At 39.0% G+C, this 58,408-nt stretch overlaps 2 protein-coding genes and 1 pseudogene across 2 annotated transcripts; 1 reads left to right on the top strand and 2 right to left on the bottom strand.

Moving 5' to 3' along the window:
* Positions 1-1,520: 1,520 nt before the first annotated feature.
* OR4K2 (olfactory receptor family 4 subfamily K member 2) lies at positions 1,521-2,471 on the bottom strand. Its single transcript, NM_001388941.1, has one exon. It carries the CDS (start codon positions 2,469-2,471, stop codon positions 1,521-1,523), a length of 951 nt encoding a protein of 316 aa, NP_001375870.1.
* A 14,569-nt stretch (positions 2,472-17,040) lies between these two features.
* On the top strand, positions 17,041-17,346 carry LOC106558035 (annotated as a pseudogene).
* Positions 17,347-20,556: 3,210 nt separating this feature from the next.
* Positions 20,557-21,516, bottom strand: OR4K6 (olfactory receptor family 4 subfamily K member 6). Its single transcript, XM_038581098.1, has one exon. The coding sequence runs from the start codon at positions 21,514-21,516 to the stop codon at positions 20,557-20,559; it is 960 nt and encodes a 319-aa protein (XP_038437026.1).
* Between the last annotated feature and the right edge of the window lie 36,892 nt (positions 21,517-58,408).

Genomic DNA, 58,408 nt, shown 5'->3' with positions numbered 1-58,408 from the left:
TGTCATAAAAGTTGGATAATATACTGAACACTATAAGTATCATTTAGTCAATTTCAAATAGCAATCAGTTCTTTCATTTTTGCCATCATTTAAAGATGACTTGCAAAGCAGAGCACACGGGAAAAGTGTTTCCCATGACTTCCAGTGCTAGCAATTCCAGTAACTACTAGCAGGTGTTAGTGATACCTTGTGTACCTTAAAGCTAATATTGAACCTACTTAAAACTAAAAAAAACACTATTTGTATAAAGAAATATACTTATTACATTGACAATGATTACTAAGCTAGATTTATTATTTTTGCAACCAAATATTAAAAGGAAAAAGTAGTTTAATAAGAGTCTCATGCTCTACCAACTGAGCTAGCAGGCACCTGGAAAAAGTAGTTTAAATCAATGTAAAGCCATAGGCTCTCCATAAATTGTTATCATAAACTGTGTCTCTTAATTTAATTCCAGTTTTAACTTCTCAGCCATTAAGCTGACACAGTGCCTGTATAAAACAAACTGTACTGCTCTGAAGCTCATTTCATAATATTTTCTAATTTGCAGAATTCTTCTGCCGCTTTATTCATAATGCATTATCAGAAGTTGTCATGACCTTATTTCTTTGCTAAAAGTTAGTGGTGGAGACTTTTAGACCATTTGCTTTGGGCCTTATCAACAATTGTAATAAAATATGTCTAAGGTTTTCTTCAATAGAAGAGATTACAAATTGTTTTAAATGTTAAGTAAGAACGATTCAAGGATATACATAGGAAATCACTGTCAGAGGAAAATCCTACAGCAGTATAGAGTTTCTAAGGCTTATAGAAATATTATTAATTTGGCATATTTTAGGGATGATTCTCTGAGTAACTCAATGATGAGTTGTTTTTTATTTTATTATTTTATTTTATTTTATTTTATTTTATTTTATTTTATTTATTTATTTTTCTAGAGAGGTAGAGTGAGAGCCAGGGCAGGGAGCGGGGTGAGAGCAGGGCAGGGAGAGAGAAACCCAAGCAGACTTTGCGCTGAGCACATTGCCCTAAACTGGGCTCCATCTCACTACCCTGAGTCATGACCTAAGCTGAAATGAAGAATGGGATGCTTAACCAAGTGAGCCACCAAGGCGCACCCTGCCTTCAGTGACAAATTGTATATAAATGCTATTATCTTCTAGTTCCCCTTTAATTTGTACCTCCTTTTCTCATTTTTTGTTCATCTTTTCCAGTGAATAGATTATTAATCTCTAATTTCCTATCTGAAACAGGGACTGTAGGCATAGTTTACATAGTCTTTGCTTCTGGAAGAAATTGTTAATGTCAACTTGCTCTTCTGATATCTAACATGTATTTTAAACATATGACAGAGAGTAGTTTCAATATTTATAATTTGAAAAAAAATACAATTTGATTCAATTTGGTTCAATTACAATTTGATGAGAACTCCAGAAATAAAAGCCTTGTCACAATCCTGTGTACACCAAAACTGTGACATATAATGCCTAGGAAGTTAAAACTTGAACTAGAATTTAAAACTAAAAATAATGCAAAGGAGTTGTCTTGTTGGGATTTAGAAGCCTATTTTTCAGTTTCCTCATAGCTGTCTTCACTTCTTGATTCCTTAAGGTATATATTACTGGGTTCAGAATGGGAGTGAAGATGGTATAAAACACAGACAGAATCTTATCTATAAGAAAACTGTTTAGTGGCCACATATAGATAAGAATGCATGGCCCAAAAAACATAAGGACAACAATGAAATGAGCTGTGCACGTAGTAAGAGCCTTAGATGATCCTTTTGAAGAATGATGTTTGATAGTAACCAGGACAATAACATATGAATTGAATAAAATAATAAAGCAGGATAAGGCAATTATGCCACTAGTTGAGATCATAAAGAGGCCCAGAACATAAGTATCCACACAAGCCAGCTGGAACACCACAGGAAGGTCACAGAAAAAGCTGTCTACTTCATTGGGACCACAGAATGGTAATGTGAGAGCAAATATGACCTGGCTCATTGAATGCATGACTCCCACAATCCAGGAAGCCACCACGAGGGCAACACACACCCAGGGACTTATGACTGAAGCATAGCGGAGAGGTTTGCATATTGCAATATACCTATCAAAGGACATGGCCATAAGTAAAATTATCTCAGTACCAGTAAAAAGGTGTAGAAAAAATATCTGGGTGATACAGCCATCAAAGGAGATAGTTTTATGTCCAGTGAGGTAGTCTGTAACCATCTTAGGGGTGGCAAAGGAAGCAAGTGACATATCAAGAACAGAAAGGTTAGTAAGCAGGAAATACATAGGAGAGTGTAGGTGAGAGTCGGCTATAACTGTGATGACTATGAGGCTATTACCAATGATTGTTGCCACATAAAACAGTGAAAACACCATGAAGAAAAACAGCTGTAGTTCCCAGGATTTAGAGAGTCCCAGCAAAACAAATTCAGAAACAGACTTATTGGCCGCATCCATTGGCCTGATTGATAGGTGAAAACCTGTATCAAAGAGAGAGAGAGAGAGAGAGAGAGAGAAAGTGTGATTCTACTTAAGCAAAAGCTCCAAGAATCCACTTTCATAGACTGTTTCCTCTATCTCTACTATTTTTTTCCATTTTCATTGGTATGTTAGTTTGAAAGATAATTATAGAATATTAGAGATCACAGTGAAATACCAGTAAAGTCATAGATGTTGAAAATAACACTTTCTTTTTTGTTACTAAATAGCAATCAAATTGAGATTATATCATCCAGAAGGTATCTACTTATCTACATATTTGTCCTCTATTCATCTGTATAATCCTACAGATAATAGCAAGTAAGCACTTGCTCTGGGATGACAATGTGTTAAATACATGCACACACACACACACACACACACACACACACACATTTAGTTATTTAGAGTTCATCCCTAAGAATATCTTTATTGAAAAATATATAAAACTATATCACATATAAGTGACATTACAAAAACAGTTTGATAAACAGGTGCAGAACTCTTGTAAATTTCCAGAGAAGATTTTTAACATATTCACAGTTATCTTGTTGAACTCATCAGAAACAGAAAATTAGTAAGAATCCAATATAAGAAGATTGCTTTATGACCAAGTTTATTACATTATAGTCATACAGCCCAGAGAAAGGCATTTAACTTTTGTGATTTCTTTTTTGTTAAAATAGGAGTCTGTTTCTCTTATAAATATTTATAATTCTATGACTTAAAATTTTACCTTTGTCTCCTAAAGACTGTATATCATCATTTTTATGGGAAAGAACACAAAGATTAAGCTCTTTAGTGTCTCCCCATTTGAATTCTCCCTTCATATGTGCCAACAGACGTAAACTGTTTTATTGATTTTAGCTCCACAGAATAGGAGATAGGAGATGGAAGTAAAAGGAACAGACATTTAAAATATTTCCATAGAAATCATTTCTAAAACACCTAAGCTTACCAGATCTACAGTAGAATCAGGGCTTTGGGTAATTCAGTATTAAGTATATAAGTATATTAGCATATAGGAGGTAATTTTAAATATAAATAAAGGATCCAGTTGAATCATTAGTTGTTTAGCAGCTGTAGATAAAATGGATGTTGTAGGAACTTGGGGATTCAGCAAGAAAACGTCTTGCAATGGGATTCATTAAGTAGCAAAGATGGTATTATTTGGTTCACAACAGGAATATATGTCAAGAGTCTTATGGGAATTTAGAATGATTATTTTCACCTGGACTGGAGAGATTCAGGGAATGGAAGTTTGAAAATCCATCATTTAAGAGGTAGCCAGAAATATCAAATCAGTGAGTTTTAATAAGTATTTCTGATTTTCTAACCCTGTTTTAGAGACAACAGAGAATAAAATCCAAAAACATTCACCTCTACTTCAAGTGGTTTATTATTTATTTGGAGATATTAAATACCAATAAATGTTTTAAATATGTGAAAAATAGCCAAATAAATCTAATGTTCACGCAATTTTCAAATGCCATGAGTGAATGGAATTTTAGATAACTGAATATTTTAATTATAATGTGCTTAATTTTTAAAAATATTTTATTTATTTATTCATGAGAGGTACACAGAGAGAGGCAGAGACACAGGAAGAAGGAAAAGCAGGCTTGCCATGGGGAGCTTGATGGAAGACTCCATCCAAGGACCCTGAGATCACGACCTGAGGCAAAGGCAGACACTCAACCACTGAGCCACCCAGAATCCCCTAATGTGCTTAATCAATCAAGAGAGTATTCTGGCAGAAGACAGGTCATGAACTCAGCCTATAATGAAAACAAATATTGATTGATAATATATTAAAAATGCATGTGGGAAAAAATGAATTATTGGGACTTCATCAAGATAAGAAGCTTCTGCGCAGCAAAAGAAACAGTCAACAAAACTAAAAGACAACCTACAGAATGGGAGAAGATATTTGCAAATGACACATCAGATAAAGGGCTAGTATCCAAGATCTATAAAGAACTTATTAAACTCAACAGCAAAGAAACAGACAATCCAATCATGAAATGGGCAAAAGACATGAACAGAAATTTCACAGAGGGAGGCATAGAAATGGCCAACAAGCACATGAGAAAATGCTCCACAACTCTGGCCATCAGGGAATTACAACTCAAAACCATAATGAGATACCACCTCACACCAGTGAGAATGGGGAAAATTAGAGACAGGAAACAGCTAATGTTGGAGAGAATGTGGAGAAAGGGGAACCCTCTTGCACTGTTGGTGGGAATGTGAACTGGAGCAGCCACTCTGGAAAACTGTGTGGAGGTTCCTCAAAGACTTAAAAATAGATCTGTCCTATGACCCAGCAATTGCACTCCTGGGGATTTACCCTAAAGATACAGATACAGTGAAATTCCAGGGCACCTGCACTCCAATGTTTATAGCAGCAATGTCAACAATAGCCAAACTGTGGAAGGAGCCTCAGTGTCCATCGAAAGATGAATGGATAAAGAAGATGTGGTATATGTATACAGTGGAATATTACTCAGCCATTAGAAATGACAAATACCCACTATTTGACTTGACGTGGAGGGACCTGGAGGGTATTACACTGAGTGAAATAAGTCAATTGGAAAAGGACAAACATTATATGGTCTCATTCATTTGGGAAATATAAAAATTAGTGAAAGGGAACAAAGGGAAAGGAGAGAAAGTGAGTGAAAATATCAGTAAGGGTGACAAAACATGAGAGACACCTAACTTTGGGAAACAAACAAGAGGTTGTGGAAGGGGAAGTGGGTGGGGGTTGGGGTGACTGGGTGATGGGCAATGAGGGGGGCACTTGGTGGGATGAACATTGGGTGTTATGCTATGTGTTGGCAAATTGAACTCCAATAAAAAAATTTTTTTTAATGCATGTGGGGAATAAAACAGTAAAATTATTTTCAGAAGAAAAATATTCAGGGGATCCCTGGGTCGCTCAGTGATTTGGTGCCTGCCTTCGGCCTGGGGCGTGATCCTGGAGTCCCGGGATCGAGTCCCGCATTGGGCTCCTGGCATGGAGCCTGCTTCTCCCTCTACCTGTGTCTCTGCCTCTCTCTCTCTCAGTGTCTCTCATGAATAAATAAATAACATATTTTTAAAAAGAAGCAAGATATTCAGTTAGCAGGTTGAAAGAAAAAAAATGCAGTTGTCCAAAAAGGGAAAGCTTCATTTGAATATACAAGTGCAAAAAATATGTCCACAAAGTAGCCTCAAGTGAAAAGTGAATTGATGATATGTATTATATGATCTTGATTTTATAAAATCAAACAATAAGAAAGCAAACTAGGCTATTAAAATTGATTACCTCACAGAGAGAATGGTGGGCAGGAACATGATATATTTTTAATTTATATTTATATGTATTTCAGTATTTTTCACTTCTATTTCACTCTTCTTGTATCAAAAACTTATACACAAGTATTCATAGCAGTACTATTCGGAATAGCTAACAGGTGTAAACATCTATCAACTGATAAGAGAATGAACAAAATGTGATAGAGCCATGCAATGGATTACCGTTTAGCCATAAAATGAAATGAAGTATGAAGAGTGATACATATTATAGCATGGATGAATCTTAAAAACATCCTCAGTGAAAAAAGTATTTTAATATATGTGTCAGTTTGTGGGTGTGAAAGAACAGAACAAAATCACAGTAAAATAGCTTAATCAAATGGAGATAAGCAGTATGTCTGATAAAGATTTCAAAATAATGGTCATAAATATTTTCACTGGACTTTGGTAAAGAGTGGAGAATCTCAGAGAAATCTTCAGCAAAGAGAAAGGAATATATAAGAACAATCAGCAATAAAGAACTCAATAATTGGAATTAAAAATACATGACAGGGGAACACCAAGGTGGCTCAGTCAGTTAAAATGGCTGGCTCTTGATTTTGACTCAGATCATGATCTCAGGGTCCTGGGATTGAGTCCCACATTGGGTTTTGCACTCAGCTGGGAGAATGTTGGAGAATTCGCTATCCCCCTCTCCTTCTGCCCCCACCCCTGCCAATTCATACATCTGCTCTCTCTCTTTCAAATGTATAAATTTTTTTTTTAAAAAGCACACTAGATGGAATAAGTAGTAGACAAAAGGAAGCAGAAGAATGAATCAGCTATCTGGTAGAGTAATGGAAAGCAACCAAGCAGAACAGCAAAAAGTAAAAGAATAATAAAAAAATGACAGTAGGTCAAGGGAACTCAGAAATATCACCAAGCAAAATAAGACTCACATTACAGGGATTTTAGGAGGAGAAGAGCGAGAAAAGGGGATAGAAAATTTATTTGAAGAAATAATAGCTGAAAATTTTCCTAATCTGGGGAAGAAAGCAGACATCCAGATTCAAGAGGTACAAAATCAACCCAAGGAGCTCCACACCAAGGAGCATAATGATTAAAATGGTAAGAAGTAGTGACAAAGAAAGAATCTTAAAAGCAGCAAGAGAACATAAAGAAGTTACATACAAGAGAAACTATCAGGGGGAGGCAGGGCAAGATGGCAGAAGAATAGGGTCCCCAAGTCACCTGTCCCCACCAACTTACGTAGATAACTTTCAAATCATCCTGAAAACCTACGAATTTGGCATGAGATTTAAAGAGAGAACAGCTGGAATGCTACAGTGAGAAGAGTTCATGCTTCTATCAAGGTAGGAAGATGGAAAAAAATAAAGAAAAAAAGCATCCGAGGGGGAGGGGCCCCACAAGTGCCCCCAGGACAGAAAGCCCAGTCCTGGAGAAGCAGAAAATTTACCAAACTTCCCGGACAGAAAGGTGCTCACAGGGGACTCGGGCAGGATCCCAGGAGGGGCAGGGATGCCATCAGGATCCCAGGGGCACTAACAGAGGAACTGCTGCCCAGGGGAGAGCACGCCACACCCCCTGGGCCGATCTCCCTAAAGGGTTGCAGCGAGCGCACGGCTGGGCCCTGGGAGCAGCTCCGGCAGCGGCTCTAGCGGCAATACCACGCAAACGCGGCTGCACTGCCCCGGGAGCAGCTCGGGTGGCGGCTCAAGCGGTGGCTCCATGTGGAGCGGGCTGCACGGCACGGGAGTAGATTCCAGTGGTGCGGACCTGGAGCCCAGTGTGCTGGGGGACACAGCCCAAGATCTGGAACTTCCCCCGGGACAGGCTGAGGCCAGGAGGACACAGCAAGGACACTACTGCCACCGGGCATCCCCAAGCTGTGCAGATCAGTGCCCCCAGCCCCTGGAGCATCCAGGCCCCTGCACACTGGGAGACGGTGGTAGTTACTGCAGGAGCTGACTCCAGAGCTGGAGGGCTGGCTGCCACCACTGTTGTTGTTCCTCCTGGTGTTACCTTGTCCAGGGACTGAGCAGGGCCGCAGGGAGCAGGGGCCTCACAAGATAAACAACTCTCACTGAGCCATGCATCTGGCAGGAGGCTGGGCGGCTCCCCCAGGTATACACATCTAAGAATCAGCACAGCAGGCCCCTCCCCCAGAAGACCAGCAGGAAGGACAGGGGAAAAACAAGTTATTGACCAAGTAGCACTGGAAAGTAACAGGGGAACTCGAGGGATTTACAGTATATAGAATCAGAGGATACTCGCGTTTTTTGTTCTCAGTTCCCACCTTTTTTTCTCTCTCTCTTTTTCTCCTTTTTCCAGTACAACTTCTTTTGGGCCACTCTGCACTGAGCAAAATAACTAGAAGGAAAAACTCACCACAAAAGAATAAGAAACAGTCCTCTCTCCAACAGAGTTACAAAATTTGGATTAAAATTCAATATCAGAAAGCCAATTCAGGAGCACAATTATAAAGCTACTGTGGTTCTAGAAAAAAAGCATAAATGATTCAAGAGACTTCATGACTTCAGAATTTAGATGTCATCAGACCAAAATTAAAAATCAATTAAATGAGATGCAATCCAAGCTGGAGGTCCTAACAATGAGTTTTAACAAGGTAGAAGAACAAGTGAGTGACATAGAAGACAAGTTGATGGCAAGGAAGGAAACTGAGGAAAAAAGAGAAAAACAATTAAAAGATCATGAGGGAAGGTTAAGGGAAATAAATGACAGCCTCAAAAGGAAAAACCTACATTTAATTGGGGTTCCAGAGGGCTGAAAGGGACAGAGGACCAGAGAGTGTACTTAAACAAATAATACCAGAGACCTTCCCTAACTTGAAAAGGGAAACAGGCATTCAGATCCAGCAATAGATGCCCCGTAAAATCAATAAAAACCATTCAACACCTCAACATTTAATAGTGAAACTTGCAAATTCCAAAGATAAAGAGAAGATCCTTAAAATGCAAGAGACAAGAAATCCCTAACTCTTATGGGGAGAAGTATTAGGTTAACAGCAGACCTCTCCACGGAGAGCTGGCAGGCCAGAAAGGGCTGGCAGGATATATTCAGGGTCCTAAATGAGAAGAACCTGCAGCCAAGAATTCTGTATCCAGAAAGGCTCCCATTCAGAATAGAAGGAGACATAAAGAGCTTCCAAGATAGAAACTGAAAGAATATGTGACCACCAAATCAGCTCTGCAAGAAATACTAAGGGGGACTCTGTAAAAGAAAGAGGAAAACCAAGGAAACAATCCACAAAAACAGGGACTGAATAGATATTATGATGACACTAAATTCATATCTTTCAATAGTAACTCTGAATGTGAATGGGCTTAATGGCCTCATCAAAACATGCAAGGTATTGGGCTGGATAAAAAAGCAAGACCCATCTATTTGCTATCAACAAGAGTCATTTTAGACCTAAGGACACTGACAGCCTGAAAATAAATGGTGAGAGAACCATGTACCATTCAAATGGTCCTCAAAAGAAAGCAGCGGTAGCCATCCTTATATCAGATAAACTAAAATTTACCCCGAAGACTGTAGTGAGAGATGAAGAGGGACACTATCTCATACTTAAAGGATCTATTCAACAAGAGGACTTAACAATCCTCAATATATATGCCCCGAATGTGGGAGCTGCCAAATATATAAATCAATTATTAACCAAAGTGAAGAAATACTTAGATAATAATACACTTATACTTGGTGACTTCAATCTAGCTCTTTCTATACTCGATAGGTCTTCTAAGCACAACATCTCCAAAGAAACGAGAGCTTTAAATGATACACTGGACCAGATGGATTTCACAGATATCTAGAGAACTTTACATCCAAACTCAACTGAATACCCATTCTTCTCAAGTGCACATGGAACTTTCTCCAGAATAGACCACATATTGGGTCACAAATCGGGTCTGAACCGATACCAAAAGATTGGGATCGTCCCCTGCATATTCTCAGACCATACTGCCTTGAAATTAGAACTAAATCACAACAAGAAGTTTGGAAGGACCTCAAACGCGTGGAGGTTAAGGACCATCCTGCTAAAAGATGAAAGGGTCAACCAGGAAATTAAGGAAGAATTAAAATATTCATGGAAACTAATGAGAATGAAGATACAACAGTTCAAAATCTTTGGGATGCAGCAAAAGCAGTCCTAAGGGGGAAATACATCGCAATACAAGCATCCATTCAAAAACTGGAAAGAACTCAAATACAAAAGCTAACCTTACACATAAAGGAGCTAGAGAAAAAACAGCAAATAGATCCTACACCCAGGAGAAGAAGGGAGTTAATAAAGATTCGAGCAGAACTCAACAAAATCGAGACCAGAAGGACTGTGGAACAGATCAACAGAACCAGGAGTTGGTTCTTTGAAAGAATTAATAAGATAGATAAACCATTAGCTAACTTTATTAAAAAGAAGAGAGAGAAGACTCAAATTAAGAAAATTATTTCCGCTTGTTTTGTGAGTTGGTTTTTAATTACAGTCTAATAAGCAAAACCAGGAATAAAAATATCATTTTGATATGGATATCAAAGTGGATTGATAGGGATATCAAAATACTTAATATTGTCCAAAAATTAAATGTACTCATACAAAATAATAATTGATATTTGTCTGAGACTGGACGAGCTTCAGCAGTGAGCCATCAGCCCCAAACTGGCTTTCTGGTACCAAAATCCCTTTAGATGTGTTTTTCTTCCAGAAAAAAATAATCCATTGTTCCTACTCAAAGAACTACTGTTCCCTGATCATTCTAGGAGCCACAAGGATAATCAGCAAAGTAGCCTTTCATTTGATGATGTAGCTGGGGATTTGTGACACTTCATTATTAATAACTTGACAAAAAGTGATTTATGGGCCGCTTTTTTCTGGTCAGTTATTACTTCATGCATCCCCCAACCCCTTTTCTTCCAGAAAACCTACTTAGAAGATGATGTTACAATTTTCATTTCAGGGCAGCCCCGATGGCCCAGCGGTTTAGTGCCACCTTCAGCCCTGGGGTGTGATCCTGGAAACCCAGGATTGAGTCCCACGTCGGGCTCCCTGCATGGAGCCTGCTTCTCCCTCTGCCTGTGTCTCTGCCTCTTTCTCTCTCTCTCTCTCTGTGTGGGTGTGTGTCTGTCATGAATAGATAAAATTTTTTTTAAAAAATTTCATTTCAAAAAATTGCAATGGTATTAGAACCAAGATATAGTATGATTCTATAACACCCCCTTCAAGGTTTAGCTTAAGCCTCACTTCTTCAGATGAGGCTTTTTCAATTCTTTCATTAACTTCTCTCTACTTTTTTCAGAGCTAATATTTCCTGCATTATTAATTTTATACATTGCTTTATATTGTTGCCTAACCATTTCCTGTGTATGTCTTGTAATCTATAAGCATTTTGAGAACAGAAACTTTGCCCTTGCTTGGTTTTTTTGTTATTATTTATTTGTCTGCTAATTTGTTTTCAGTGTCTGTCATAACATTTGACTTAGAGCACAGTTAGAAATAGCGATTTGGTACAACTTTTTAAAAAAAAGATTTTATTTATTTATTCATGAGAGAGAGAGAGAGAGAGAGAGAGAGGCAGAGACACCGCAGGAGAAGAAGCAGACTCTCTGCGGGGAGCCTTATGTGGGACTCGGTCCCAGGACCCTGGAATCAGGACCTGAGCTGAAGGCAGATGCTCAAATGTTGAGACATGCAGGCCTCCCAGTAATTATGTTTTTCTAAATGTCCTTTTGTGTTTTCTTTGTTACTATTCCACCATTATTTGACTGTATCATAGTAATTATAGAAATATTGAGGTAGAGAGAATTTCAGAGCTAAGTAGTTTCCCCTACCAAATTCTGCCCCCCATCAAATTCTGCCATGAATTATGGGATCCTCTACAAAACTTTAATCTAATTAGATCTTCTATGAAGTCTTTTCAAGCACTATCATCATGCATAGGACCTTTGATTGTCAATTCATTTTATTCTGTGGTAGTTCAAATATAAAACTTCCTAAAAGTCAAGAGAAATGGAGAAGATTAGAATCTAAAGGAAAAGGAACTCTGGTTTTATATCCTTCAAATAATCCTGGAGACCCAGAAAGGTGTGCATCCCATAAATTTTGGTATGTTGTGTTTTCATTTTCATTTGTCTTGAGATGTTCTACTATCTGTTTTTCTTTTTTTATACAATGGTAGTTCAGAAATATGCTGATTTTCACATATTTGTGAATTTTTTCATTTCCTTTTGGTATTGATTTATAGTTTCATACCAGTGTGGTTGGAAAAGATACTTGAGATTATTTCAATCTTCTCAAATTTGTAATGACATGTTTTGTGATCTAGCATGTGATCTCTTTTGGGGAGTGTTCCACGTGTACTTGAGAAGAATATACATTCTGCTGCTATTGGGTGAAATGTTCTGTGTATGTGTTAGGTTCATTTGGTCTGTAGTGTTGTTCTTACCTGCTGTTTCCTTACTGATATTTAGTCTGCAGCACCTGTCCATTTTCATTTGAGGTATTGAGGTCTACTTTATTGTTTCCTATCTATTTCTTCCTTCAGGTCTGTCTGTGTTAGCTTAATAGATTTAGGCATTCACATTTTGTGTGCATATATATTTCTAATTATTATGTATTTCTTTTGAATTGGCTCTTTAGCATTACATATGACCTTCTTTGCTCTTGTGACAGTTTTTGACTTAAAGTTTATTTTTTTCTGCCACAAGCATAGATACCCCTCCCACCTTTGGTTACCATTTGAATGAAATATATTTTTCTATCCCTTCACCTTGAGCCTGTGTGTGTGTGTCCTTAAATCTAAAGAAGATACCCTATAGACAGCACATAGTTGGATCTTGCTTTATATCCCTTCAGTGGCCCTATGTCTTTTGTTTGGTGAGTTTCATCTATTTACATTGGAAGTAATTATTTATAGATAAGGACTACTTATTGCTATTTTGGTTTTTTTTGTCTTGTAGTTTCTTTTGTTCTGCTTCCTCTCATCATCTTCATTTTTGATTTGCTGCTTCTTTGTAATAGTATCTTTTGATTCTTTTCTCTTTACCTTTTCTTGTATTCTACAAGTTTATTTCTTTGTGGTTACCATGAGACTTGCAAAAACCTTCTTGTTTTAACAGTATCTTGGGACGCCTGGGTGGCTCAGCAGTCCCAGCATCAAGTCCCGCATTGGGCTTCCTGCAAGGCACCTGCTTTTCCCTCTATGTCTCTGCCTCTCTCTCTGTGTCTCTCATGAATAAATAAATAAAATATTTTTTTAAAATAGTGTCTTTTAGGGTGATAAAAACTTAACTTTAATTGCATACAAAAACTACCCTTTTATGCCACGACACATACTTTGTAGTTTTGTTGTGACAATTTAAGCATATAAAATAGCATGAGTGGCACATGGCAGAAGAAGATTAGTGTTTAAGGGGGAAAGAAATGCAAAATAGGGCTAAGGAAGTAAGCAGAAGTCAGATGATTCATGTCCTACTATACATTGTAATAATACATGGTTGTATATTCCCCAACCGCATTAGTGTTTTTTTCTGTGATACATAGAATAAAGTCTGTCACATTTAAAGTTTTTAGTAATAAATATTTGAGAATAAATACATAAATCATATTCATCAATAGTGAAATGAGCAGTGTTAAAATCATCATCAAATCAGAATATTTTGCCCTTGGAGGGATGAATGCTGAGCAGTATATGTCTCACTGGGGATGCCCAAGTCATTTCTATAATCCTTCCTGCTCCCCTCCAGTATTCTCTGTCACTTAATGTAAGGATTTCCACCAACTTGCATGTCATCACCCCAATGAAACTATACCAACATGCCATTCAGAACTGACATCAGGAAGCTAGTAAGATCACTTCAGAGTATGGGAGTGGAAGAGATTCTGCGACATAGCTTTAAGATGCAAGGTGATGAGACAAAAAGAGAAGAGATAAAAGGGAGCCCTATTTCTAGAAACTACTGGGCAAACAAGTTCCAAGTCAGCTCACCTTATAACCTGAGATTGAGTGTACTGGCTAAGTAAGCAAATTCAAGATTATATAGGAGACATTGAAAAGAGATAAGATGAACCAGGAGAACATCTGTTCTGTATCTCCAATATAGTCTTAAAGTGCAGACTACATGTATAATACCCTGTTATCCACCAAAGAAAAAATAAATAAGACAAAACTTTTGTCAAATCACCTGAGCAGGCTATAATACATCCTTACAACAGGAACTGGGTAAAAGCTGGCCCATTGCTTAAAATCTGCCCTCAATTATTCAGTGCTTCCTCATTCTTTCCAAGGTTCTGGCCACTTTCTTTCAGTACAGCCTCTTTATACTACTGCTAACTTAACTTGTTCTCTAGAAATAGTAAACCACATCCAACTCCTGAGTTCACTAGGCATTTGTGCTTTTCTCTGCTTTTGCCCATGCTGTTCCTTTCCTGTGTCATACTTTCCCCTCAACTTTGCCTTCAAGTCTCAGATTCAGTATTACCTCTGAGTAGCTTTCTCTGATTCTGCAGGCGCATCTGACATGCCTTTTCCTAAGTTCCATATTACCATATTCAAATTTACATCGTGGCCATTATGACTCTGCATTGTGATTACTTTTCTTTATATTAGATAGAATCTCTTTAAGGGTAGAGATAATGTTTTATTGCGTTTCCAGAGGACAAAGCATAGTCCGTCAAACAAACAAACAAAAAACAAAAAACAAAAAAAGTGTTCTGGGGATATCTATACTGAGGGCAGAGATTGAGGCGGCACTGTTTGACAAAGGCAGAAAATCCTACTTAAGATAATGTCATCTCCTCTCTAGTGACTAATACTAAACTATTTACCTATTCCAAGAAGAGGCCAGTCCTATCCTCCTACAAGTAATAATGCATTGGGAAGAGCTAAGGTAGTTCTTCAATGTAGAATAAAATGCAGGTGACCAAAAGTAGATTTCTACTATAGTGAAGTTGAAAGAGAATCAGAAAAGAGTGAAGTTGAAAGAGACTATGAAAAGAAAGGCATTTAAAAAGAAAAGAAGTGTAACCCACTTATTAATATCCCAGTTTGACTTACATCATCACATAAGGATAATTTGTATGAATATCAGTGTTCCAGAGAGATCCAATGAATGCTGTTTGTTAAGAGTGAACCATCAAAAGTTGGGGACAAGAGTAAATTGTATCAAGGTGAGGGTTAGAGCTGCAAGAAAAGTTATAGATGTGGTGATGGGAAATTTATATTATACATCTTAATTTCTTTGTTAAAGATCAGAAACTGGGATCCCTGGGTGGCGCAGCGGTTTGGCGCCTGCCTTTGGCCCAGCGCGCGATCCTGGAGACCTGGGATCGAATCCCACATCAGGCTCCTGGTGGATGGAGCCTGCTTCTCCCTCTGCCTGTGTCTCTGCCTCTCTCTCTCTCTCTCCCCGTGACTATCATAAATAAATTTTTAAAAAAATTTAAAGATCAGAAACTGCTGGGGTAATACACATTAATGGACTTTCCTAGTGCAAGAAAAAACAGAGATCTCAGGTATTAGCCCAATCTAAAAACTCCATCTATAGTTTAGAATTCTGGCCCAGTGTTGGCAGGTTTGTTTTCTTTATTTGTTTTTTTAAGAAGATCTACAAAGCTGTATTTTCTTTTGAAAGCTCCCATTTTCTAATTGTATTAAATTAGTTTGATTTGTTTACAAACCTTTAAGGAAAGACAAAACATCTTGGGAATACAGGATGTTGACTTGCAAACTCTGCTACAAGAATGATGAGAAAACCAGGATAGAAGTTGACAAACTTGCCCCAAACCAGAAGTAGGCCTCAGGTAAGTGGTATAGAGCTGAGTTCAAATCAGACAACCTGGCTTCACTGGTGATACTTACAGTCCCCACTCCAAGAGTTCTTAGTCATGTGTGTACCACAGACCCCTCTGGAAGTTCAGTGAAGCTCAAAGCCTCCTCATTAGAATGATATTGCAAACACACAAACTGAAATACATAGGCATATAAAGAAAACCAATTACACTGAAACATACTTGTAAAAATGTGCAATGTTGACAGCTTAGAGCTTAACTGATTTTCTCAGGAATGGGCTTTACCACAAAAATGCCAAGGTAGAGATTAAGTATTTATCCTCTGGCTTCAAGGGTATCTTAGCCAGATGAAATATCTGACTTGATGCTATAATTTTTTTTTTGTTTTTTTTGATGCTATAATTTAATGGTTCCGATTTTAATAGTTTCTTAAAGGATATTTCTACCATGTCTCCAAATAAACTATTCCCTTATATTTTCAGGAATCTGGACAAAAACCCTCTGCCTATAGTTGTAATTGTATTAATGTGCTAAATATAAAGTGTAAAGTTAAGTGTCGTCATTCATTTCCCAGCTAATATTTGTAATAAATCTAGCTATATAAGAATTTAAAGCACTTTACTACTATCTTTTGAATGGGTAAAAGATAGAGTCAAAACAGGTGAACATATTTTATCACTTTTTAATCATATAAATTTTACTTAGAAACATTGTGACAAGACACTGACTTATAGAACATTTATTATTTTCCCCTTTCATGTCATCTTGGTATTTATTTCTACTTAAAATGATTAAGAAACTTCTAAAATATAATACTTCCTTTGAAAAACACAAACATACAAAAGACAGCATTAACTACATCAATACACCAAAGATTAATAATTAGCACAGATCCAATATTTTAACATTAGTTAATATTACAACCATGTTCTTTAAGTTCAAGTAAGCACACATATTTCCATCCCATTTATCCTGTCATTTATGCATGTCTAACACAATGGCAACAATAACAATAATATTATTAGTTAGCATTCCTTAAACAGTGTCAAGTACTGCTAATTATGTTACATGTCTTTCTGTTTAATTTTCACAACATTCCTAGTAGTTAAATATTAAGTCCACATACTATAGGTAAAAAAAAATGTCTTAGAAACATTAAGAATACATGCTCAAAGCTGCACAACAAGAAAGTGGTGAGACTGGAATTCCATCTACAAGAGTCCCATCTAATTGCTAGATATATGTTCTTTTAAAACAGAGAAAAAGATCTTGTACATTAACGTATCACAAACACCCAGAAAAGACTTGTAACAGTGTAGGTGCCCAATAGTTATTGAACTAAAGAATTTTCAGAAAAAGGGTTTATATTTAAAAACAAAGATGTGGATGTTCCTGGCACACTGAGTCTCTTCCTCTCTGGGCCTGGACCTAGTTTGCAGCAACATGGCTAAATGCACCAAGAAGGTCAGAATTGTGGGTAAATACAAGACCCATTATGGTGCCTCCCTCAGGAAAATGATGAAAAAGATCGAAATAAGTCAGCACACCAAGTGCACTTGCTCCTTCTATGGAAAAACCAAGATTAAAAGATGAGCTGTGAGCATCTGGAGTTGTGGCTCCTGCATGAAAACCATAGCCAGTGGTGCCTGGACCAACAGCACCACTTCTGCCATCACAGTAAAGTCTGCCATCAGGAGACTGAACAAGTTGAAAGACCAGCAGAAGTTCCACCATTTGAAACATGGTTAGCCATTAACTGGGTTAATTATGTAATTTAAAAAAAGATACAGAGGTTCTTAAAAACGTTAGAAATAGAACTACCTGATGACCCAGCAATTGTTCTACTAGGTATTTATTCAAAGAATACAAACACAGCAATTTGAAAGGGCACATGCATTCCAATGTTTATAGCAGCAATGTTCACAATAGCCAAAATATGGGAAGAGCCCAGATGTCCATTGATAGATGAATGGATATAGAAGATGTGGTGTGCGTGCACACCAAACACACACACACACACACACACAGACACACAGGTGGAATATTACTCAGCCATCAAAAAAGTAAAATCTTACTATTTGCAGTGATATGGTTGGAGGTAGTGTATTATGCTAAGTGAAATCAGTCAGAGAAAGACAAATACCACATGATTTCACTCATATGTAGAATTTAGGACACAAAACTGAGGAATATGGGAAAAGGAAAGGAAAAATGAAATAAGATGAAAACAGAGAGGGAGTCAAGCAATAAGAGACTTTTAACAATAGGGAACAAATAGGGTTGCTGGAGGGGAGGTGGTTGGAGTGATGAGGTAATTGGGTGAGGCATTAAGGAGGGCATGTGATGTAATGAGCACTGGGTATGCAACTATATGCAACTAATGAATCACTAACTTATACCCCTGAAACTAATAATTCACTGTATGTTAATTAACTTGAATTTAAATAAAATCTAAAATAAAAACAAAGATGATAATTTTTGCTGAAGAATGAAGTTGAGACAAAAGAACATTTTTACCTTAACTTTCTCATTTGTCTGATTGACTTTGAGTCAAGAGGGAAGAATTTATAATTTGGTTAAAAGTGAACTAGAATGTGGTTTTATGCCTAATTCCAAACTAGATTTCTTCATAAACTTCTGCCATATTATTTAACTTCAGATATTAAATATTTGGCTTGGAGATTATGTTGAAGCATGTTATGACCTTAAAAGTCCAGAATGACTATAAGAAACTATTGATACCATTAATGTCAAACTGTCTAAATCCATCTTATCAGATTTTCTCCTAAACTATTTACATATACTTCACTCAGTTCAAAGAGATATAGCCAACCAATATATTGTTGTTCATAAAAATCACAAGTATCTGGCAATCTAATTTTTTCCAACTACCCTCCATGTTAGCAATGGAAAAAATTGAAACTATTCTTTTTCTCTTAATAAGCCACAAAGAGATATCCTAAAACTAGAATATTAAATTTTGTGACCTACTGGTTTCACTTGAATGCAGTTATTCTTCAAAGGCATATTACTTACAAATAAGATGCATTCTTGGTAGGAGTCTGTGCAGGTGGGAAGGGAAAATAACATTTGTAGAGTATATTCTGTCTGTTTTCCATAAAATAGTCCACAATCTATTTTGATTATCTTCATAATAGAAATTTAAAAGAATAGAGAGACAAAGTGAATATCCTAGGATAAGACAACTAGGAAATGAAAGTTCCAAAATTTAATTTTGAGATCTATGTGTATTTAGGGAAATGATTTTTGCCTCTTATAATGATTCCATCTTGAGACAGCTTTTTAAAAAAGATTTTATTTATTTATTCATGAGAGACAGACAGAGAGAGAGAGGCAGAGACATAAACAGAGGGAGAAGCAGGCTTCATGCAGGGAGCCTGATGTGGGACTCAATCCCGGGACTCAATCCTGAGACTCCAGGATCACGCTTTGGACAGAAGGCAGAGCTAAACCACTGAGCCACCCGGACTGCCCCTTGAGTCAGTTTATGAATTCTGTGTATCTTGACTCCTTCAGCTATTAGGGAAGTGACTTGGTCAGCTGATATCCAGCTGACTTTCATTACTGTCTTAATAAAAAATAACTTTTTTGTGCTATATATTTTCTAAGTTAGTTTCATCTTTTCTTCCTATAGACTACATTATATTGAAAATGAAAAACAAAACTCATACAAAACTAATAATACTTTAGAATATTTTATTTTAGAAATGACAAATGTTAAATCGTTAATTTTCCAAACGCCTAGTCTTGATGTTAAATTCAAGATATGATATGAATTCATCATATCCTTGATATTCAGCCAGGTTTTAAAAGTTAGACTTGAGTGGTTTACATTCTATGGTTTAAATTTCAAAAATGGCCATTTAATCAGTTATTTGCTATATTAATTAGCAAGTGTGGTAGTGATCTGTACACTTCTTAAGAAAGAAACCATATTGTTAAATTTTAGATCCTCCAATTGTTCTGTTTCGTTAAAGGTTGACTCAGAACTCAAACAGTTGGACATAATAAATCAGGATTGTTCAACTTTCAGAAGGATCTCTTCACAATATGAATTTTCTCACAAACATTTTCCCAATTCTATGGAAAAAAACCTTTTTATGCCCAGAACTCTTAATCAAAGTTCTGCAAGTGGATACCATCAGAGTGCACCAGGCTGCCAGCAAGTAGGAATTGTCTAGGTTAGAAGACAAAAGAACAGTATTTTATCTCAGTCTTCTCTAAGTTAACTGAGGTATATTGATAGGATTCAGAGATATGTCAAGCCCTGAACTTATGTTTTGATTATACATGCATTTTTCATGAAAATAACCTATATATTTCAACAGATTTTCAAATGCATCTATAATCTCAAAAGGCTTGCAAACATCTCACTAACTTTTAGGAAAGATATCTCACATCTCTCAACCCCAGCTTCTTATTTTTCTGAATTTAGACTAAAGGACTTGAAATGAAAATTCCAAGTTTAATTTTCTATACTATAAGAATAAAACTAGGGGGATCCCTGGGTGGCTCAGTGGTTTAGTGCCTGCCTTTGGCCACGACGTGGATCCTGGAGTCCTGGGATCAAGTCCCGCATCGGTCCCCCTGCATGGAGCCCACTTTTCCCTCTGCCTGTGTCTCTGTCTCCTCTCTCTCTTTCTCTCTGTATCTCTCATGAATGAATAGATAAAATCTTAAAACAAAAGAACAAAACCAGGGATCCCTGGGTGGCGCAGCGGTTTAGCGCCTGCCTTTGGCCCAGGGCGCGATCCTGGAGACCCGGGATCGAATCCCACATCAGGCTCCCGGTGCATGGAGCCTGCTTCTCCCTCTGCCTGTGTCTCTGACTCTCTCTCTCTCATTCTGTGTGACTATCATAAATAAATAAAAAATAAAATAAAATTTATAAAAAAAAAAAAAGAACAAAACCGATTATGAAAATTTCAGAAAGGAGTTTCACTGCACTGGGTAATTTGGACTAGTTTTCCCAAGATTTAAGCTTTGATTAGTTAGTTTCTTCTTCACAGCTATCTTCACTTCCTGATTTCTCAAAGTATAGATAAGTGGATTCAGAAAGGGGGTGAAAATGGTATAGAAAACGGACAGAACTTTGTCCATCAGGAAGTTGGTGAAAGGCCACACATAAATAAAGATACAAGGCCCAAAGAACATTAACACAACTATGAAATGTGCAGTGCAGGTAGAAAAAGCCTTAGATGTTCCTGTAAAGGAGCGGTCCTTAATAGTGACAAGCACAATGATATAGGAGGTGAGCAAAAGCAGAAAACTTACAAGAGCAATCACACCACTGGTTGAGATCATGAAGATTCCAAGAACATATATATCTATACAAGCGAGCTGGATGACCAAAGGAAGGTCACAGAAGAAACTGTCTACAACATTGGGACCACAGAAGGGTAAATAGAGGGTAAAAGCTAACTGGCTTGTTGTATGCAGGAAGCCCACTGTCCAAGAAGTTACCACAAGCCCAACACACACTCTTTGGTTCATAATTGTTGAATAATGGAGAGGTTTACATATGGCAATGTACCTGTCAAAAGACATGGAGATCAATAGTACAATCTCAGTCCCAGTGAAGAGGTGCAAAAAGAAGATCTGAGAAATACAGCCCTCAAAGGAGATGGTCTTATGTTTAGCAAAGAAGTCCATGATCATCTTTGGAGTGGCAAAGGAGGACAGGCATATGTCAATGAGAGACAGGTTGCTGAGGAGGAAATACATAGGGGAGTGAAGGTGTGGGGTGGATAGAACTGTGAGCAAAATAAGACAGTTGCCCAACATAGTTATCAAATAGAAAACAGAAAATATCACAAAGAAAAAAATCTGGAGCTCAGGAGAATCCGTAAGTCCAAGTAACACAAATTCAGACACTCTAGAATGGTTGAACTCCTCCATTGATCTGCACACTGCTCTGTAATGACAAAATTATAGAGCTAGAAAATGTAACACTTTTACAATTAAATATGAGAGAGTTATGATATCAATTAATAATTCACCAGAACATTGATTAGCTAAAAGCCAACTAATAACTATCTCAGTAAAGACTTTTCCTTTTGGGACAAACTTAACAATTGCTATCAGATATCACTTCAAATGAACTTCCTGGTTTTGAACAACCTCAGTACATCTTGTGTTATACTTATCAAGTACCCTCACAATAATATTCCCATTCTGTATACTTAGGAGTTACATAATTTATATGGAGGAAGATTACACTAATAAATCAGGTATATAAAAGTTTAAATAAGGGTTATAATCTCCAAACTTTCTGGTAAACAACAAAAAAAATAGAATTATGTCAAATCCATTATCGTTGAATGCTGGATGTAATTAACAGTTCAACATAACAATTTCAGAAGACCAATACAGTATCCTATGTCAGTAATAAATGATTTTTCTAGTAGTCTCCTGTTTTCTCAGCTACAGAAAAATCCGGTTTCATTCTCACTTCACTTGCAAATAGATTCTCAACTTGTTTTGTCACTGTTTATAATTGTTATTATTTTTAATATGTTCTATATAAACAATTTCTTAATTCCATAAAACTATTAACTAAAAGATATACTTGTAACATATGAGTTATTCTCAATTTTATTTTATGATCTCAATGAAACATTTTAAAAAGAGAGACTATCCCTCTTTTACATCTCATGCTACTCCAACAGTTATTTTTTTAGATTGGAAAACAAAAATAGATTCTAGGACCGGGCCAAGAAATATACAATATGAGTGTTGGGCATCTTGGAACACCAAAATATAAGATGCTCAAAGCAAAACAATGCAAACAAAAAACCCACTTACGTGGAAGTATTTCAAAGTGATATGGGAGCCACTGGGAAAAGAAAAAGACACTTTAAGGACTCACACTCATTTTGGAAAATTGAGTTTTTTATTTGCAGCACATTGCCAGTACTAAAATGCCTTCTATTATGTTTTTCACTTAGGTAATCTCTTGCTTTCCCATAGAGAAAAATTTGGCTTCATCCTCATTTATTTGCACATACTCAAATTGTTCTCTCAATATTGATAAATATTTGTAAAATTTATCAGAGAACAATATTCCAACAATCTGACAACTGAACTGTGGCAAAGTAATTAAAAGGATTATGGTGTCCTTAACCTGTGTCACCTCGAATGTACCTGAGTAGGCTCTGTAAGATTTGTTGACTTTACCTGTGAGAATTAAATCAGATAGCTGCATAAAGCACTTAGAGTTCTTGGGCCACATTCAAGAATTCTCTAGCTTTCAAAATCCAAATTTAAGAATACTGCTCATACATAATCAGCTTGTTTTATTTCATTAACGATAATAATAATTATAGTAAAAATATTCAAACCTAGTTTTAATTCAGGGTTTTAGAAAAAGATATGTGCTTACAAAACCATATCATCTTTTTGAAGTTAAAATCTTTTCAAATGAAAATTATGAGTATCTTGATATATTACCTTCAGTGAAAATTCTCAGCCTTGTTTATTTGAATATCTCTTCTATTTTCCTAACTTAAGAATGTGGTTAGTAATGAGAACTCAAAGTATTATACTTAATTTATATATATGCATATATATATATATATATATATGATGAATATATTGTGTATTCATTGTAAGTGAATAAACAGTTGTCAGGTTTCTCTCCTTTGATGTCCAGAAGGGCATCTCTAATATCTATTTAATAAAACCATCCATCTTTATATCTTTATATATATATATATATTTACATCTTTATATATACATTTTTTCTTTACTACCCCTTCATTATATTTGTTTTATAGAACTATTAAATAAATTGTTTTTACAATTGACTGTTTCTCAAGATCCTTAATATTATTACCAGCTTTTAACCTACCAGTTATACATCAGGAATCAAAAATGCTATATCTTTCAAGGTTCAGAAACCTAAAATCACCATGGTCCTTAGTAAGCCTGGAATATGGACATATGTTTTCCCCAGTCCACGTATAAAAGCCTCTAGAAAGCAGCAACATTGAGGAGATGAGGAATTGGATACTCTGGTCTACTTGCAGTGGGAATAATTAAAATGTTGAGCTGAATTTTCCCAAAGTTGCAAGAATCATGGAGTGTGTCTTTGCTATTTAAAGTGAAGATACCCACTCATGATGAAGCAATCAATGTTCATTACAGAAAGAACACAACTGGGACTGGCCTAGGAGGAGGACACCTTTGAGCAGTCTGAAGGAGCATTTAAGTAGCAAAAAGCTGTTCATTTTAATATGGAAATATTCATACCTTTATTCCCCAGTGTTTAATGTCTCAAAGTTGGAAAGATACTCTCTTAAGCTAAGGTACTTTGTCAACAAAAGAAATCTTACATACTGGAAGAATCATATAAAGGAGTAATAATGTATTAAAGTTTTTGACAGGACACCAAAAGTTAGTACAGACTGGTAGGTATAATGATTTTTGCCACCATCAGCAGGTGAAATCTGTGGAAGGAGAAGTTGGAAAGCCCAAAGTAACAGAAAGAAATGAAGGTACTGCCATTACTTAGAGGGATGGTGTATGAATTAAATTATACAAATAAATGTAAAACACTTAGCACAATATCTGGCACAGAGAAAGTGGTGAATAAAATATAGAATAACTAGCAGAGATGATTCTAACTGGCATTATTTTTTAAATGTCCATGACACATAACTCAGGAAGATACTAGATATAGATTCTCAACCTGAAACCATAACCGAGGGTCTTACTATATTTACTTGAAGGCCAATCAGTCATCTGTCAATTGCGCTCCAAAAACAACTTTCTCCTCAAATGTCTCAATAATTTGAACTCTTTACAACTATGATACCTATCCTACATTCCCCATAAGACTAGCAATAGCTCCCAAGAAAGTCTTCCCCTCACTGACCACATTTCATGCAGGCTTTGAAATAATAAACAACTTTGTTTTGAAGATTTTTAAAATTTCTATTCTGTAAAGAGAAAGAAAGGAAGTAACTAAAAGGGAAAAAAAGCCAACCAACCCAAAAGCCATTGCAGAAGTTCAGTAAATTTCAAATATTTGCCCACTTTAAAACAAAAGGTAAGTGTATATAGATTTTACTAGAGTTATCCTGGAAAGGCAGAGAATTAACAAAATACTAATAAAAATGAAAGATAACTCAGAAAGAGAGTTATGAAGGCATTTGGGAGCATTATACAGCTGTTTCATATCTTGGCTGTAGTGGTGGTTACACAAATATATACATGTATTAAAATTCATAGCACTACAATACCAAAAGAAACCAAAATAAATTTTGCTTTAAGATAATTTATAAAGTAGGATCTTAGAAAGCAAATCAGATAATTTTACTTACAAAAGAAGCAGATAAAACCATGAGCTTTCTTATAAATCAACAATAACCTACTAAAATATATAGTAAAAAAAAGAACCTTTTCAGATAAGTGCAGAATACATAGAGTAAATAGTAATATTATTTATTCATACATGAGAGACACAGAGAGAGAGGCAGAGGGAGATGCAGGCTCCATATAGGGATCCCGATGCAGGACTGGATCCCAGGACTCCTGGATCACCCCCTGACCAGAAGGCAGACACTCAACCATTGAGCCACCCAGGCATCATTCAAACTGTTTTGTTTATTTATTATTTATTTATTTATTTATTTATTTATTTATTTATTTTTAAAGATTTTATTTATTTATTCATGAGTGACACAGAGAGAGAGAGATAGAGAGAAAGAGGGAGAGACAGAGAGAGAGAGGCAGAGACACAGGCAGAGGGAGAAGCAGGCTCCATGCAGGGAGCCCTACACAGGACCAAATCCCAGGACCCCAAGACCACATCCCAGGCCAAAGGCAGGCGCTAAACTGCTGAGCCACACAGGGATCCCCTCAAACTATGTTTTAAATGAAGGGAAAAAATACTACTAAAATTCAGGATGATGGTTTTTCAGATAATTTTCTAATGGTTTCCTACCCTGTTGGCCTGGTAGTAGGAAGACCAAGCAGTGGACTAGGGAAAGAATACACCGGTAATTTCAGGGATAACGTTAATATTCTAATTTGTAAGGTTGCAAACACAACACACAATGGAGTAAGGGGGGCAAAAGGCACATATGAGATTTTTTAAATACCATATGGGAGAATAATGTACTATCATGCTTGTGGGATGATTTAGTAAACACAGAAAACTTCATGAGAGAACAGAGAGAAAGGAGATTATGCAGAAACAAAATTTTCCAAAAGAGGGAAGAGAATGGGACTCAGAGCACAAATATAGGCTGCTTTTTATAAGGGATAGGAAAATCCACTTATAAAAGGAAAGATCAAAGGCCAAATACACATGTTTCTGGGTTAAGTAGTTTGCGGGTAGAAAGATAAGGAACTTCAAGATATTCAGTTGGGGGTGAGGCAGATGTATAATGTGAGTTAAGGAGAAAAAAAAAGTAATGAAATAGCCAAAAATAGAAGGGCAAATTTCTTACTTATGTACTCTATGTATCTGTGGCCAGAAATTTTATCATATTAATTAATGGTTTCAGGAAACTATGATCTGAGAGAATCAACCAAAAATACAACCAACACTAAGAAAACACCTGCAATACCCTGCTGCCTGAAGCCCTTGACACAAATCATTAAGACTTACAAGCCACACTCTAACTTTATTTTAATCACAGTTTACAGATGAATACAGATATAAATTTAAAGAAATTTTGCCAATGGGAATATTTTCGGTTTCCTTTTCTGAACTTAATTTCCTACTGTTTCTGTAGAATGAAGCCATTATATATTTTTCAATGATAAAAGAAAATTTAAAAATTTAATAATTATAATTTAGGGCTTTCAAGAGTGAAAATGGAAGAGTGATAGGGGAACTCTGGACTTATCCTGTCCCTTGAACACAGCTAGATCAACATCAAATCATTTTGAACAACTAGTAAATTGATCTGAGGATTAAGAAAATAATCTGCACAATTGGAGGGAGAGAATGTGGCAGATGCCAGGTTCAGAGACATGAATTCAACAAGAGAAAAACTGCAGCACCACAAATGGGTGGAAGCCCTTTTCATGGACAAAAGTCAGGAAGAGGGAGAGAGTAGGGGAGACAGCAGGGTTCAAGCAAGGTGCTATGGTGTGTAGATCCTCTGGGTCACACTGGGAGAGAACATTTCCCTTCTTGGAGTGCATTTGGAAGAGGGTATTTTGCCTCTTCAAGGACAAAAGCTGCTCCAGGTGGTAGAGGGCAGCCACTCAACAGCAGGAGACAGAGGTAGGTAGAGGGCAGATAACCCAGTCACAGTTTTTTACTGTGCTTAAACATAGACTCCGAGCACTCACACAGGTGTGCAACTGCTTTTCTGGGACAAAAAGATTCTGGGTGCAGCACTGTAAGACTCTCTTCCAAAGGAAGAGAGCAGTCTGTGCACTGCTGGATACATTAGAATTTGTTGTTTTGAATCCCAGCCACCATCCAGATATAAAACACAGGATAACTGTGGGGCTGGGTGTGCTGATGGCCAGGCACAGATCACACAAGAAGGTAAGGTGACAGAATTTTCCACACACCACCCTATATATCAAGAATAAATCATTCAAAATAGATATAAACAATATATTTGATCAAGACTTTAGAACAACAGTCATACGAGTATTAGCTGGGCTTGAAAGAAGCATAGAAGACACCAGGGAAACCCTGGATACAGAGATAAAAGACCCCAAAACTAACTAGGCTAAAATAAAACATGCTATAACTGAGATGCAGAATCGATGGGATGTAATCACAATAGGATGGAAGAAGCAGAGGAATGTATAAGTGATATAGAAGACAAAATCATGGAAAATAATGCACCTGAAAAGAAGAGGAAGAGAAAACTTTTAGATCATCCATATAGACTTAGAGAACTCAGTGACTCCACAAAGCACAATAATATCCATATCTTAGGAGTCCCAGAAGAACATCAAGAAAAGGAGACAGAAGGTCTATTGGAATAAATTATAACTGAGAACTTCCCTAATCTGGGGAAGGAAACAAGCCCTTAAGTTCAAGAGGCACAGAGGATTCCCCTCAAAATCAACAAAAACACGTCAACTCCAAGGATCATAGTGAAATTTGCAAAATACAAAGAATTCTGAAAGTAGCTAGGGACATAAGGTCCTTAACCTAAAATGATAGACACATAAGGTTAGTAGCAGATCTGTCCACAGAAACATGGCAGGTCAGAAGAAGGTAGCATGATATAGTCAACATGTGAAAGGGAAAAATATTCAGCCAGGAATACAGCAAGGCTGTCATTTAGAATAGAAGTAGAGATAAATAGTTTCTAAGACAAGCAAAAACTAAAGGAGTTTGTGAACACTAAACCAACCTTTGAAGAAACATTTGGGGGGACACTTTGAGCAGGAGAGAGAGACCAAAAGCAACAAAATATAGAAAGAAACAGAGACAAGCTGTAAGAACAATAATATAATGGCACTAAAGTCATATCTACCAATAATTACTTTGAATGTAAATGAACAAAATGCTCCCATTAGAAGACATAGGGTATCCAAATAGATTTAAAAATAAAAAATAAAAGGACCGGTCTAAATACTGCTTACAAGACACTCATTTTAGACCCAAAGACACCTCCAGATTATAAGTGAAGGGGTGGAAAACTATCTATCATGCTAATGGACATCAAAAGAAGCCTGGAGTAGCCATCCTTATGTCAGACAAACTAGATTTTAAGCCAAAGACTATAATAAGAAATGAAGAAGGGCACTCTATCATAATAAAGGGGTCTATCCAACAAGGAGATCTAACAATTTTAAGTATTTATGCCCCTAACTTGGGAGCAGCCAAATATATAAGTCAATTAAAAACAAACTTAAACTCAATAACAATACAATAATAGTAGGGGACTTTAATACCCCACTTACAGCAATGAACAGATCATTTAAACAGAAGATCAATAAGGAAACAATAGCTTTGAATGACACACTGGACCAGATGGCCTTAATAGATATATTCAAGCATTTCATCCTAAAGCATCAGAATACACATACAAGTGCATACAGAACATCCTCCAGAAGATCACATACTGGATCACAAATCAGCCCTCAACCAGCATGAAAAGATTGAAATCATACCTTGCCTGTTTTTGGGTCACAAAACTATAAAACTTGAAGCTGACCAAAAGAAAAAATTTTGTAAATATTGAAAATACTTAGAAGTTAAAAAATATCCCTTTAAAGAATGAAAGACTGAAAATACAAGGAGGTTAAAGAACATGCTATTAAAGAATGAATAGGTTAACCAGGAAATTAAAGAAGAAATTTTTAAAAGGTACATGGAAGCAAATGAAAATGAAAACATAACAGTCCAAAACCTTTGGGACATAGCAAAAGTGGTCCTAAGAGGGAAGTATATAGCAATACAGGCCTTCCTCAAAAAGCAGGAAGACTCAAATACATAAACTAACCTTACACCTAAAGGAGCTGGAAAAGGGACAGCAAATAAAGCCTAAAACTAAAGGAAGAAGGGAGATAATTAAGATCAGAACAGAAATAAATAATATAGAAATCAAAGAAAGAGTACAACAGATCAATTAAATTGGGAGTCAGTTCTTTGAAAGAATTAACAAAATTGATAAACCCTTAGCCAGACTTATCAAAAAGAAAAGAGAAAGGACCCAAATGAGTAAAGTCATGGTGAAAAGGGAAGATCACAACTAATACCACAGAAATACAGTTATAAGAGAGTATTATGAGCAGGACATCTGGGTAGCTCAGTGGTTGAGCATCTGCCTTTGGCTTGGGTTGTGATCCTGGGGTCCTTGGATCAAGTCCCACATCAAGCTCCCTTCAGGGATCCTGCTTCACCCTCTGCCTGTGTCTCTGCCTCTCTTTATGTCTCTCATGAACAGATAATTAAATATTTAAAAAAGAGAGAGTATTATGAGCAATTATATCCCAACGAAGTCAATCTGGAAGAAATGGATAAATTTTTAGAAACATATGAACTGCCAAAACTGAAACAAGAAGAATAGGAAATTTGAGCAGACCCATAATCAGGAAAGAAATTGAATCAGTAATCAAAAGTCTCCCAACAAACAAGAGTTCAGGTCCAGAAGACTTTCCAGGGGAATTCTACCAAAAACTTAAAGAATTAATGCCTATTCTTATAAAGCTGTTCAAAAGAAAGAAAGAGAAAGAAGAAAGAAAGAAAGAAAGAAAGAAAGAAAGAAAGAAAGAAAGAAAGAAAGAAAGAAAGAAAGAAAGAAAGAAAGAAAGAAAGAAAACTTCCAAACTCATTTTATGAGGCCAGCATTAACTTGATTCAAAAACTGGACAAGGGGTGGTGGAAGGGGAGGAGGGTGGGGGGTGGGGGTGAATGGGTGATGGGCACTGAGGGGGGCACTTGACGGGATGAGCACTGGGTGTTATTCTGTATGTTGGCAAATTGAACAGCAATAAAAAATAAATTTATTATTAAAAAACAACTGGACAAAGACCTCACTAAAAAGGAGAATTACAGACCAGTATCCCTGATGAACACGGATGCAAAATTCTCAGTAAGATACTAACTAATCTAACCCAAAAGTACATTAAAAGAATTACTCACCATGATCATGTGGGATTTATCCCTAGGCTTCCTGGGCGGCTTAGTATCTGCAAAACAATCAACATGATACACCACATTAATAAAAGAAAGGGTAAGAACCATATGATCCTCTCAATGGATGCAGAAAATGCACTTGACAAAGTACAACATCCTTTTTTGATAAAAACCCTCAAGACAGTAGGGATAGAAAGAGTGTACCTCAACATCATAAAGTCCATATATGAAAGACCCACAAATAATATCCACAATGGGGAAAACCTGAGAGCTTTTCCCCTAAGGTAAGGAACACAACAGGGATGTTCACTCTCACCACTATTGTTCAACATAGTACAAGAAGTCCTGGTCTCAGCAATAAGACAACAAAAAGAAATAAAAGGCATCCAAATTGGCAAGGAAGAAGTCAAACTTTCACTCTTCACAGACGATATGATACTCTATGTAGAAAACCCAAATGACTCCATCAAGAAGTTTCTAGGACTAATTCATGCATTCAGCAAAGTCACAGGATATAAAATCAATGTAGAGAAATCTGTTGCACTTCTATGCACCAATAGTAAAGCATCAGAAAGAGAAATCAAGGAATCAAACTACACCTAACACCATTTAAACTACACCTAACACCATAAGGTGCTAGGAATAAACCTAACCAAAGAACTAAAAGATCTGTACCCTGAAAACCATAGAATACTTATGAAAGTAATTGAGGAAGACTTAAATGGAAAAAAGACATTTCATGCTTATGGATTGGAAGAACAAATACTATTAAAAACATCTATACTACCCAAAGCGGTCTACACATTCAATGCAATCCTGATTTAAAAAAAAAAACAACAACAGCATTCTTCTCAGTTAGAACAAATGATTCTAAAATTTGTATAGAACTAGATAATTTCCTGAATTGCCAAAGTAATAAACAAACAAACAAAAAGCAAAGTGGGAGACATCACAATCCCAAACTTCAAGCTGTATTACCAAGCTGTGATCATCAAGACAGCGTGGTCCTGGCACAAAAACAGACACCTAGGTCAATGGAACATAATGCAGAACCAAGAAATGGACCATAGAAATGTGTCCATAGAAATGGACACATATACCAATGGTATATGGTTAACTAAGCTTCAACAAAACAGGAAATAATATCTGATGGAAAAAAGGACAGTCTCTTCAACAAATGGTGCTGGGAATACCAGACAGTGATATTCAGAAGACTGAAACTGGACCACTTTCTTACACCATACACAAAAATAAAGTCAAAATGGATGAAAGACCTAAATGTAAGACAGGAAACCATCAAAATTCTAGAGGAAAAAACAGGCAGCAACCTTTCTAATATTGGTTGCAGCAACTTCTTACTAGATACATCTCGGTAGGCAAGGGGAACAAGAGCAGTAATGAACCACTGGGACCTCATCAAGATAAAAAGCTTGTGCATGGCAAAGGAAACAATCAATAATCTAAAATCAATTGATAGAATGGAAGAAGATATTTGCAAATATCTAGTGGAAAAAGGGCTATTATCCAGAATCTATACCCAAAAAGTAAATAATCTAGTTAAAAAATGGACAGAAGATGTGAACAGCCAGTTCTCCAAAGAAGACAGATAAATGGCCAACATACACATAAAAAGATGCTCAAAATCACTCATCATCAGGGAAATACAAATCAAAACCATGACCAGTTACCACCTCACACTTATCAGAATGGCTAAAATTAATAACTCAGGAGAAAAAAAACAGATTTTGGTGAAGATGGGAAGAAAGGGGAACCCTCTTGCCCTGATGGTGGGAATGCATACTGGTACAGCCACTCTGGAAAACAGTATGAAGTTTCCTCAAAAAGTTAAAAATAGAGCTATCCAGCAATTGCACAACTAGGTGTGTAACTGAAGGATACAAAAGTGCTGATTCCAAAGGGCATATGCACTCTGATGTTTATAGTAGCACTCTCAAAAATACCCAAATTATGTAAAGAGCCCAAATGTCCTTCGAATGATTAATGGATAAAGAAGGGGTATACGACACGTGCACATGCACACACACACACTTGAATATTACTTAGCCATCAAAAAGAATGAAATCTTGTCGTTTGCAACAATATAAATGGAACTAAAGTGTATTATGCTACATGAAATAAGTCAGTCAGAGAAAGACAAATATATTATTACACTCATATGATGAATTTAAGAAACAAAATGGATGACTATAGGGGAGGGAAGAAAAAATAAAATAAGATAAAAATAGAGAGGGAAGCAAACCATAAGAGACTCTATAGTTAATAGAACAAAATGTATTGTTTTGAAGGGACGCCTGGGTGGCTCAGAGGTTGAGCCTTTGCCTTCAACTCAGGAAATGATCCCAGGGTCCTGGGATTGAGTCCCACATCAGACTCCCCACAGGAAGCCTGCTTCTTCCTCTGCCTGTGTCTCTACCCCTCTCTCTCTGTATCCCTCATGAATAAATAAAGTCTTTTAAAATGTATTTTTTTGGTTTTGGTTTTCTGAGTTTATAGGCCCCTTCTTAAAGTCTAAAATCTGTTAAAACATGGATTTCTTCACAACTTGGAAATCTAGCATTGAAGACAAAAAAACAAACACACAATAAAACGCCCACAAAAATCAGTATATTTGTGTACTTGTGCATGCAATAGAAATATCCTGATGTAGGTATTTATCATTCCTCATGATTTTGAGGGAGAACTCCTATTTTAATGCAGCAATTTTAAATACCTTATTTACACTGTGAAAATCACACCACTACTTTTCCTAACTATTTTGATTATCATCTACTCAGTTCCCTTTAAGTAATACTAGTTACAAAGCAAAACTTGGGAAATAATACCAATAGAGGGTTTAATTTTCTTTTGAGATTTAATTCAATAATGAGTTTTAAATGAGAATTATTATCATTTTAAAATTCAAGTTAGTTAACACATAGTGTAGTATTGGTTTCAGGAGTAGAATTTAGTGATTCATCATTTACATGTAACACCAAGTGCTCATCCCCAGCAAGTGCTCTCTTTAATACCCATCACCCAATTATCCCACCCCCCCACATCCCTTCAAAACAATATATTAACCCGTGCATCTCTCAGCTTCTAGAATTTATATTATGCAGTGCTCTTTCTCCTATAAAAAATTAAGTCTCACTCAAATCTGTTTAGGAAGGTTTATGCATGACTTTAGCATTCTACTTTACAAGACTGCCTCACTTCAACTTTCCCTTGCAAAGGCACCAACCGCAGGGCATTGCCTTATTTTGTAATTCTCCTGCCTCCCATTGCTTTCAATTATCAATACTTACACAGGCCTCCTAGGTGCATCTGCAGGCATTCCAGGTGTGTCCACCAACATGTGTGTAGCCTGCCATCACATAGTGACACCTTGATGGCAAATAAATGTAGTGTTATCCAACTACATTGTCTAGCTATTCACTAGACTGCACTTAATGTTTGTTCAAAAATCATGGTCTTTTAGGTAAATTTGACACTATTGAGAATAATAAGATTTTAATGAACGTCAGTTAATAGGGCAAAAGTGACATTGTGATATTTTCAATGCTCTCAAAGAAGATTACTTTAATGATCATTGTACTAATATTCATATTTGGGTTTTTATATTAATCTTTATTACATAATAATCAAACTCATTGATATATTCCTGTCTATATAAAACTATAGATCAATTGTATACTTCATTAATATTTGTTGACTTTTTCCAATTTTGTTTTTGTTTTTTTCAGTGTTCATCAAGATAAGTGTACTCTTAATACCCTTTATATATTTTACCCAACCTCCCATCCCTTTCCTCTCTGGCAGCCATGAGTTTGTTCTAAGAGACTGGGGGGGGTTTTGTCTCTTTTTTTCCTTTGTTTGTTCATTTGTTTAGTTTCTTAAATTCTGCATATGAATGAAATCATGTGATCTTTATCTTTTTCTGACTGACTTACTTCATTTAGCATTATACCCTCAGGTCCATTCATGTTGTTTGAAATGGCAAGAATTCATTCTTTTTATGGCTGGGTAATATTCCATTATATATCTATATCTGTCTTTGTATCTCCTTTATCCATTCATCTATCAATGGATACTTGGATTGCTTCTGTATCTTGGATACTATAAATAAGCTGCAATAAACATAGGGGTGTATATATCTTTTTGAATTAGTTTTTGTTTGTTTGTTTATTTGTTTTCTTTGAGTAAATACCCAGCAGTGGAGTTACTAGATCATATGATACTTCTATTTTTAGTTTTTTTGAGGCAACTGCCATGATCTTCCACAGTAGCTGTACCAATTTGTGGTGCTATCAACAGTGCACAAGGGTTCCTTTTTCTCTGTATTCTCACCAACATGTGTTATTTCCTATGTTTTTTTTTTATTTCAGCCATTCTGATTAATGTAAAGTTATATCTCAATGTGGTTTTGACTTGCATTTCCCCAATGATCGGTGATGTTGAGCATCTTTTATTGTGCCCGTTGGCCTTCTGTATGTCTTCTCCCCAGGGCAGGGGTCACTTTGGGGTAGTTCCAGTCCCAGCAGGATCTACTTGCAGGATGTGATGTGTCAGAACCCACTTTGGAGGGATGCATAGTAAGCAAGGCGGGTTGGTTGGGGCAGATCTGCAGGAGAATGGGGAACAGGGTTCATAATATTAGCAAGATAGGTGGAGAGTGGTTCTCACAAGTGTCCAGCTATCTAGGCTTGGAGAGGGGGATGGGGCCACAGAGAGAAATGTCACCTGCCAGCCCTTTTTCTCTTGGAGAAGTTTCCTAAAGATACCTGACCCTCCAGCACATGTCCTAAGGTTAGTAAATAAATCTCCTTCACGTATGCCCCAGGTACTCTTCAAACTGCTGCTCAATGCTCTATCTCCATAGGGTTGTTTATAATGCAGGCATTGCCCTCCAGCTTACTGGGAGCTAACACTTACAAATTTATCTACATTTTAGACTAATTCAAATTCAGGAAATAAAGTAATTTTTTATTTTCCTCACCTGCTTAATCCCTAATAGAATGAAATACTAATCATGTGGGCTACATTATAGAAGATTAATGGCCTTAAACCTGAGTGATCAAGTGATGATACGATAAGAAATAAAATGCAGAATTGTGTCTACAAGATATAGAAAAAATTGATACAGTAAAACAGCAGACCCCTGAATACTGATGTCTTCCCCATTCCATCCCCATGAACAAATTTAAGTTTGTAAAAATACATGAAGCTCAGGTGTTATAGTCTCTTAACCTGTTTGCAGGTTTGCTTCCATGAGGCATTAAGGAAGTAATAGAGAGCCTCTTCTTGATTGAAGTCTTGACTTCATTTATGTTCTTTCACTGATGGCTGAGTAATAAAATCAGCAAAATAAGCAAAGATTTAATTGTTATTCTCACTGTTCCTTAACCTGGCAAATGTTTTAATGCCTGGCCTAGTTAGAAATAGAGGAGTATATATTCAAAACATTTTGGTTCTGAATTTTGATCATAAGCAATTTTCTCTTACTGAAAATAAGAGGCAATTAACATTTTTAAAAAATCTGTTTAAATGATTTCTTAAAATTATACAGTAATAAGAGCTAAATAACCATACATGAATCATTAATTTTGTAAAAAAGTAAGCCATACTATTTCAATTTATTTAAAAGCAAACTCAATTGGAAGAACAGGAAATATGATAGCATGAGTCTGGATTTCAGTAAGAATTTTCAAAGTTTCTCTCTCACTACCCAAAATGTAGAAAATGGAAATAAAACTGATACAGAAGTTAATTCTTAGACATGTTCACACTCCAAGCAACAGAATAACTAAAGTGGCTTAAACATTAGGGGTTTGTTAGTGGATCTTACCTACCAGTCTTTCTAGAGATAAATAGCCCCAACACTGGTTAATTCAGTGGCTCATGGTGTTAGGACTTTGTGTTAGCTTCTCTATGGTTCTTATTCTGTCTCTTTCTCTCTCTTTCTTTTTATTTCTCCCCATTCCTCCCTCCCTCCCCCTGTCTCTCTCCTTTACAGTCATGAAAAGGCTGCCAAAGCTCCATACACCATGAAGTCCTGCAACAATGTCTAACAGAGAAAGGAAGGGAAGCAGGATTTAGGCAGAGGAAGAAGTCAAGCTATAATATAAGTAAAGTGACAGCTTCAGCTGGGGATTTGATATGACTCCAGAGTTGGCTGATACAGACAGCCTTTTATGTTCCCACACTGATCACTTAGGATGCAAACCTCCCCTGTGAAAGAAATCAGATCTTGGGCAAGGCAACCCTCTGTAGAAGGGGTAATTCTATCTGATTGGGGCTGTTAGCTAAATAAATAAATGGAGAGGAATGCCATACTTGTCGATTAGAAGACTCAATATTAAATATGTTAATTATGCCCAGATCAATGTCTGGAATTAACATAATTACATTTAAAAATTCTAGCAGTTATTCTTCAGGAAAATTGGGGAGCTTCTACTATAATTTATATGAAAATGCAAAGGTTTAAGAATAGACAAAATAGGGGTACTTGGGTGGCTCAGTTGGTTAATCCTGAACCTGCTTAAAATTCTTTCCTTCCCTCTTCCTCCACCCTGCCCTCTGTGCTGCCACCTGCCGCCTCCACCATCCACTCATACATGTGTGCATATGCACTGTCTCTCTCTCTAAAACTAATAAATAAATATTAAAACTGTTCTTATAAAGTAAAAAAGGGGGGCACCTGGGAGGCTCAGTGGTTGAGTGTCTGCCTTTGGCTCAGGTCCTGGGAAGGAGTCCTCCATCGGGCTCCCTGCAGGAAGTCTGCTTCTCCCTCTGCCTGTGCCTCTGCCTCTCTTTGTGTCTCTCATAAATATAAATAAATAAACAAATAATTTTTTAAAGGAATAGACAAAATAATCTTAAGGGAGAAAAAACAAAACTGTAGGACACATACCATAAAATAACAAGATTCATTGTAAAACCATAGTAATTGAGTCAGTGTGAAATCAGTAGAAAGACAGACCAACAGGCCAAAACAACCTAACAGTAAGTTCAGAAACCATTCATTCATATAGGTTCTCTGGGTTTATGACAAAGACTGCACTGCAGTGCAGTAGGGAATGGATAATTTCTTCAAAAAACACTTGGCTATCCATGTAGATAAATTGAAACCTGAAATTCCTGCTTCATGCCATTTGTAGAAATCAAGTCCAGATTGATAATATGGGTAAACATGAAAGGTAAAACAATAAAAATTTTAGAAGAAAATATGGGAGAATATCATAGGAGCATATAAGGCAAAGATTTCTGTGATAGGACACAAAAACTACTACTATGGATATATCTGACTGTGTTAATAATAATAATTTCTGCTGATCAAAAGATACCACTAAAAGGGAAGAAAGTCAATCCATAGAATGAAGTAAATATTGCAATATAAATATAAAAATAAGTTGTTTCCAGAACATACAAGGAACTCATAATCAATTTAAAAGTAGAAAACACAATCTAAAAATGTAAATTCAATAGGCAATGACTAAAAAATATACCAAAATCAAAACAAAACTCCACATCATTAGGAAAATGCAAATTAACTCCATAATGGGACACTAGAACTCTATTAAATCTAAACATATCTATCACTATGAACTTGTAATTTTCCCTAAGTTTATACTCAAAAGATATGCTTATGTTCACTAAAACAAAATCTCTAGAATGTTCAGAGTGGCACTATTCATAATATCTCAACCTGGATATTCATGTCCTTGGATAAATGAATAAAAAACTAAATAAAAATATTGAAGTATGTTTGCACGATAGAATGTTGTATATCAGTAAGAACAAACACATTACAATTACAAAAAATAGGGGCAACTCTCATAATCATAATATTAAGCAGAAGAAATATACAAACAAGACGTTGCATAATTCTTTTTTGAATATTTATATAGCTTTATTCATAATCACTAAAAACTGGAAGGAACCAAAATTTCATGCAATAAGATGAGAGGATAAACCAACTGGTACACCCATACAATAAGATATTATACAGCAATAAAAATAAGAAAACTATAAATCTTTTTTTTTTAGATTTTATTTTTTTCTATTTATAAAAGTTCAAACACAGAACTTGTGTTCTGTCATGATGTGAATGACTGAGAAGTAGTGTCTAGGAGTGGGGAATGATTAGAAGGGAGCAAAAAGGGGTTTTATAGAACATGGGTAGCATTTTATTTCTTGATCTGAGTACTTGTTACACAGGTGTTTGCTTTATGAAAATTCATTAAGCATTACATTCATAATTTGTACACTTTTTGAGTACATCCTATACTTCAAAAAATGTATGTAAGTGACAAATACCCACCATTTGCTTTGATGTGGATGGACCTGGAGGGTATTATGCTGAGTGAAATAAGTCAATTAGAGAGGGACAAACATTATATGGTCTCATTCATTTGGGGAATATAAAAAATAGTGAAAGGGAATAAAGGAGAAAGGAGAAAAAATGAGTGGGAAATATCAGAAAGGGAGACAGAACGTGAGAGACTCCTAACTCTGGGAAATGAACAAGGGGTGGTAGAGAGGTGGGTGGGGGTGGGGGTAACTGGGTGACGGGCACTGAGGGGGGCACTTGATGGGATGAGCACTGGGTGTTATGCTATATGTTGGCAAATTGAACACCAATAAAAAATAAATGAGAAAAAAATGTATGTAAGCAATAAAAACCATTAAGTTTGTCCTCTTTCAGAATCAAAATGCCTCTTATGCTGGTGCTATTGCTTTACACATTCATAGTTACTAGTGCTTTGAACGAATTTAACTAGACAGGGATTTCTTCAAAGTTCTTTCTTCTTCATCTCTTGATTTCTCAAGAGGTCTTCTTTCCCTGCTTCCTTTATTTGTGACAGGCTCTATACTTCTCACTTCATTCCTGTAATTTATAGCCTTGTGATTCTGATGGGAACTACCACTTTCTTTTGGCCCTTCTCCTTCCTTAATGTCCCTAGAAGTTCTCTTTTCTCTAATTTCTCTCTTTTGAGGATCACAGAGAAACCTGTCCTTGAGGTAGGGTTTCTCTGCTCCTCTTAAAAAGGCTTATTTTTAAAAGATTTTATTATTTATTTATTTATTTATTTATTTATTTATTTATTTATTTAAGACACAGAGAAAGAGGGGCAGAGACACAGGTAGAGGGAGAAGCAGGCTCCAAGTAGGGAGTCTAATGCAGGACTCGATCCCGCAACTCCAGGATCATGCCCTGAGCTGAAGGCAGACACTCAACTGCTGAGCCACCCAGGCATCCCTAAAAATGGTTTATTTTTCTCTCTGGATTGATACATTCTATTTTTAATATATATAGAAGAGATGTGACATCAAACTTTCAGAAAACCTAAACTGCATATGTGTAGTTGTTTGGTTCTCAGTCTACATTCTTTCTTTCTGAATGGGGGGGAGGGGACGACGTATCTTTTAAATCCTAGAAATAGTAAAATCAATTTTGTTATGTTAATATGTTAAGTTCTTTTAACTAAAATATAAGTTTTGACTATATTTAAATAAAAGAGCTGAATTTCACTGAAATAAATGTAGAACTAGGTCTGCTAGGATAAGGTAGCTTTCAATATCTTTGATTTTACAAACAGTATGTTTAAGTACTGTTTTGATCACCAGATGTAGCTTTTATGGTAGTACTGAAATTACAGAAATTCAACGAGAAAAAAATATAAAATTAATTTTGGATAAAATTGTGAGACAAATTGTAAAACTTAAATCTCATGCATGTCAGAATCCATGGTGAATAGACTTTTATTAAAATCATGCATGGTTTATAGAAACACCATTGACCTAAATCAGAAGTAAAAATCTCATATATTTCAGGTGACTTTAATTTATAAAATTGAACATAAGAAAAATATGAGTTTTATTGTTTGTCATAAAAATATAAAAATCATTGATTATGATATCAAATTTCATTTAGTTCAAGCTAATAAGTATAAAGAAATGTATAGGAAAATACAAAGTAAAATATAAAATATAACATCATTTAAAATTGAAAGAAGTAGAAATTATACACTAAATGAGGACTATACAGAAAGACGCTAACTGAGCAGAGAAAGATGTAATGATCACTTCAGATTGTAGTTTGAATCAGCAGGATTGATAAGAGGAAGTATATTGCATAGATTAGAGAAATTGCATGGTAATCCCCTATACCATTCATCTAAAACTCAGCACAGATGTTGAATTTGAAAAAGATTAAAAAAATAGAACATTTAGGAAATGATAAACAAGTTCAGGTGATATAGCACAAGGAAGTGGACAGTAAAAGCAGAAGTCTGTGTTCTTGAGGTTACAACAATGATTCCACAGTTTACCAGAGGCCATAGTCCTCTCATGTCTCTCAGCCCTCAGGGTTCTCATTTGTCAAATAAAACATGTATAAAATCGTATCATAATTCTACTCAGGTCTCATATTTTCTTATGATATGAATTATGAATACGTGAACAGTAGAGAGACTACTGATATAGTTGGCTTTAAATATGTGTAGAGGTATTTTATAAAAGTTGATAAACTACTCAACTCATTCATAGTAGGACTGGGGGAAATGATTTAATCAGAAGTAAGAAAGAATGTACGTTAGGTCAATGATTCTTAATTCTCACTGCCTTAGAATCAGCTGGGAATCTCTTTATAAAATATAGACACTAATCTTTGCTCCAAGATTCCCTTTGAAAGGTCTGGGGCATGTCCAGGCACCAGTGTGTTTTAGCAGTGTGTCGTAGCAGGAAGGCTACATCTGGGTTGAGTCAATGAAGAAATTCAAACTTCCATTTCCACCACACAAAATAAAATATAGACTATAAGGAAAAGTCTTGTCATAGGATATTTATTGACAGCATTAAAATCATGTAATCAAAGAAGTTTCAGTAATGTAAATTTCACATTTGAGCCATAAGTACTTAAATGAATAGTAACTCACTTTTATTATTTGTTTCAATTGCATATTATCTTCAGGAAGAAATAGGAGGACAAAATGACACCTTCTAGGAATCAAAGAGACAAGGACAGTAACCATTTGGGAATGATTCTGAAATTTTTTCTATTTTTACTAGCTATTTACTATCTTACTGTTTTGTTTGTTTCTCTGTGGGAATCAGAAATAATACTTTCAAAATGACTTCTAAGTAAAAGTCAAAATTCTTGTGGCACTACTAGTGTCTGAATATTTGTGTCTCCGCAAAATTCCTATGTTTAAATCTTAACCACCAAGTGATGGTTCTAGGATGTGGGGTCTTAGAGAGGTGCTAAGGCTATGAGGCTGGATCCTCTGTAAATGAGATTAGTGCCTCAGAAAAGAGATTCCAGAGAGCTTACTTGCCCCTTCTACTGTGTGAAGACATAGCAAGAAGTCAGTAGTCTGCAACCTGAAAGAGGGCCTTTGTAAGAATCCTGCTGTTGATATTAGACTTCCACCTGTCAGAACTGTGAGAAATAAATTTCTGTTTATAAGCTACGCAGTCTATGGTATTTTGTTATAACAGCCTGAAGAGACTAAGACAACAATAAAATGTGTGCTCCTTCCTGTTGTTTACCACTCTACCCTTTTTCATAACGTCTCCCCACACTCTGCCCCAACCATACAAGCTGGTTATAGCAGACACATGCCTCCTGCATGATCTTAGTGCCCATTGTTTCTTCTGCTTGTATTTAACTTGACCCCTGCCCTTTTTTAACTTTTGACACAAAGTCTTCTTTTCAATGAAGTTGTTCCAGATTTCCCCACCTAAACTATAAAGCACAGCTAACCACATATGAACTTCATGTACTCCACCCTCTATTTTTTTAGCACTTATCTATCACAATATATATTTTATTTTTATTCAGCTCTTGGCTTATCATTTCAGTCCACTTTTCACATATAAATAAAATGAAAAACTCAACATCAAAACTAAAAATGTCAAAAAAATCCAAGATCTATTATGTTACAAAAATGTAATACCTCACTTTAATTTTTAACCCTATTTTTTGTATTTCAAGTTTTTATTTAAATTCCAGTTAGATTTATGTTGGCAAATTGAACTCCAATAAAAATTTTTTAATTAAATAAATTTTAAAATAAATTCTAGTTAGATTACACTTAGTGTAATATTAGTTTCAGGAGTAGAATTTAGTGATTCATCACTTATATATAATACCCAGTGCTCTCACAAGTGCCCTCTTTGATCCTCATCACATCTTATATTTTAAATATTAATCTTGTTAATTTTCATCTGGGATGTGTCCATAATTTGGGTAGCTATTGTTGATAATGCTGCTATAAACATTGGGCTGCATGTCCCCCTTTGAATCTGTACTTTTGTATCATCTGGGTAAATACCTAGTTGTGCAGTTTCTAAATTGTATGTAAGTTCTATTTTTAACTCCTGAGGAACCTCCATACTGTTTTTTGCAGTAGCTACATCTGTTTGCATTCCCACCAGCAGGTAAGAGGGTTCCCCTTTCTCCACCAATACCAATACCTCACCGATACCCGTTGTTTCTTGTGTTGTTAATTTTAGCCGTTATGACAGGTGTCGGGCAATATCTCATTGTGGTTTTGATTTGCATTTCCCTGATGATGGGTGATGTTGAGTGCCTTTCCATGAGTCTGGTGGCCATCTGGATGTCTTGTTCGAGAAAATGTCCATTCATGTCTTCTGCCCATTTTCAATTGGGTAATTCATGTTGAGATTCATATTTTGGATACTAATTCTTTATTGGATGTGTTGTTTACAAATATCTTCTCTCATTTTGTATGTTGCCTTTTAGCTTTGGTTGTTTCCTTCACTGTGCCAAACCTTTTTATCTTGATGAAGTCCCAATAGTTTATTTTTGCTTTTGTTTCCCTTGCCTCAGAGGCATATCTAGAAAGAAGATCCTATGGCCAACTTCAAAGACATTACTGTCTATATTTTCTTCTTTTTATGGTTTCGGTTCTCACATTTAGGTCTTTAATCCATTTTGAATTTATTTCTCATATATGGTATAAGAAAGTGGTCCTGTTTCATTCTTCTGCATGTGGCTGTCTAGTTTTCCCAACACCATTTGCTGAAGAGACTGTCTTTTAATCATTGGATATTTTTTCCTGCTTTGTTGAAGATTAATTGACCATAGAGTTATCGGTTCATATTTCATTTCAGTTATCCATTCTGTTTTGTTGATCTATGTGTCTACTACTTGTGCCAGCACCATACTCTTCTGATCCCTAGAGCTCTGTAATATAACTTGAAGTCTGAATGATGCCCCCAGCATTGGTTTTCTTTTTCAGCACTGTTTTGGCTATTTTCAGTCTTTCATGGTTCCATACAAATTTTAGGATCGTTTGTTCCAGCTCTGTGAAAACTTCTATTGCTATGTTGATAGGGATTGCATTAAATGTGTAGATTGCTTTGAGTAATATAGCCTTAATAACAATATTTGTTCTTCCAATCCATGAGCATGAAAAGTCTTTCTTTTTTTTATGAAAAATCTTTCTATTCTGCTTGTGTCATCTTCAATTTCTTTCATCAGTGTTTTATAGTACTTACAGTACAATTCATTCACCTCTTTGGTTAGGCTTAATCCTACATGTCTTATTGTTTTTGGTGTTAGTATACATGGGACTGATTCTGTAATTTTTCTTTCGGCTGTGTCATTATTGTTACATAGGAATGCAACAGATTTCTCCACATTAATTTGATATCCTGCAACTTTTCCAAATTCATGTTTGACTTCTAGCAATTTTTTTAGTGGAGTCTTTTGGGTTTTCTACATAGAGTATCATGTGATCTGAAAATAATGAAAGTTTGACTTCTTCCTTGCCAATTTGGATGCTTTTTATTTCTTTCTGTTTTCTGATTACCAAGTCCAAGACTTCTAGTACTATGTTAAATAGGAATGGCGAGAGTGGACATCCTTGCCTTGTTTCTGAGTGTAGGGGAACGACTCTCAGTCTTCCCCCACTGAGCATGATATTGGCTTTGGATCTTTGGTATATGGCCTTTATGATGTTAAGGTATGTTCCTTCTATCCTTACCTTGCTGAGAGGTGTTTGTTTTTTTGTTTTGTTTTGTTTTGTTTTTTAAAGAAAGAATGCTATATTTTATCAAATGCTTTTTCTGCTTCTATTGACATATCATATGGTTCTTTTTTTTTTCCAGTTGGTGGTATTTTTTACTTTATTTTTTTTTATTACAGAGGATTTTTATTTTTATTTTATTTTTAATTTTTTTATTGGAGTTCAATTTGTCAACATATAGCATAACAACCAGCCCTCAGGAGGGAGGAGCAAGATGGCGGAAGACTAGGGTCCCCAAATCACCTGTCTCCACCAAGTTACCTAGAAAACCTTCAAATTATCCTGAAAATCTATCAATTCGGCCTGAGATTTAAAGAGAGACCAGCTGGAATGCAACAGTGAGAAGAGTTCGCGCTTCTATCGGGTAGGAAGACGGAGAAAAAGAAATAAAGGAACAAAAGGCCTCCGAGGGGGAGGGACCCGCGAGGAGCCGGGCTGAGGCCGGGGCGAGTGTCCCCAGGACAGGAGAGCCCCGTCCCGGAGACGCAGGAGCTGCACCGACCTTCCCGGGCGGAAAGGGGCTCGCGGGGAGGTGGAGCAGGACCCGGGAGGGCGGGGATGCCCTCGGGCTCCCGGGGACACTAACAGACACCTGCGCCCGGGAGATGCGCCGAGCTCCCTAAGGGCTGCAGCGCGCACGGCGGGACCCGGAGCAGCTCGGGGGGCTCGGGGGCGGCTCCGCGGAGGGGGCTGCGGGGCGGGAGCAGCTCGGGGGGCTCGGGCAGAGGAAGAGGCTACGCGGAGGGGGCTGCGGGGCGGGGGCAGCTCGGGGGGGTGGGGGGGCTCGGGGGCGGCTCCGCGGAGGGGGCTGCGGGGCGGGAGCGCGAATCCACCAGCACAGGCTCCGGAGCACAGGGCACCGGGACACAGCCCAGGATCCGGCCTCCCCCAGGACAGGCAGAGGCCGGGAGGGCCCAGGACAGCAAGGACGCTCCTGCCCCAGCTGAGCAGATCAGCGGCCCCGCCCGGAGCCTCCAGGCCCTGCAGACGGAGAGCTCCGGAGTTCCTGCGGGGGTTGAATCCAGGTTTCCAGAGCTGCCCCGCCACTGGGGCTGTTCCTCCTGCGGCCTCACGGGGTAAACAACCCCCACCGAGCCCTGCACCAGGCGGGGGCACAGCAGCTCCCCCAACTGCTAACACCTGAAAATCAGCACAACAGGCCCCTCCCCCAGAACACCAGCTAGACGGACTGACAACTTCCAGGAGAAGCCAAGGGACTTAAAGTACACAGAATCAGAAGATACTCCCCCGTGGTTCTTTTTTTGTTTGTTTGTTTGTTTTGGTTTTTTGTTTTGTTTTGTTTTTTGTTTTGATTTGTTTTGTTTTGCTTTTTGATTTGTTTCCTTCCCCCACCCCCTTTTTTTCTCCTTTCTTTTTCTTTCTCTTTTTCTTCTTTTTCTTTTTCTTTTTTCGTTTTTTTTTTCTTCCCTTTTTTTTCTCTTTCTCTTTTCCTTCCTTCTTTCTCTCCTCTCTTTTTCTCTTTTTCCCAATACAACTTGCTTTTGGCCACTCTGCACTGAGCAAAATGACTAGAAGGAAAACCTCACCTCAAAAGAAAGAATCAGAAACAGTCCTCTCTCCCACAGAGTTACAAAATCTGGATTACAATTCAATGTCAGAAAGCCAATTCAGAAGCACTATTATACAGCTACTGGTGGCTCTAGAAAAAAGTATAAAGGACTCAAGAGACTTCATGACTGCAGAATTTAGAGCTAATCAGGCAGAAATTAAAAATCAATTGAATGAGATGCAATCCAAACTAGAAGTCCTAACGACGAGGGTTAACGAAGTGGAAGAACGAGTGAGTGACATAGAAGACAAGTTGATAGCAAAGAGGGAAACTGAGGAAAAAAGAGACAAACAATTAAAAGACCATGAAGATAGATTAAGGGAAATAAACGACAGCCTGAGAAAGAAAAACCTACGTGTAATTGGGGTTCCCGAGGGCGCCGAAAGGGACAGAGGGCCAGAATATGTATTTGAACAAATTCTAGCTGAAAACTTTCCTAATCTGGGAAGGGAAACAGGCATTCAGATCCAGGAAATAGAGAGATCCCCCCCTAAAATCAATAAAAACCGTTCAACACCTCGACATTTAATAGTGAAGCTTGCAAATTCCAAAGATAAAGAGAAGATCCTTAAAGCAGCAAGAGACAAGAAATCCCTGACTTTTATGGGGAGGAGTATTAGGGTAAGAGCAGACCTCTCCACAGAGACCTGGCAGGCCAGAAAGGGCTGGCAGGATATATTCAGGGTCCTAAATGAGAAGAACATGCAACCAAGAATACTTTATCCAGCAAGGCTCTCATTCAAAATGGAAGGAGAGATAAAGAGCTTCCAAGACAGGCAGCAACTAAAAGAATATGTGACCTCCAAACCAGCTCTGCAAGAAATTTTAAGGGGGACTCTTAAAATTCCCCTTTAAGAAGAAGTTCAGTGGAACAGTCCACAAAAACAAGGACTGAATAGATATCATGATGACACTAAACTCATATCTCTCAATAGTAACTCTGAACGTGAACGGGCTTAATGACCCCATCAAAAGGCGCAGGGTTTCAGACTGGATAAAAAAGCAGGACCCATTTATTTGCTGTCTACAAGAGACTCATTTTAGACAGAAGGACACCTACAGCCTGAAAATAAAAGGTTGGAGAACCATTTACCATTCGAATGGTCCTCAAAAGAAAGCAGGGGTAGCCATCCTTATATCAGATAAACTAAAATTCACCCCAAAGACTGTAGTGAGAGATGAAGAGGGACACTATATCATACTTCATAGATGAAGAGGGATCTATTCAACAAGAGGACTTAACAATCCTCAATATATATGCCCCAAATGTGGGAGCTGCCAAATATATAAATCAATTATTAACCAAAGTGAAGAAATACTTAGATAATAATACACTTATACTTGGTGACTTCAATCTAGCTCTTTCTATACTCGATAGGTCTTCTAAGCACAACATCTCCAAAGAAATGAGAGCTTTAAATGATACACTGGACCGGATGGATTTCACAGATATCTAGAGAACTTTACATCCAAACTCAACTGAATACACATTCTTCTCAAGCGCACATGGAACTTTCTCCAGAATAGACCACATATTGGGACACAAATCGGGTCTGAACCGATACCAAAAGATTGGGATTGTCCCCTGCATATTCTCAGACCATAATGCCTTGAAATTAGAACTAAATCACAACAAGAAGTTTGGAAGGACCTCAAACACGTGGAGGTTAAGGACCATCCTGCTAAAAGATGAAAGGGTCAACCAGGAAATTAAGGAAGAATTAAAAAGATTCATGGAAACTAATGAGAATGAAGATACAACCATTCAAAATCTTTGGGATGCAGCAAAAGCAGTCCTAAGGGGGAAATACATCGCAATACAAGCATCCATTCAAAAACTGGAAAGAACTCAAATACAAAAGCTAACCTTACACATAAAGGAGCTAGAGAAAAAACAGCTAATAGATCCTACACCCAAGAGAAGAAGGGAGTTAATAAAGATTCGAGCAGAACTCAACGAAATCGAGACCAGAAGAACTGTGGAACAGATCAACAGAACCAGGAGTTGGTTCTTTGAAAGAATTAATAAGATAGATAAACCATTAGCCAGCCTTATTAAAAAGAAGAGAGAGAAGACTCAAATTAATAAAATCATGAATGAGAAAGGAGAGATCACTACCAACACCAAGGAAATACAAACGATTTTAAAAACATATTATGAACAGCTATACGCCAATAAATTAGGCAATCTAGAAGAAATGGACGCATTCCTGGAAAGCCACAAACTACCAAAACTGGAACAGGAAGAAATAGAAAACCTGAACAGGCCAATAACCAGGGAGGAAATTGAAGCAGTCATCAAAAACCTCCCAAGACACAAGAGTCCAGGGCCAGATGGCTTCCCAGGGGAATTTTAACAACCAGCCCTCATCCCACCAAGTACCCCCCTCAGTGCCCATCACCCAGTCACCCCAACGCCCCACCCACCTCCCCTTCCACTACCCTTTGTTCATTTCCCAGAGTTAGGTGTCTCTCATGTTTTGTCACCCTCACTGATATTTTCACTCATTTCTCTCCTTTCCCTTTATTCCCTTTCACCAATTTTTATATTTCCCAAATGAATGAGACCATATAATGTTTGTCTTTTTCCAATTGACTTATTTCACTCAGCATAATACCCTCCAAGTCCCTCCACATCGAAGCAAATGGTGGGTATTTGTTGTTTCAAATGGCTGAGTAATATTCCATTGTATACATAAACCACATCTTCTTTATCCATTCATCTTTCAATGGACACTGAGGCTCCTTCCACAGTTTGGCTATTGTGGACATTGCTGCTATAAACATCGGGGTGCAGGTGCTCCGGCGTTTCACTGCATCTGTATCTTTTGGGTAAATCCTCAGCAGTGCAATTGCTGGGTCATAGGGAAGATCTATTTTTAACTCTTTGAGGAACCTCCACACAGTTTTCCAGAGTGGCTGTACCAGTTCACACTCCCACCAACAGTGCAAGAGGGTTCCCCTTTCTCCACATCCTCCAACATTTGTTGTTTCCTGTCTTGTTAATTTTCACCATTCTCACTGGCATCTCATTGTGGGTTTTTTTTAATAAATTAATTTTTTATTGGTGTTCAATTTACCAACATACAGAATAAAACCCAGTGCTCATCCCGTCAAGTGCCCCCCTCAGTGCCCGTCACCCATTCACCCCCACCCCCCGCCCTCTTCCCCTTCCACCACCCCTAGTTCATTTCCCAGAGTTAGGAGTCTTTTCCTTCTCCCTTCCCTTATATTCCCTTTCACTGTTATTTATATTCCCCAAATGAATGAGAACATACACTGTTTGTCCTTTTGATTGTATTTCCCTCGTGGCCAGTGATGTGGAGCATTTTCTCATGTGCTTGTTGGCCATGTCTATGTCTTCTTTGGTGAAATTTCTGTGCATGACTTTTGCCCATTTCATGATTGGATTGTTTCTTTGCTGTTGAGTTTAATAAGTTCTTTATAGATCTTGGATACTAGCCCCTTATCTGATAGGTCATTTGCAAATATCTTTTCCCATTCTGTAGGTTATCTTTTAGTTTTGTTGACTGTTTCTTTTGCTGTGCAGAAGCTTCTTATCTTGATGAAGTCCCAGTAACTCATTTTTGCTTTTGTTTATCTTGCCTTCATGAATGTATCTTGCAAGAAGTTGCTTTGGCCAAGTTCAAAAAGTGTTGCCTGTGCTCTCCTCTAGGATTTTGATGTATTCTTGTCTCACATTTAGATCTTTCATCCATTTTGAGTTTATCTTTGTGTATGGTGTAAGAGAATACTTTCTTTTATTAACATGGTGTATCACATTGATCAGTTTGTGAATGTTGAACTACCCTTGCAATCCTGTAATAAATCCCACTAGATTGTGGTGAATTATTCTTTTAATGTACTGCTGAATTTTATTTGATAGTATTTTACTGAGAATTTTTGGCTCCATGTTCATTAGGGTATTGGTCTGTAATTCTTTTCAGTGGGGTCCTTGTCTGGTTTGGGGAAAAAGGTAATGCTGCCTTCATAGAACAATTTTGGAAGTTTTCCTTCCATTTCTATTTTTTGGAAAAGTTTGAGAATAATAGGTATTAACTCTTCTTTAAATGTCTAGTAGAATTGTCCTGGGAAGCCATCCAGGCCTGAACTTCCATTTGTTGGAAGAGTTTTTTAAAGATTTTATTTATTTATTTATTCATGAGAGACACACAGAGAAAGAAAGGCAGACAGAGAGAGAAGCAGGTTCACTGTGGGGAGCCCAATACAGGAATTAATCCCAGGACCCTGGAATCACAACCTGAGCTAAAGGCAGATGTTCAACCTCTGAGCCACTCAGGTGACCTATTGGGAGGGTTTTGATTGCTGATTCAATTTCTTTGCTTGTTATGGGTCTGTTCACATTTTCTATTTCTTCCAATTTCAGTTTTGGTAGTTTGTACATTTTTTAAGATTTGTCCATTTCTTCCAGGTCTCCCAGTTTGTTGGTATTTAATTTTTCATAGTATTCTCTTATAATTGTTTTATTTTTGTAGTATTGATAGTGATCTCTCCTCTTTTTAAAAATATTTTATTTATTTATTCACGAGAGACACAGAGAGAGCGACAGAGACACAGGCAGAGGGAGAAGCAGGCTTCATGCAGGCAGCCTGATGTGGGACTCGAAGCCTGCTTCTCCCTCTGCCTGTGTCTCTGCCCCCTGTGTGTGTGTGTGTGTGTGTGTGTGTATGAATGAATAAACAAAACCTTAAAAAAAATAAATAAAAATAAAAATATTTTATTTACTTATTCATTAGAGATACAGAGAGAGAAGCAGAGGCAGAAGCATAGGTAGAGGGAGAAGTAGGCTCCCCAAGGGTAGCCGATGTGGGACTTGATCCCAGGACTCCAGGACTGCACCCTGAGCCAAAGGCAGACACTCAACCACTGAGCCACTCAGATGTGTCCAGTGTTTGGTTTGAAATCTAGTTTGTCTGATATAAGTATGGGACCTCCAGTTTTCTTTTGTTGTGCATTATCATGATGATTTTCGATCCTCTGACTTTCAATCTGCAGGTGTCTATAGGTCTAAAGTGAGTCTCTTGTAAGCACCATACAGATGGATCTTTTTTAAAGATTTTCTTTATTTTTCATGAGAGCCAGGAGGGGAGGGGTGCAGAGACATAGGCAGAGGGAGAAATAGGCTCCCCACAAGGAGCACAATGTGGGACTTGATCCCAGACTCCAGGATCATGCCATGAGCTGAAGGAAGACACTCAACCTCTGAGCCATCCAGGCATCCCGGGTCTTGTTTTTTAATCTACTCTAATACCCTGCATCTTTTGATTAGAACATTTATTCCATCTAATTCAGAGTGATTATTGAAAGATATGAATTTAGTGCCTTTGTGTTACCAGTAGTGTTGGTGTTTCTGGTGATGTTCTCTGATCCTTTCTAGTCTTTGTTGCCTTTGGTCTCTATTTTTCTCAATGAAAAGAGTCCCCCTTAAAATTTCTTGCCGGACTGGCTTCATGGTCATTAACTCCTTTTATTATTTATTTATTTATTTATTTATTTATTTATTTATTTATCTGTTCAGGTAACTCTTTATATCTCCTTCTATCCTGAATGACAGCCTTGCTGTATAAAGGCTTCTGGCTTCATATTTTTCCCATTTAGCATGTTGAATATTTCTTTCCACTCCTTCTGGCCTGTCAAGTTCCTGTGGACAGATTTCCTGTGTATTGAATCTATCTTTCCTTGTAGTTAAGGACAACTCCCTCCCACCCAGCCCCAGTGTTGCTTTCAGCATTCTTTCCTTGTCTGTATATTTTGTGAATTTGGATATGATGCGCCTTGACGATGGTCAGGTTTCATTGAATTTACTGGGAGTTTTTTTCTTTTTTAAGATTTTATTGATTTATTCTTTAGAGAGAGAGGGAGAGAGAGAGAGGTAGGAGAAAGAGAGAGGCAGAGACATAGACAGAGGGACAAGCAGGCTCCATGTAGGGAACCCAATGTGGGACTCGATTCCAGAACTACAGGATCACGCCCTGAGCCAAAGGCAGATGCTTAACTGCTGAGCCACCCAGACATCCCCAAGTGGGAGTTTTCTGTGCTCTTGGTTTCAGTGCCTGTGTCCTTCCTTAGATTAAAGAACCTTCATTATTTGAAGCTTCAATATTTCATTATTACTTTTTCTCTCACTCTTCTTCTAGGATTCCCATGATATTAATGTTATGTTATGTGTTGCTTTATATGATATGTTGTTATAATAAATGGCTATGTTCCCTAAGTCTGCCTCTGCAGTCCATTACCTTTCTTGTTTTTATGGCTTTCACTTTGGACTGCATCTCAGCTCTAGTATTTTTAATGTTGGCCTGATTAGATTTTAGTTCTTTTATCTCTATAGGAAGGGATTCGACTGTGTCTTTTGTGCTGTCTTCCAGCCCAGCTACTATCCTTATAATCATTGCTTTAAATTCTAGTTCAGACATCTTACTTATATCGGTATTGATTAACTCCCTAGCTGTGAGTACTACCTCGTGTTCTTTTTTGGGGATGAATTTCTCCATCTCATTATTCTGTCCAGAAAAGAAAGAAGAAAGACAAAGAAAATATAAGAAAAACAACAATAACAACAAAACCCCCCAAAACTAGATCCTGGGTGTGTTTTGTCCTGCTTGTTAAAAGAATCTAAACGCCGAAATAAAAAAGAAAACAAGAAACTACAATTAAAGTAAACAAAGACATAAAGTATATGCATAAAAAATAAAATTAAACAATTAATAAAAAGGATTGAAGAAAATAAATGCAAAAATAATAAAGAAATAAAGAACAAAGTACAAAGGAAGCTAGAGTCTACTTTCCTCACAGAGCTGAAGCTTTGCAGCCCTCTGTGGTCTGTACACTTGGTGGGAGCGAGTTGTCTGTGCAGGCCTTCTGGGGAAGGGGCCCGTGGCGCTGATTGTCAGGTGCGCACCTTGCCCTAGTGGAGATGCACCTGCAGGGCTGAGGCGGGCTCGGTGTAAGCGCCTCTGACCTCCACCAGGCGGCGCTGTGCTGCTCCCCCAAGACAGCGCTGACGAGCGGGATGAGGGTGGGGGCGCCGGGTTCTCTGGCCCTGGGGCTGAACATCCTGCCCCCCCCCCCAGTCTGCAGTGAGCCTCCACAGAAGAGCCATCAAGCCCTGTGTCTCCGCAGTTTCTGTTAGAACCCTGAGTTCACCCTGCCTACATCTGTGCTTTTTTTTTCTTTTTTTTTCTTTTTTAAATCTCAGGCAAGTGACTCATTTCAAAACTCCAAATTTTAAGGACCCCCCCCCCCCCCTGGTGGAGACCTGTGCTCTTCCTGCCAGGGAGGGTCTCCTCCCACTTCTGCCTTTGCTGGCCCGTCCCAGGGAAGCCATCCCGTGACTGCACAGGGGTTTGCAGTTCATGGCCACACAGGGCGGACAGCTGGCCCCTAGACCCGCTGCTCTCAGCTGGGTTCCCCACGCCTGTGCCTGGGAATGGTTGGAGCCACCGTCCTTGTGACCCTAGATCCTGAGCTCACCCTGTCGCTCCAGGGGCTTCCCCCTACTTTATCACCTGAGCACCATTAAGGCTGGTGTGTCCCCCACTCTATCAGACTTCTGAAAGTTCTGGTTTTGTGCTCTGCTGCTTATAATACTGTGCATAGACCCGTTAGCTGGCTCCCTGCCCCGTGGGATCTGGGGCTGTGTCTCCCCCAGATCAACTAATTGAGTGATTCTTTTAAGATTTTATTTTTCTGTAATCTATACACCCAACATGGGGCTTGAACTCACTATCCCAAGATCAAGAGTCGCATACTCTTACCAACCACACTGAGCCAGCCTTCCTTTGATTGATACCTATTAATTGAAGCAGACATGCAACATGTGTCAGGGTAGAAATTGAGCCCACACTTTGAGGTTTGGTGGAGTCATTTGGACCTTGATCAATGTTAAAGAAAGCATAGCTTCCCTGGGAGCTCAGGGAGCAGGGCCCACACACATGAAAAGTTGACAATTTTCTTTACCAGTATTCATTTTACTGATGATTTATTTAAAGTGCTATTCAATGGTAAATGTCATTCTAGGATTGGGATATAGCAAGAACGTTCTAGGATTTGGAGGTAGCTAAAGCTCCCCCATCATGGGCTCAATGTTCCAGTTGGATGCAGAGATAGGCTGGCCTGGTCAGTGGATCTTGATCTTAGGAATGGGAGTTTGAACTCCATGTTGGGTATAGAGATGACATAAAAATAAAATGTTTAAAAAATAATAAATGGATGAACAAATAAACTGTGACATCAAAGGTAGGTGCTTGCTTCAGGAAAAAACTCAAACTGGACTATGTCTAACCTGCAACCTATTCGTTATCGCCCTCACTTTCACTAATTTGCCCAGATGATGTGTTCCACAAGGAATGGTCATCCAGAGTGAGAGTGGGCTTCCTTCATTGTAACACCTGTGTTCCACCTCGTTCTGCAGGGAGATAAGAGTTGTGAAGGCACGGGTTAGGTGGATCAGCATAAACCTAGGCAAAATCATTCCTGAGCCTGGTAGCCAGAGCTCTGCCTCCTTTTAGGACCCAATGTCACAAAAAAAGCCTGCATGGTCATTGGCTTGGATGAAGGGTGGAGGCTGAAACAGAATTATGAAGAACAAAATAGGGGAGAAAACAGAAGCTGAAAGGAGGACAGATTTCACCATCTGTAGCCTTGGAAGGGATCTGCTGTCCTTCCTGAGAGAGCCCACCCTCTGTAAGATGTTTCCTATCACTCCTCGCTCATTGTCAGAATCCAGTAAGCACATCTCCATGCCTCCAATACTTCCCTGCAGTCGTGGTTTGTAACATCTTCAATCTATTCTATTGTGTGACTAGAGCATTGTGTATGTAACCATTCTGCTGCTGTTTGACAACATTTGGGGGATTCCGACTTTGTTCTTTTGGGGGTTTGTGTGTATCTGTTGCCATGCAGCTATCTGATCCTCGGGCTGTCATCCCAACACCGAAATGGCTTGAAACAACAATCTTTATCATTTCTGGTGCTGGCATTGGGTGGCTAGTTGTGTTCTCCTGGTCGATCCTGGAGGGTCACCTGAGTTTGAAGGTCCATCTTGGCCATATTCACATGTGTGGCAGTGGATCCCAGTCAAGCGCCAGCTGCTTCTCTTTCCCTTGATGCCTCTCTAGCTGGGAGACAGACCTCAGGGCCACACTGTGGGGGAGGTCCTGAGGAGCCAGCTGCCTATGGGGGAGCGCTGGGGCTGCCTGTGTGTGGGAGTCGGGGTGGGGAGGGTGTAGGAGCCCCTTGGTCCCCTTCACTGCTTGGCCCCCAGGCTGAGCCCCACGCTCACCCAGTCCCTACTTACTAGGGCATGGAGAATGTCTTCCACGCACTGGTGCAAGAGATCCACTAGCACAAGGTGAGCAAGCTGAGCCTGCCAGGTGAGGGTGGCCCAGGCTGCATGAGCTGCAAGTGCCTGCTGCCTGACGTCCGCTCCAGGGCCACACTGACAGCCCCACTGGCCCTCTCTGCCCCAGGAGCACAGGCACGGGGTGAGGAAGGGAGGAAATACCCCCAGAGCCTGGCCAGCCCAGGGTCCCTGGACAGGGAGCACAGACATCCCAGGACACTTTGCACAGACCTTGGTGACCTGAGGTCACCAGGCCCCCCAGCTATCATCTGTCCCAGCCCTGTCCTGGCCCCCAGGGCACAGGCTGAGTCACAGTAAAGTCTGTGATGGTCCTGACCCTGGAGTCTGGCCAAGCTTGGAACACACATGGGAACATCAGCTCTGTGTGCCTGATGGCTCCTCTGCAGGGGCTGGTCAGGGGCCTGAATGATGCCCCCTCCTCCTCTCTGGGGGTCTGTCCACGCTGCTTGCACAGAGATCTGGGAGACACAGAAGTGGGCTGGCCATGCATTTTCACACAACACTTTATTGAACTTTCAGTAGCAAACAGAGGCTCAGAGCCAAGGGTGCAAGCCTTCCTCTGGGGAGGAAGACCTTCCTGTCCTTTAGGAGAAAGCAGAAATCACATGGAGGTGCGGGTGCTAGAGTCCCCACCTGGGAGCCTGTGTGGACTCTGGGTGGGGATGCATGTCCTGAGGTTGGGGCCTGAGAGGCTGTTCTGAGGACAGCAGACCTGACCTGGACCTGCAGCTTATGGGTTCCTGCACTGGGTCCCAGTAGGGCAGCTGGACCCTGGCCTCTGGCCCACTGGTGCCAGATGATTGACTGCTGGAGACCCAGTATGAGGAGGAGCCTGCTTCCTGATGTGGGTGAGGGTGGGGCCCACCAGTCTGCCCCTGCTGCCCCTGCCCTGGGGTGTCCCATTATTCCCAGCGCTGCTCTAGGTCAGTGACCTGGATCTTTGGGGCATACCCAGTTCCCAGGAGGCCACATCCTGCTCTGAGAGGGCTTGCTCAGCCTTGAGACAGAATCTAGGACTGGCCAGGGCTACAAGGGGCTCAATCCCATCAGTCTTCATTCTGGCCCGGGCACGGGGGTACCCACAGAGCTTGGGGAGAGGCCAGCCCAAATCCCTCTGGGTCAGGGGCTTGTGTCCTGTGTGGGGAGTGCCACCCTTCAAGAAGGACACTCACGAGGCAAGGCACTGTGTCGGCTGACCAGAGCCTCAGGGCCCCCACGCTAACCACCACGCTCTGTTCCAGAGGCCAACAAGTATCAAGCTTCCCCATGGATGCGGAGGTCAGAGGACTCTAAGTCTGTGTGGAGCCTTGGGGCAACAGGCTCAATGCTGCCCTGGCTCTGTCCTGGCTGTGCCCATCACTGCCCAATGAGGGGCTTGAGCTGCCGTGGCCACGGGGCAGGAAGGGTGTCCTGGGCCCTACAGCGTTGTCTTTAGTGGGCTGGGTGGACCCTGTGAAGGGAGTTCTGGGGGGCTTCAGGGCCTGGTCTGTTATGTAGCCTCTGGGGCAGGCCCAGGCTTGTGCCAAAGGAAAGGGGACCTAGGGTTCTGGCTTCAAGCCCATGTCCAGGGGCCACCTGCCTGCACCCTCCTGGTTCACTGGGAGGAAGAGGAGGTAGTTCCATCACTTTGGGGGCAGCCAGGCCAACAACGGATCCTGGGTTGGGGGTAGCTGGGCCAGAACCAGAGCCCCTAGGGTTCCCAGACTCAGGTGTGCAGCCATGGGCTCTGGGGAGCTTCCCTCCTGCAGTGGCTCCTCGGCCTTGAGGATGGCCTGGCCAGAAGGGGATCCAGGCAGCTCAGGCTGGGTGGCTGGGCCTGGGGAGGCCAGCTTATCCACTCTGGGCAGTGTCTCAGCAGTAGGAGAAGGGAGGAGAGGCCCAGGGGCCAGGGACACTCGCTCCAGGCCCAGGGGCCTCATGGGGAACTCGTCAGGTCCCCCTGGAAAGAGGCAGACTGGGTTAGCATCTCCAGCAGGCTGTGTGTCCCCAGCTGGGGGGCCCCAGGGGTCCTCATGGCTCCCACATAGTCCCCCCCAGCCTGACCCTGTCCATAGTCCCCCACACAGCTGGTGCCCAGGCCCTGCAGTGAGTGCCCGCATGTCCAGCCCTGGCCTGGTTTCCTTGAGGCTGGAGCAGAAGAGGAGAGGCCTAAAGATGAGGAAGAAGGCCCAGGGGGCTCTTCCCACTGTGGACCCTGGGAGGGTGAATTGGGAGGGGATGGGACCCTAAGCCCACCTACAGGGGTCAGGTCACACTTCATCCTTCAGAGCTGGGTCATGGAGGCCCAAAGGTGTCTGAGCACCACCTCATCCTCCAGGGCCCAGGGCTGGGCCAGCGAGTCCTGCAGAAACTCCCAAAGACCTTCCAGGGGCAGCTTCAGGAGGCATTCTGGGAGGTGGGTGTGAGTCAGACCCAGAGGGGCCCCACCCTGTGGCCCCCAGGTGCCTCCCAGGGGCAGCAGCTGGGGGTTAAGCTGTGCCCAGGAGAGCCATGGGCAGTGCGATGGACAAGGAAGGCCCCTGCCTGCTGCTCCTTTCAGGGAGCCCCGCTAAACCTGCCTGCCTGGCCATCCGCCCCCACCCAGGCCTGGGTGCTACTCAGAGCAGAGGGTTAACACCCTTCCCCACCCACCTTCCTCCCAGGGCCTCACTTACTCCTGTGCACCTTGAGGATTGTGTAAGCCATGGCTGTGAGCAGCACTTCCCATCCAGGATGTAGGCATCCCAGAGCTTCAGGGTAAGCGAGAAGGGGGTCTAGGGGACAGCAGGGTGGGAGGAGCAACCTAAGCAGGGCCCCTGGGGGGTCTCAGCTCAGACTAGGAACTCCCATCTGCCTACAGCCCCTACCACCCCCCTGGCTGCCTCCAACAAGGCCCCACAGCCCCTCCTGTGTGTGCACTCTTCCCAAGGAGATCAGGGCTCCTGGCCACCCGGGGTTCTGACCCTGGCCAGCACCACCTGCAAACCTGGGGGGGCAGAGACTCTTCCCCCACTTGATGACAACATGCCTCGAGAGGACCCCAGGCTGGCCGCAGAATGGACCAAGGGCTTTTCCACACCCCAGGCTGACCTGGCCTTCCCTGGGGGAGCTGAAGCAGAGACAGCCCACCCCCCTGAAACCTCCTCCAGGGACCCTCTGGGTTTCTCTAGGATGGGTCTCTGCTGCGACCCTCAGCCTTAGGGCCCCGGGTCGGGCCTGGCTTATCTGGAGGGTGG

This window comes from Canis lupus, chromosome 30, assembly GCF_011100685.1.
Source record: "Canis lupus familiaris isolate Mischka breed German Shepherd chromosome 30, alternate assembly UU_Cfam_GSD_1.0, whole genome shotgun sequence".
NCBI classification, from domain to species: domain Eukaryota; kingdom Metazoa; phylum Chordata; class Mammalia; order Carnivora; family Canidae; genus Canis; species Canis lupus.
Note: the sequence above shows the minus strand (reverse complement) of the source record. Positions and strands in the feature narration are given on the sequence as shown.

Coding starts and splice junctions, on each gene's coding strand:
- OR4K2 (NM_001388941.1), bottom strand. CDS start 2,471: ATGGATGCGGCCAATAAGTCTGTTTCTGAATTTGTTTTGCTGGGACTC.
- OR4K6 (XM_038581098.1), bottom strand. CDS start 21,516: ATGGAGGAGTTCAACCATTCTAGAGTGTCTGAATTTGTGTTACTTGGA.